The 72,089-nt window shown below is 33.4% G+C and overlaps 1 protein-coding gene and 2 pseudogenes across 1 annotated transcript; 2 read left to right on the top strand and 1 right to left on the bottom strand.

Moving 5' to 3' along the window:
- Positions 1–26,422: 26,422 nt before the first annotated feature.
- On the top strand, positions 26,423–27,309 carry LOC128208563 (prolactin-releasing peptide receptor-like; annotated as a pseudogene).
- Positions 27,310–39,658: 12,349 nt separating this feature from the next.
- On the bottom strand, positions 39,659–71,829 carry LOC128208562 (cleavage and polyadenylation specificity factor subunit 2-like; annotated as a pseudogene).
- On the top strand, positions 58,019–64,512 carry LOC128209391 (prolactin-releasing peptide receptor-like). Its single transcript, XM_052913413.1, has 2 exons — positions 58,019–58,119; positions 63,234–64,512. Exons 1-2 carry the CDS (start codon positions 58,097–58,099, stop codon positions 64,378–64,380), a joined length of 1,170 nt encoding a protein of 389 aa, XP_052769373.1. The 5' UTR covers positions 58,019–58,096; the 3' UTR covers positions 64,381–64,512.
- Positions 71,830–72,089: the final 260 nt, after the last annotated feature.

Here is a 72,089-nt window from a genome sequence, read left to right as displayed (position 1 = left end):
TAAGTCTGGCATTGACCTTGAAGTCTCACTCACACAGATTGAACGTTTTGACAACCTTTTTGTTTGTATTTGAATGAGCCATTTTTGCTAAAATCAAAGCAAACCAGTTGTATAAGACTGCTGACAAACAATAGATTGCAGATGTTAATATTTAAGTTCAAAACTTGATGGTGTATGCATTTTACTTAAACTGTAAGTAACGGTTTAAGCCATAAAACATAAACTTTCGAAGGGAAATATGAAAATCTGCGATCTAATTTTTGTCAGCAATCATTTATGTTTGGTTTGCAGATATTTACGTAAAAATTTGCTCTTTCCAAGACAAAAGATAAAAAATGGATAAAAAATGGCATACCTGTGAGTGTGTAGCTTTAAAGGTAGGGACACATGTTTGTACGCGAAACATCGTCTTTATATACTGCACACATGTGGCAAGTTGACTATACAAGAGAAAGTTAAAGCACAGACACGTTCGGGGGCATAAGAATACACAAGGTGCATTTGTCTGTCTATGGTTTTCATTTGACATGAAAATTAATCCATTGATTGAACAGTCATGAATACTGATATCATTGTGGTTCGATTTTGTGTCAATTTTTAGAATGATCAAATACTTGCGATTTAAAATACGCTGCTCTAAAACGTAAGTATGAAATATAATCTAGTTAAGTTGCCTTCTTTTAGCTTAAAGGTTTTTGAGATATTTACTTCATCCTGAGTTAAGTCATTTCGTCTGTAGAGATCAGACAGGAGGTTCGAGCAGCATTGACAATAACATTGTAGTTTGTGCGTTTAAGATAACACATTGCCCGAAATATTTCTGAATATTTTTTTGGTTACTACCATAATTAATCGGACATATATATACTTCTAAGTGACTTGAATTTATAGCTGAAAGCGTCCGATGCAAACACACTGATTGTTAATCTACACATCCTCCTAGGTAATCAACGGATTTGTTCCAGAGCATTTTCCTTACAGTAAATATTTCAATGCAATTGTACTGCTGTCAAGATTTACGCCGTGATGTGATCGCCGAACATTTTTCAGCAGACAAATCATGCCACCAGACAAATTAAGATTTCCCAAGCGAAAATATAATCCCATGAGGACTTCTTTCCTGTGTTTGGTTTCATGTTATGTAATTAAACTTAAGTCCTTAATCTTAAAGGAAATTAAGCAGCTCCAAAACCAAGTACAAAAACATCCGGCAACAGTTCAATGCTTCGGCTGGATCCATTCCGGTATATGACACTTTCTATGAGTTTGAGAATATGCATTTAGAGCGATAAATCGTTCAAAAACGAAAAATAAATACATATTCATAAAATAGGGGTATCCTTGTTTTCAAGATCTTTATAGTTATTATTAATCATCTCAGGGCATTCCATGAATAATAACAACGCATCACATTTAAAAGTCAACATTGAGTCAACATTGAGTGTCCCATCTATTGTACTGAATTAGGTTGGAACGTAGTTTACCTAGTTTGATAAATTTATTTATTTCTAATGTCTTTTCGTCAATCCCACTTTTACTTTTTTCAAACAAAACTATTATGACATTTTCCACCCTATTGCTTATAAAAAAACTCTTAAAATATGGAAGTTTCACAAATTTACAAAACAAAGAAACCTTTATCGTTAACAGTAAATACTTCCAAGGAACATCTTTATGATAATAAGAAAACAAATATTTACTTGAGAAACTTGAAATAGAGAGATGGTTTCTTTTTTGAATTCACCGTTTGTAAGCATATGTCTCTTTTACGTAATTAAGCCATTCCTTTTTGGGTTTCTATAAGTTAGTTCCAAGTTCCATAGCCTTCTACTGGGACTAGATTTGTGACGAATTGGATGTGTCATACATATAAAAAATATGTAAGCCAATTTTTAATGTAAAAGGGGGATACCTATGGGGTTACAAAGGTTATTAGCCCGAGGATCGAACTTGACCAGGTCATTACGTTCACAAACACTGTCAACAAGTTACATTATGATTTGACAATACATATTTAAGCTATTGTTTGCTATATGTTATAGTTTTGCAGAAGTCTTCGCGACCAACGCCAAAAGTTATACCAAAATGAAAAGGTGACACGAAAGGTGGCCGAATGGGATACAGCAGTGCTGGCCATCAGTAGGTAGGTCAGGGAATGAACATGATGGGCACATGCATAGGTTAAATTCTGTATTATATCTTCCTCCTCATACATAAGGGTTAATATATGTTGCTAGAAAGCAGATGTTTAACTAGGCCTGTATATAATATGTATCTCTGATTGGTTATGTCCTCAAGTTGGTCTTTTTTACCTCATAGTTATCCTGAAACCAACAGAAATCTTAGAATTTACCCTAAGGCGGTTATTTTTTATTAAGCCATTCTAAATTATTCATTAAAATTCTGTCAAGCTGAAGTTTGCTATTGTTTATGCGCATGTTTCTGCCAATGGCATTGCCCGACAAATTCATATTTAATAACTTAAAGGAGCTCGACAACCAAAAATCAATTAATCAAATTACAACGCCAAGTCATTGTTTAAGTGTTTTATTGGTTAATAAGAAAAATGCAGGTTGGCTTATATATATTCATTTCACATTTGAAACTAAGAAAGTAAGCATTTTTTTAATATTCTAAACAGTTAATTGGATGCCTACCAATTTTAATAACTTGTTTATAGATCATACATTATCACAAAGTAATTAATACTTAAATAATGATGGGAAAGTTTCAAATTTCAACATATCAATGTTTTAAGGTGAACATTTCAGGATTTTTTTATGTTCTGTATAGTTAGTTGGATTATAAAATCACTCTCTGTAAAAAATATTCAACTTTTCAAACATTATTAGTCTTCAAATTTATTGGAATTCCTGTTATGATAGGATTTCAATTGCTGTCATTAGTTTTCAACTCAATGTTGTGATTATTCATTTGAAATGATTTTTAACATTCACATTCCATAAATGGCTGTTCTTACTTTTTGACTAAATATTGTGAGTATTTTTACACATTAGTAAGTCTGCCAATTCATGGATGGTCAGTTTTGTCATTTATTGGTCTTTTTCCCCTTTTTTATTTAATCTTTTCTTCCTTTCAGTGAGATATAAAGCCATAAAATACATTCATGCCACTCAAATTCAGCCACTCAGAATGATGGGAAGGATTGCAGAACTGAGGTAACTTAGAACTATGATGCATATTTACCAGCGAATATCTCATGAACATGCCATTTGCTTAATTTTCTTTGGAATTATACCTTATTGTAAGTTATTGAGAACTCTTTATAAATTGTGACATTTTGTATGATGACACATTTTATTATTTGTAAAATAAATGCTTTTGACATTTTTCTAAGCTGTGAAGTTGAATTGATTCTTGAATTGATTCTGATAAATACCAAACTGTGTATAGACTTCAAACCTCATTACATATATATATATACATAGTTGTCCCTTTCTGAATAATACATAATTATCTTTGATATGTTTCTTTTTACTTTCAGTCTCACTCTCACCTGAATGATGCAGATTCAGTAACCTAATTGTATGTACTTTTTTGTCAAATTGTATTTTTTGCTCTATCAAAAATATAATGTTGACCTTTTTGAGGAATAATTTGGAAAGGAAAAATAAATTATTATAAAGAAAAAGTAATTTGCTATGTACACAAAGTGGACAAAAATGTTGAACAGTATGAAGTTTTAAATTAGAAAATCCTTACTTCTCTCTGTATGTATGTCAACTTTATTAAGATAATATCTGGTAATATAATGTATTCCCTTAATTAATTGTGATAAAACCTTTTTAAACTGTATGTATACATCTGAATATGTTGCCATATTAACTAATTGCATGTAGTTTCTTTTGTGTATATGTGTATTGAAATCAACACATTCCTTTGTTATATTTTCAGGCTCATGATGGTTTCTGAGAAAAAATCAGCTTGGTGTAATTTGGCAGTATTTTTCAGTATTTGACAGTGGTTCTATCATGCAACAGTTATACCATGACGTGTCTCACAGATTCTCTCTCAATTCCTGCAATATCCAAGATTACAGTGTAGTGCAAAGAGGATTAATTTTCTTGCAATAAGAAGTATCTGCACTTCCAAATACCCCGGTACAGCATGAACAGTTCCTTCATTTTTTGAGTGATTATAGAGTGAAAATGTTTCCATATAAAATGTTGTCTTTTTATGTGTACAACTTCACATGTTATGAATGGTTACAAATACATGCATGGACATTTTGATTCCAAATCTATGCACATTTTGATTCCAATTATTAACCATAAAAGTATTTTAAATTTGGTTTGAAACAGAAATATTGTCATTTTGTTTGTTTCTAAACAGTAAGTGGTATTATTCGTGTTTATTGTTTCCATGTCAATTTTAAAAAAGTCAGTTCTTTTAAAGATGCACTCTTACTCCCCCATAAGATTTACCACAATTAATACTTTTGTTTTATTATTCCAAAAAGGGTGAATAAATGTCGAAAACAATGATTCTGATGAAGGATACCTATTTAAACTTGAAGAAAATGTGCATAAAACACAGTATTTCTACCATTTGAGATCATAGTAGATCACAGTAAATCTTCAAGCATTCACCAATCATTTAATATTTTTGCGTTTTCAGCTATTAAATACACGGTTACAATCTTGTTATCAGTACTAAATATTTTCCATAAATGAATTATTAAGTAAGTAGTTAAAGGGTTAACAGTCAAAGTTTAGTTTGTTTATACATGTTTATGCATTGATATTGAATAAGTGTGTCACTTTAAACAGTTGCCATGGTAACTAGAGTCTAGTTTTCTTAGGAAACTGTAATTGTTGTCTAAAAACCTAAGTATTTTCAATGTGATACTTTTTTAGCTCGACTATTCGAATAATAGTTGGGCTATACTACTCGCCCCGGCGTCGGTGTCGGCGTCGGCGTCCGGTTAAAGTTTTAGGGCAAGTTGGGATTTTCACTTATAATTCCAATACCCTTCATTCAATTGACTTAATACTTCACACAGTTGTTCAGGGCCATCACATGATGAGGTTAGATAACTCCATATTATTCTTTACACAGATTATGGCCCATGATTGACTATGGAACTTAGGTTAAAGTTTTAGGGCAGGTTGGGATATTTATTAATAACTTCTATACCCTTTGTTCAATTGACTTAATACTTCACACAGTTGTTCAGGACAATCACACAATTAGGTTACATAACCCCATATTATCATTAATACAATATGGCCCCTGATTGACGTAGGTTAAAGTTTTAGGGCAGGTTAAAGTTTTAGGGCAAGTGGGGATTTTCACTTAAAACTCCAATACCATTCATTCAATTGACTTAATACTTCACACAGTTGTTCAGAGCCATCACATAATGAGGTTAGATAACTCCATATTATCTTTTATACAAATTATGGCCCCTGATTGACTTAGGTTAAAGTTTTAGGCAAGTAAAAGTTAAGGGCAAGTTGGGATTTTAATAAAAAAAACTTCTATACCGTTCATTCAATGCACTTAATAAAATTCAAAATTATTTACGACCATCTTACAACAAGAAACATAACTCCATTTTAACCCTAAATACAAATTATGGCCCTTGATTTTTTTTGGATTTTTTTTCTTTTATTTCTTTTAAAAGGCATATTTGTATATTTTAACCACATTTTCATAATGGAAAATCAAGTTATTTGAATGACTCGCGTCATTGTTCGGGCGGGCTGGTGGGAGGGCAGCATCAAAGTCACCTTACACCTTATGTATCGAATAATTTTAGTTAGGTTTGACATAAAGAGACCAGACTTGGTAAGATTACATCGTTATTGTATTCACTTTTAAGTCAACGCGGCGTAGTCGAGCGCGCTGTCTTATGACGGCTCTTGTTAGCATGTCCGCTTCAGTCAATGAAATATTTCTGTTATTTTTTATTCATTTGGTCATACTTTGTATACAATTATAATTATAATTTAACCTTGAAAATTGCTGACAATCTCATACTTATATTAAAATATTTAGAATTGCTAGATGGGTTCAAGTTCACCTTTTTTACAATTGTCAAATCAATGCAAGATATACATAATTCTCCTTTTTTAACAAAAAGCGATGTTTCTTAGCATTTTTTGTATTTTTATTGAATGGTTACCATGGCAACTAATTTTTGTTTGACTTTCATCTTCTTATCTATAATACAATTAATTGTAAAAATGCAGCAGTCAAGCAGTGAATGGAAGAATGTAAATGTTCTTTGACTTTTACCTTATTGCTAGCTCATTCTTCAAAATATACGGCATTTTTAAAATATCTTGAAAATAGACGTTTTTTCATCAATTTTTTTAAAGTGAAATAATTTGCTTAAACATTGTTTAAGCTCTGATATTTAGGAATGTGTATTAAATTTATAGAAAAAAAACAAAATGTGTTGTTTTACATTATTTATTCCATTTAAATTCCGAAGTTTTGAATTTGACCTATTTTAGCAGAAAAAAGGATAAAAAATTAAAATTAAAAGGACCATAATTCTGTCAAAAATTGATGGATTTTAAACAAAAAAAAGTGCATATTTGAGTTTGTAATGACGTAACCTTTAAAATGATATATCACTTTACTATACCGCATGAAATTATTTTTTTACGTTGTTATTGCTACTTAATGTTGGCTTAAAACAAACTGAGATTTCTTCTTAAGTCGGTCTTTAGAGTTCAGGCAGCGTCTACCTGATTCACGTTATTCCATAAATAATAAGATCAAGGTGTTTTAAGACATACTGGTTTAATATTTGGAGACCACATTTGAGGATGAGTATTAGTGCAACTTTTAGGGCTAGTCTCAGATTTAATTAAACGTTATCATTTTAGGCCTGCTTGATCATTTCAAATCAAGGTTAGGTTGATTCTAAGACTAAATCTTCGATGAGAAAAAACTTCAAAGTGATACATAGAAATATTTCAAAACAATAAATTCCATTCCTCTTTATTAAAACATCAGTGTCCGCATGCTAATTCAAGTGAATTATTCCCTTGTTCAGTCATTAATCTTCATTAGGGAAGAGACTCTCGCTATTCTTTGGACAGAAAATTACTTGACCGAAAGAAATGGCTGTCTGCTATAAATAATTATTTTGGCATTACAACAAAACCAAATGTCAGGATGTGTCGATCGAAAAGATGGTTACCCTTAAAATTCAAGAGTGTTCAATTTCAAGGAAAAACGTGTTGTGTGTTCCTTTGTCCTTTATAACTAGTTTAGGACAGACATGCATTGCAATATATTGGAAATGGAAGTATCACGGCTTATTTAAAGATGCGTTTCATCATATAATGGTTGGCTGACATACTTTTATCTTTCACCCCCAACTCCAGCTTTAAAGTAATCTAATCGAACATCACAATGATCATTCGTTCATTTCAGCCATGATGAGCACTTAATCCTGACGTGTGTTTGTATTACTAGATTCACCTATTATGAGCCGTTTTTTAGCACAAACATTCGTCTTTAGTGTAAATGTACTTTAATACCACATGGAATTAACTGTCTTGTAATGAAATGATCTACGTTGCACAAAATATGCAGCTGGAGAAATATTTCAAAACATTACACTCAGTTGGTTAATTGAAAATACCTTGGAAAATAATATCTTAAATGTAAATGTAAAAACGGTCACAAATAACTTTTACCAGTGGGTCATGTCATATGATATAAAATGATAAGGAAATGTAATTATTATTTGTGAATAAACACGTGGTACCTGCATTTTCTTTCCAATGAACTTATTTGCAAACATTCAAGGGGCTTCTCCACAGGAACATTGTTGGCTGGAAATTGAAAGTCATTCAAATGCAATTACTAGCCAACACATTGCAGTTTAAGATTACTGTAAAAGAAAAATTACCAGATGTTAATTACTTTGATTAATATGTACAATAGCAAGACAAACGGGAATGAATACAATTATTAGCTGTAAACGGTCGCCCCGCATGTGTCCATCATCATTTTGGTGACCATTTATAGTGGCTGATAAATCTTTATATTGATTTGTTTTACGTTATATTTTTGGAAAGCTCCAAAATTTATATAAGAATGTCTCCCAACGCCGAACACCTACAATAACTTCTTCTACGCCATTGAAACAAACAAACAAACAACAATTCATATTCTTAAAACCTTATACGAAAACAATAAAACATATTCTTACAGCAATAATAACAACAACACCAAAACCAATTCTTAAAACTAAAATTTTCTCTATATTTATCTTGGTCGGATTGTGTCCCCGACGGTGAATTGTTACACTATCGTAAATGCTCGACCATATCAGGCAAGCTCGGGACAGAACTATCTTTAAACCAAAACTCTTCTAGCACTGCGGTATTCACTGCTTCCCCGAAATTTAGCCGTTGAAAGCGTTGGAAATACTTTTTTCAGCACATCTGTCTATGCCAACACAACAAACACAATGTTATCTACCTTTACTAGGCATACACCAACTAGTACGGTGCCAACAAGAACCAATACTATTCCTACTTATACCACTAATACCCGTACAGCAACAACATAAAAACAACTATCTCTACTACAACCGCCACTGCGCCTACAACTGCAGCCAACTAACAACAACAACAACAACAACAACAGAAACGACAACAACATAATTAATGATTCTTTATGACTAGCAGTTAAATACATGTATTATAATTAACAAAATATATCTGCAAAACTGGAAATAGCAATCTGTGACAAATGTGACTCAATCGTAAAATATACTTTTTTTGGTTAAAAAATGATGCAATTTTTGACCTGTGAGGATTGTGATTTTTATGGTACATATAAAACCGGCTTCGATCACAAATTTCCCAGAAAATATATTCAATATATTTAACATTTCTGCAGAAATGTCAGATATGAAATTGTCAAGTTGGGATTTAGCAAATTTAAGGTTCTTAAAAACATGTTTGAATTTGCGTAATATAACCTGGACTTACACATAAAGGCAGTGCATATATCGCCTCTAATGAAGGCTCGTTTGCTAAGTATGAAATATTCATCCTTATATTGCATTTCGTGTTGCTGTTGCTGTTATTACTTCTTTAAATGCTCAATGACTGTAATAACTGCTATTTTTTATTGACTACTTATCTGAACATTTAGTCTTAGTCTGCCATACTATTCAATATAGTATAAATCTTGAGGATATATACGAGCAATAATAACTCGAAGCATGTAAGGAAATACAAAAAACTTCAAATGCTTTTATTCTTATAAACAAAAAAAGCTTCTCACATTTGTAGTTCCATGTAAATTAAATCGTTTACATTTGATTCTCCTTATGCAGTATGGAATTTAGAATTTCGCTTTCGTCTCTAGGTTCCAAAAACCTGCAATTATAAACAAATAGACCAAACATCTCGGGAAATTACTCAGTTATATCCTAGTTGTGATAATTAAGTAGTTATCTTCACTGACCTTGCACATATAGGTGTATTCATCCTTCAAATTTAAAAACACCAGTTCATTTATTTGTATGTTTGTATCTTGTCCAATGCTGTGTATATAAAACCATGCATTATTTGACATTTGTATAATTGTACTTTGGTACCAACTAAACCTGCTGTATATATGTTATGCTCTCCATGTATGGAGGAAATAAAAGCTCTATCTGTGACATATATTTTGGAAATGTGTGACAAATGAGATCTTATTTTTCCCAGCTGTGAAGAATAGGATCGTATATTTTCCAGGTTTGGAAGAATATGATCTGGGAAAACTAAGGTCTTACACGCGGGGTCACTTTTCGCGTTCAACCCTCGAATCGCCTGGGCTGTAAATTAAGGTTGTATTCGAAAACATATCAAATATAAAAAAAAAAAACTATTAACATTAATTTATATGTATACGTAAATGAGTTCGCTTTGCCTAAAAGATCTGCATAGTTAATTTCTTTCATACGGTGCTACAAGTGTCCAATAAATTGACAATAGCGCCATGAAATTCATGATTTGGACCTCGTTTTTACATGTTTTAAGTGAAACACCTCAAACTGGCCAGCGAAATGACATCTTGAGCATCGCGTGCCTCGGACTCTTCTTTCTCTGACATAATGGACAGTCTGCGGCCTTTCACTCTTACATAAATTTACACAACAGACACATGTCACAGTTTCAGAGCTAGGTGATAAGCGATGTAAACACACGCGTGGACAATTCTTCTCGCTTCTCAGTTTTTCTGTTAAGCCAATCAGCGTTAATAATCCGCTGTCATAAGTGTGCATTACTCAAGACAGTTGTGATTCCGTTAGGTGTTTGGAGCACTTTCCAACACCATGCTGCCCCTTTGACTGCCGAGTATATTACGTGCCGCCCTTTCATCTTCCCATGCGGTGTGAAATTGTCATACGACAGGCTGTTGTGGAATGAGCAGATGATCCGTGTTTTCATAATCGGTAATCTCCTAATGCGATAATTGGGTAAGTAACAGCAAAATAGTGAAATACCGCCAGTAGGCGGTGCTATTAAACGTCAGCCAATGAGGTGTACATTGAGAACTATGCCATTAAATGATGACAGTTTGTAAAATGCGATAGAAAGCTTTTATATTTTTTTTTAAATAATTGTCAAAACCGGACACGCCATTTTAAACTTTGAAGCGGGCGGTCACAGTAAATGAGTCAACATCTGTAAGTTGCCGCTAAGACAATCTAATATTTAACTTTAAAAAAAAAAACGATTTGAAAGTTATTTGTGAAATGTTAATGATGAAATTTTTCTTTGTTATCCACAAAAACATTTAAATGCTTTATGAAGCATTTACCTATAATGTCTACGATCATGTCAGAGAAGAATCGGCGTGATCGCCATTCTGTCAGAACAATTTAGGGAGTGTTTCTCAATGTTCCAATTTGAATAAGTGATTTTTTTCAGACTGTGAATGTTATGAAATGTCATTTGGTTTTAAGTATCAGCATATTAAACATTGTTTAACCATAGACAATAAAGTAACAGCCAGACTGAATGTAAAATTCGAATTCTATCCTGGTCGTACCCTTTCCTAAGATTCGACCCCATCATACTTCTTTTGGTGTATGTGCCTTAAAAATGGTCATCGTAATTCGGGCTAGTCGACAGTGTTGATACTATCATTGTTTTCAAAAAACAGTCTCGAAAAAAGTATTTAAGGATTTGTCGCATGTGTTTCATGTGTTCAAACTGTATGAACGCAGGAGGCACTATACCAAACTTAAAAACATTTACAAGCGTGTAAAAAACATTATCACAAAAAGAATTGCGATCAATTCTTATATTTACATTTTCAATAAATATTTATAACTGTTATACGTTTGCAATATCTTATTCTGAGTTTTAAAAAGGTTATTTACAAACTATATTTGTATAAAATAATAGTCGATAATATTAACGTTGTATATCATTGGTTAATTAACGTCTCGCTAATCCAAACAGAGCGCAATGAAATTATATTGTTGTTTTATCGATTACGAGAAATGTTTCGATAAAATCTCAAGATCTCATTTATTTCATAAACTTATAACCCAAAATGTTAGCTCATTGTTCGTAAAAGCTATTCAGGCCATGTATAATACTGTAAAAGCCTGTGTTCGATATAAGGAAACGGCGTCCCCCTTTTTTACCTCAAATATTGGAGTAAAACAGGGGGATCCCAGTTCAAGTTTGATGTTTTTATTTTTCGTCAATGACATACTTAATAATATTAATCATAATATAGATGGGCTATGCAGTATCAATGATATCAAACTATACTTACTATTATTTGCAGATGATGCCGTTATTTTTGCCAATACACGTATGGCGCTACAATCAATGCTTAATGATATACAATTATATTGCGGCCTTTGGGATTTAAAAGTAAATATACCAAAGACTAAAATAATGATATTTGAGAGGGGAAGAAAAACAAAATATACATTTACATTCAATAATACTAATCTAGATATAGTAGAATCATTCAAATATTTAGGCATAACTTTATTTAAGAATGGGAACTGGAACAGAACGCAGAAACACACCGCTCAACACTCATTATATGCTTTGCATAATTTATTCATCGCAGTCAATCAATTAAAACTAAATACAAAAGAGCAATGCAAGTTGTTTGATAGTCTGGTAGGATCAATATTAAACTATGGATCCGAAATTTTCGGATATTATCCTGCAAAAGATATAGAAATTATTCATTGTAAATTTATGAGAAAGGTTCTTAAAGTAAGAAAAAGTACAAATTTATCAGCGTTATATGGCGAATTAGGAAGACATCCTATGGAAGTTCAGAGAGAGATAAATATGATACGGTACTGGGTTAAAATATTAAAAAGCAATGATAACTCATTAGTGAAAAATATATACACAATGCTTAAAACCGAAGCAAATTCTAATAACACATTTAATGGATTAAACTGGGCTTTTCAAGTGAAAACAATATTAGATGAAATTGGAATGTCTGACGTCTGGATCGAACAAGATATACAAGTTATACCTTTACAACTAATTAAACAGAGGATAATTGATATATTTATTCAATCGTGGAGTGCAGATGTGAATGGATCCAACAGATTAGCTACATATAGTTGGTATAAAAAAGAATTATTACATGAAAATTATCTAGATCTTATACAGATAGATAAATATAGGATATCATTAACTAAATTTAGAGTCTCATCCCACGACTTACTTATTGAAAAGGGAAGGTATTTTAATTTACCTAGAACAGATAGAATTTGTACATATTGCAACATGAATGTCATAGAAAATGAATATCATTTTTTGTTAGTATGCCCGCATTATAATAACCTCCAAAAGGAATATTTTAAAACATATTTTTGCCATTGGCCCACAAAACAAAAATTTATAGATTTGATGTCAGCAAATACAAAGAAAAAGTTAAATTCTCTTGCTAAATTTGTATACCATGCTTTTCTTATACGATCACGTTTAGAGTAACATATAATAAATATATATGTATGATAATATTAATTCATAAAACAATCTTAATATAACATCCAATTTGTAATTCTCTCTTATGACCTTTCACGTTTGATAATATGTAAGCATTTTGGCTATGAATGTTGTACATTTAATGCTAAATAAAAGTTGTTGTTGTTGTTGTTGTTGTTGTTGTTGTTGTTGTTTTAATTAACAATTAGTTCATTACCCAATGGGCATTTTACAATATGATCATCAAAATTTTTCTATTCAAAAAAGAGGAGAATGTATATATTTGTAATTATGCTTCCAAAAGTGTCTTTCTCGGCTAATATATCTGGTATTTAAGTTTTGTTTTGTTGTTCATAAGAACCTGCTTCTCAAATTAGAAGCAATACCACGGTGCCTTGTTATTCAAACTACATTATTATACACGACTACTGCAGACCTAAATAACCTGACATCTTTTAAATGGGGACTAGACTAAACCTGTATTTAATCATAGCATAAGAATTGTCAAAAAGATGAATTTCCTGTGAAAATCGTTAACCTGTGTGTTAATTGTTTAATATAAGTTATCAGTACAAATTTTAAAGTCTTAAAACGCTTCTTAAAATAATTCATCAGTTCATATATTAAGCAAGAGTTTGCATCGTAGGCAATCAATACGATTGTATTATGTTAATTTTCATGTGAAAGGTTATAATACTGCTTCATATGCATTTTAAGATATACCTTAACTTCGTCAAAAAATAAAAAGGTTCTAAGCACTAAAGACCGATTAGAGCTTTATCGAATAATTGAACTTCACAAACCTTACTTTTAATCTTGTTACTTTGTTAAGAGGGCTTTATATATGCCAGTTAATTGACTGGTCGCATGATTGGAAGAGTGTTTCAAAACATTTAAAACAAAACTGATGTGGGACAAGAAATACAATGGCAACGAAAATCAATGATTTTCGAGCATAAGGAAGTAGTCTAAAAAGCCTTCAAAGGTTAGACAAGCGTAACAAGAGGTTCAATCACCTTCTTAGTACAAAGAGAACACAGGGATCACTATTCCCTTGGTCAAACATGTCAGAGTCATACATGTAGACATTTAAGCAAGTCGAGGTGTGAAAAGGGATATTACATCTGCCTTTATGTTGAATGTGACTTATAACCATTTTGTTCTAATTGCTGTCAATATCAGTCTATGCTATATCCACGTGGATGTATTATGAGCTTTCTTTCAAAACCTATTCTTTATTTAGGATTGTTGTCGCCAATAAACATTGGACATATAATAATACTCAAAGTATATGTAATTGTACGTTTCACGGCGCCATTTTATTTATGAATTAAGTCGTATTTTAAAACATCTTAAAATTTTAGAAACGTCGCAAAATGCAATAAGTTGATTTTTTTTTACTTCCTGAATGTTGTGTATATGGTTCTGGTTTTATATGTTTTCTTTTTAATTCTGGTTAAAGTTTAGTGTACATATTTATAAAACAAATTTACAAAACTATGGCGACCAGAACAGAAAAAGATATTTATTGCGTCATATTCCTATTTTCTAAAATCTTACAGTATATGAAAATCCAAATCATCTCATTTAAATATAAATAAAAATTAACAGGGTGTCCGAAACCATTAACCAGGCAATTATGGACAAGCTATTTGAATTACGTTTTTAAAAGTTCACATTTTTTATTCATCTCTCTTTTTCTTTTAATACTATCACTTTCGTACAAATCGAAACCCAGAGTTAAAACCAATATTTCTATTCGATGTCCAATTTGATTACAAATTCCGTTTACAATATCAACAAAATTCCAATACTTTGAAATAATACCGTTTCAACAAGTAAATAAGTAAGGTTTACCATTGTCTACAAACAAATGAGTTGTGAAGGCTAACGGCTAAGAGGAGTGTCTCCGATCATACACTTAACTGAAGGCTTAATGTTATCCTTGTTGGCAGTAAAGAAGCCGTGATGTGGAAAATATCGAAATGCTTTGCTTCTACGCCATTGAAACAAACAAACAAGCAACAACAACAACTCATATTCTTAAAACCTTATACGAAAACAATAAAACATATTCTTACAGCAATAATAAGAACAACACCACCACCAATTCTTAAAACTAAAATTTTCTCTATATTTATCTTGGTCGGATTGTGTCCCCGACGGTGAATTGTTACACTATCGTAAATGCTCGACCATATCAGGCAAGCTCGGAACAGAACTATCTTTAAACCAAAACTCTTCTAGCATTGCGGTATTCACTGCTTCCCCGAAATTTAGCCGTTGAAAGCGTTGGAAATACTTTTTTCCAGTACATCTGTCTATGCCAACACAACAAACACAATGTCATCTACCTGTACAAGGCATACACCAACTATTACGGTGCCAACAAGAACCAATACTATTCCTACTTATACCACTAATACCCGTACAGCAACAACATAAAAAATAAAACAACTATCTCTTCAACAACCGCCACTGCGCCTACAACTGCAGCCAACTAACAACAACAACAACAACAGAAACGACAACAACATAATTAACGATTCTTTATGACTAGAGTTTTAAATCATACATGTATTATAATTAACAAAATATATCTGCAAAACTGGAAATAGCAATCTGTGGCAAATGTGACTCAATCGTAAAATATACTTTTTTTGGTTAAAAAATGATGCAATTTTTGACCTGTGACGATTGTGATTTTTATGGTACATATAAAACCGGCTTCGATCACAAATTTCCCAGAAAATATATTCAATATATTTAACATTTCTGCAGAAATGTCAGATATGAAATTGTCAAGTTGGGATTTAGCAAATTTAATGTTCTTAAAAACATGTTTGAATTTGCGTAATATAACCTGGACTTACACATAAAGGCAGTGCATATATCGCCTCTAATGAAGGCTCGTTTAAGTATGAAATATTCATCCTTATATTGCATTTCGTGTTGCTGTTGTTGTTATTACTTCTTTAAATGCTCAATGACTGTAATAACTGCTATTTTTTATTGACTACTCATCTGAACATTTAGTCTTAGTCTGCCATACTATTCAATATAGTATAAATCTTGAGGATATATACGAGCAATGATAACTCGAAGCATGTAAGGAAATACAAAGAACTTCAAATGCTTTTATTCTTATAAACAAAAAAAGCTTCTCACATTTGTAGTTCCATATAAATTAAATCGTTTACATTTGATTCTCCTTATGCAGTATGGAATTTAGAATTTCGCTTTCGTCTCTAGGTTCCAAAAACCTGCAATTATAAACAAATAGACCAAACACCTCGGGAAATTACTCAGTTATATCCTAGTTGTGATAATTAAGTAGTTATCTTCACTGACCTTGCACATATAGGTGTATTCATCCTTCAAATTTAAAAACACCAGTTCATTTATTTGTTTGTTTATATCTTTTCCAATGCTGTGTATATAAAACCATGCATTATTTGACATTTGTATTGTACTTTGTTACCAACTAAACCTGCTGTATATATGTTATGCTCTCCATGTATGGAGGAAATAAAAGATCTATCTGTGACATATATTTTCGAAATGTGTGACAAATGAGATCTTATTTTTCCCAGCTGTGAAGAATAGGATCGTATATTTCCCAGGTTTGGAAGAATATGATCTGGGAAAAATAAGGTCTTACACGCGGGGTCACTTTTCGCATTCAACCCTCGAATTGCCTTTGCTGTAAATTTAGGTTGTATTCGAAAACAAATCAAATATAACAAAAACTATTAACATTAATTTATATGTATACGTAAATGAGTTCGCTTTGCCTAAAAGATATGCATAATTAATTTCTTTCATACGGTGCTACAAGTGTCCAATAAATTGACAAAAGCGCCATGAAATTCATGATTTGGACCTCGTTTTTACATGTTTTAAGTGAAACACCTCAAACTGGCCAGCGAAATGACATCTTGAGCATCGCGTGCCTCGGACTCTTCTTTCTCTGACATAATGGACAGTCTGCGGCCTTTCACTCTTACATAAATTTACACAACAGACACATGTCACAGTTTCAGAGCTAGGTGATAAGCGATGTAAACACACGCGTGGACAATGCTTCTCGCTTCACAGTTTTTCTGTTAAGCCAATCAGCGTTAATAATCCGCTGTCATAAGTGTGCATTACTCAAGACAGTTGTGATTCCGTTAGGTGTTTGGAGCACTTTCCAACACCATGCTGCCCCTTTGACTGCCGAGTATATTACGTGCCGCCCTTTCATCTTCCCATGCGGTGTGAAATTGTCATACGACAGGCTGTTGTGGAATGAGCAGATGACCCGTGTTTTCATAATCGGTAATCTCCTAATCTCCTAATGCGATAATTGGATAAGTAACAGCAAAATAGTGAAATACCGCCAGTAGGCGGTGCTATTAAACGTCAGCCAATGAGGTGTACATTGAGAACTATGCCATTAAATGATGACATTTTGTAAAATGTGATAGAAAGCTTTTATATATATTTTTTAAATAATTGTCCAAACCGGACACGCCATTTTAAACTTTGAAGCGGGCGGTCACAGTAAATGAGTCAACATCTGTAAGTTGCCGAGAGACAATAGGCTAATGTCGAACTCATAGTTTAAACTCTAGAGCAACTATTTAACCAAGACGCAATGGAATTCCATTTGCATTGACTGAACATAGATAAAAATGTCATGATCTAATAAACAAAAAAGTACAGGTGTCCGATTATTCGTTAAGTGACATTCGATTCTCTGGTTTGTATCAAGTACATGGACATGACACTTAAAATGCCTTCTGTGATCGATTAACAGGCATAATTTGACGTTTTGAATGATCAAATTGGATCATATCCGATAAGTATGAGCAGCTGCAGCACCAAACATGTGTTCATATATTGACCAATTTTACATCAACGTGTATTAACTGAACTGTTGCGGATAATTAATGATTGCTTTGCCACTTTACATATACTCTACAGACTAAGCACCAAACAATGTTATCATGTGTACATTTGGTCAAATCGGTTAAAATCCACTTCCTTGTCGGCATTGGCTTTAAAATAAAGCGTTCTAGCATATTTTCTTTTACGACGAGATAGCTCTTTCAGAAAACATATTTGTTATAATTAGTTTAGTATTTAAATTTTCCCCTGTAAAAGTGTTCAATATTATTTTCATTATACTCATTATTATTACAATTAATATGTTATTATTATTAGAAGTAATATTACTATTATTATTGTTATTATTATTATTATTATTATTATTATTATTATTATTATTATTATTATTATTACTAATAAAATATGTTAATCATCTAACCTATATTTATATCATTTATTACCAAAAAGGGCAAAGACGTTATTAAACATATCATCCTACACGATACAAAATGTTTTCTTTTCAACGAAATGAAGGCTTTGTCTGCGAGAAAAAATTCAACATACCAAAAGGCAAGTGTTTGGATGTAAGAAGTAGTTTGGATTGCTTTATGGCAAAACATGTGTTCATTGTCATTCACTTTTCAAACAACGATAGCTTAACCATTTACTGAGACAAGCTTGATCTCTTTAATCATTCACTTTTCAAACAACGATATCTTAACCATTTACTGAGACAACCTTGATCTCTTTAATTATGCCTTTTAACACAACAAAATGGCAGGGAAAGAAGAGACAATTTAAATTCAAATTAGGGCATGAGTTTAGCATTATGGTCAATTTCCGAGGATAAGAATGACACATGAAAGGATTGATAAGAAAGAGAAGCTAGCAATTATCCGATATTTTCGAAGCAAACTGAACTCTTCTCACGAAGCCTAGACAAACAGTACTGTAGTGGCGTTCAGCCTTGTTTCGTAGAGTTGTTACAGAGTAGTGGAAAAGTGATTTAGTTGTCTCAAAAAAGAGATGCACTCGCATGTAAAATGGCAAACAGAACTATTAATGAACAGGTAGTGATACGTTAATTTACATCTACAGATAATTTTAAGTGTCAACATCGACATAATTTATGTGGTTTGTAATAAATCAGAAGGAATAAATGTATATTTCAAAAACGTGTATACATTTCACTAATAAGATGTGAAAATTAACTGTGTTATGTTTATTTACAGTTAATTATTGAATGGTAATAGTATGTGGTTATAAATAAAAGACAAATTCATAAAAGTGAACTCACAAACAAATTATCGAAGATTGATGACGTACTAATAAAATAAATAAAACAGATGGCAATCACAGACTTATTCAGACAGGTTTATTTCGAGGAAACGGTAACATCTATTTCTAAACGTTTTAAAAATATGTTGTAAGCATTTGTTTTCAATGATAGTCAAAACTGTTTGGCCTTAACTTAAGCTGTGATAATTTAAACATGTTTGACACTTAAATAACATTTATCTCATTTACAACAATTCAAATAGTTCAAATAAGATTAAGATATAGCATCCGATCAAATACAAGAGTACATTTTATTTATTATTCTACAGTTAACAACCTACAGCTGTTACATCATCCAACAATGCGCTGGAAACTACACTCAAAAAATAATATATTTATTGCAAAAGAACGATTCTTGGGTTTCAACAGCTGGTAGTTGTCAATCATCAAACTTAGCATGGCGTCTATTTGAGTATGAGAGAGTCATGCCCACAGCAGTGAAAAGACGCATAAACCCCTTTTGAATTTGTTTTCAAAACTCATTTATGGTAATTTTAAGGTACTTCTAGTTTTTGATGCAAATGTCCGAGCAAAGTAAGATAAATACGAAGTAAAATAATAAAAGAAACATTACGATACAAATTACTTTTTGTCAATAAACGACTGAAACCTTATTGTTTATGCAGAAACATATTAATTTCTCAGTTAAAACAGCAATGATTTAAGTAACACTAAAATGATAAAAAAAGAAACTCATGTTTTATATAAAAAATATTCCTTTTTAGTAATCACTGCAGTTATTATGTTAATAATGTGAACAATTAAACTATACAAACTTGATATGTGTATAAGAAACTGGCCCAAATTACAACATCTCATGTGCCTTACAACGGGAATAAGCTAAGCCAACTGTTTTTGATTTTGAATTATTTGTGTAATATTTACATTCTTTAGAGAAATTTGGATCAGTGGCTTAAGCTTTCATGTGGTAAAAAAACAAACGCTGATTTGCTTTGCATCAATGTACATTTCTGACTTACTGACGATGACATATAGTCAAATCAATGTATATTTCCGACTTACTGACGATGACATAGTCAAATCAATGTACATTTCTGACTTACTGACGCTGACATATAGTCAAATCAATGTACATTTTTGACTTACTGACGATAACATATAGTCAAATCAATGTACATTTATGACTTACTGATGATGCCATATAGTCAAATCAATGTACATTTCTGACTTACTGACGATGACATATAGTCAAATCAATGTACATTTCTGACTTACTAATGATGACATATAGTCAAATTAATGTACATTTCTGACTTACTGACGATGACATATAGTCAAATCAATGTGCATTTCTGACTTACTGACGATGACATATAGTCAAATCAATGTACATTATGAACCCAAAATTGTTCAAAAAATCTTAAGCGAAACATGTTTCAAGTATCTTATTTCATTTAGCCAATTGGTTGCATAAACATGACTTTATAAACTAAAACATAGTTCATGAAAATTTCTGCCTTAAACAACAAATCTTACAGCTCTTAAACAAGGTAAAAAAGTTGCAGCTCAACCAACCAAACAATAGTGATCATTTTTATACGAGACTTAAGATGTTTGAATGTATATTGTTATGTATCGTTTCCGACTACATAAATGGAACGCGCCATGCTTAAGTGGAAAAAGTTTATTTATACTAACTTCTTTGACGTGTTTCCCTCCGACCTTCTTAACAATTCGATTGTAGATAACAAGTCATTAATGTCGGCATTTCATTAATAACAAAGTAACCTTTGGTGAAATTGGTCCCATTGCGTCTTAGCGGGTTGTTGATTGCATGCAATTAATGCTGCGGACTCTGTCCTCACGTCAGTTAGTATGAATACTTATACATGTCAGCTGTTTTCATTGTTCTGTATGGCATATATTAATAACCCATAACATAGCAATATACACTATCTGTGTTTTCTGCTGTATAAATCGTGTTTATACACAGGTTAATCAGTCTTTTGCCTTACAATAGATCAGTAATGTGTTCAAATACTAATGTGATTTAAATTAAAAGGTTATTTCAAGTTCAAAAATTAAACAATCGCAAAAACACAAATCACCTTAAGAAGTACTCAATTATGGTTTAGGTAAGTATGGTCTACACTCATGTATACTGATTTCTCCGGTACACACAAGAATCAAGTCCAGATAAGAATGAGTTTGAATCCCAAAACTTTCTTTTATACTAATCCTGTAGTATAGTGATTTTGTAATGTGTTGTTGCATTGCATTCTGTTTTGGCGTTGGTCTTTTTGCCTAAGAACAAGTTAATAGTTTGTTAAATATTTGGATTCTGGGATTTTCCTTGTAGTTTCTATTGAGTATTTGAATACTTTCCCAACTAACCTACGCTCAATATCTTCAGTTAGGAAATACTTTAGACATAAATTACGTGGTTAATTATAACCAACATACTATTAATAAAAACACATAGGTGCTGAAATATCTATAAAGAGATTGGTAAATCAAAGATAATTTGTATATAGTTTAAATATGTACGATCAAGGTGGATTAAATTTATTAATTTCTGAAAGGATTGGTAAAAATGTGCTTTGAATTATACTGCTACTAAAAAGTGTATTCATCTAATAGGAATAATTAAACTATAAAAGAAAACGGATAATGCCATAATCGTATAAATAAATTCATATTATTTTATCTCTCTTTTCCTACACACGTCTGTAGTAGCTGTAGTTTTGACTGAGTGTTTCTATATATTGACGGAATGCATAATAGTCATGTTTGGAACGTTTTTAAGTTTTAACAATTTAATTCATATCAAACAGTGCTATTTAGAATTTGCTAAGTATTTTAATATTTCATTGTCATTTTGGTTATTTATAATTTCTAATACTTAAGTAATAGACTTTGAGGGCAGCTCAAAGGACTTAACCTATTATAAAAACCTTTCTGTCAGAATATTTGTGTATATATATATGGTGATACAGTCAGTGTATGTTTGATAATGATGGAATGCATGAGGTTTACTTTACAAAAAAGACACCAGCAGCCAATTGTATAAACAGATTTACCCAGGGTAATATTTTACCGGCGGTAATTTTTCTGGTAAATTGGCGGTAAGCAATTGTATAAAACAAAATTCAGATTTTACCATGCTATTTACCGTGGTAATATTTACCCTCCTCCAAGAGGTGGGTAAATTGATTTACCGTCTCAGTTACCAGATTCAAGATGGCCGACCAGACATAAACAAACGCTCGATTCACAACTTATTTTGTCGATTTTAAAGACAAATTGAAACTTCGTGAATAGAAAACTATTCCATTACATCCATATCAATAGAAGACAGGAATACAGAGGTAAGAAATTGGTTATAACCACTGTCTGGACAAATTAATGCATTAAAAATATTCCAACGAACACATTTCATGTACAAAAACAGTGACACAAGAAATCTGAAGTTTAAGAATGTATTTACCTTGTTTTGCGTTTAAATAATTCCAAAGTCTTTCAAAATTTAATGCAATGGTTCGAGACCAACACTTGATTGCAGGTCTCGACCTTACTTTTTTGAATTGTATCCCACTTTGCACATATTTTGAGTATATTGCACATAAATATTTACAATCAAATTGAACCGCCTGTAAACATTGACAATAAATGACAGCTATGACGTCATTTTCTATGTCTATAGTCAATTTCTACAGTTTTCTTTTATATAGAGGCACACAACCAAATACAGTAGAGTGCATTGATAATATAAAGTTTACCGTATATTTGATAAAAACAACAGCTGTGGTATGACAACATACCCAAGTATAATTTTTTGAGTTTGTTAAAATGTATATGAATTATACTGTTACATATACAGTTCTGTGATTAACACATTTATGTTCAATTATTTCATAATTGTGATAATAAATATGAATAATCATTTTAGGCTTTTCATCAGCGGAAGCCAGCAGAGCCAGTGTGATGTTAGAACATATAACAGAAACATGATTAAAGACACCAAGAGCAGTGAGGTAATAATAAGATGTTGTTTTTTTTTTTCTTCTGTAAATTATCAGTATACTATCATTTGAGTGAAAACAAAATATTAATAACTGGTTTGTTTATTGTGAAAGCCATCATTTCTTACCGACGCTCTTGTTAACTTATCTTTCAAATTTAAAGAAACATTGGCCTCTAGGGAACGCCGTCACCCCCCCCCCCCCCATTTCCATATCCGCGCCAAATATTCATGAATCAGCCATAAAGCTGATTTTCACAGACAACATAATTATAATTTTAATGATTACAAAATAATTTTACTTTTCTTCAGATTGCCACCAGTGGAGGACCAAGGTTATATGACAAATGTACCGCCAGGAAAACATTAAAAATGAACTTCATGGAGCCGCTAGTGTATTATATGCTGTTTAACATTGCTGATTCTGGTTATTGGTATCTACATAAGAATTGACTTTGATTTTGAATTTAAAACCATTTATAGTTTTATGAAAATAGAAAATAAATGTTACACTCCTTGTACATTGACTCTATGTTCTTCTAACACTTAAATTTGTCATCAACAATAAGACAGCTTAGTTTTTAAATAGTTAAAAAATATAATTAAATAGTGCTGACAATAACTGAAGAGATCATGTTTCATTCTATTTTAAACAGAAACAATGATGACATAAATAAGCAGACACTAAAATAATTTCATTATGTTAATTATACATGATTGCACTTTTAGTGCCAAGTTGAGGTTAATGCAAGCCTAAGGGTAGGAACATAATTATACAAACATATATATATATATATATATATATATATATATATGTTTCAAACAAGATCAAAGAAAAAGATTCAAGATCATTTGGTCATTAATAATAAACATAAAGTATATTATACAAATGTCGCATATAGTTTAATAATCTTATGAATTTGCAAAGTGGTTGGATGCAGCATTTAATAAATGGAATTCTTCAAGAATTGACATTTCACATAGGAGATATAGAAAAGATCAAGTACACTTATAATATGTGTCTGTATTGCACTAAAAAATCAGTGGTGTTTGCTTACATATTTTCTTAATTTCAGCAATATTTCAGTTTAAAATATAACAATGGACCCCCAGCTTTAATTAACAAATACATGGAATACTGAAACAATGGTACATATTATATTAAAGATATGAATTATTGATCACTTTAATGAGAATCAATTCTATAAAACATTTCTATAACAAGTTGAAACTGACTATAAATTCCTTAGGTGTCAGCGTGAGAAAAACGGACGATGCCATTAAATTTTATTCAAAGATATTTTTGTATTTTGTGTAAGCAAGTATAATTGCTTGTCAGTTAATTTCAGTTATTCAGATATATTGTGTCCTTATGACTTGCATATCATTGCAATAATGTTCGCATTTTTCTGCGGTATTCGTTGACCGTTTTGTATGAAGTAAAAAGTAACACCCCTGAATTCAGAATAAACCTACCCCTTGAAGTGTTGCATGTGTTTTATTGATTAGCCACGGAGTAGCTTATAAATACTTTGTACTGTTTTGTTGAATATTTCCCATGTAAATTTTTGGACCGATTTAATGAATTTTGTCATTAAACCTGCCTTTTAGATTTTTTTTTATAAAAATGGAATGTGGACTTTCATTTTTTTATAAAAAAAAGATACCTCCAATCTGACAGCTATGCGGGAAAATGACGTCACTCTATTGCATTATGGGACATTTTGGTAAAATTTACCCTGGTAAATTTACCGCCTTGGTAATTTCTTTTATACAACGTATTTACCGCCATGGTAATATTACCACGGAATTTACCGGTGGTTTTACTTACCGAGGTAAATATTTACCATTGTTTATACAATTGGCTGCAGTAAGACTTTGACTTTAAACAGGCCTAAAGCTTTAATGTTTTGATAATAATTCCAAAATGAAAATGTACCCAGGGTAGTGTTATCCCTTAATCATTATATTGAAAGGCAGAGCTTCGAATAATTCCTTGCCTATTACGCCAAATGACGGGTAATTACCACAACAATTATTGTTATAATGAATATTGCCTAACAACAGCTTTTATCACCATGTGTTTGTTTTGCGATCTTACATAAATGCACGGAAATTTAAAAAAAAACGAGCCCATCAGCCCAAAGAAAAAAATGCAACTTTATTTGATGGAACATAAGGCGAACAAACGAACAATCTAAATCTTTTATCAATGCAATTAAATGGTCTTAATAATACAAATAAAAATACAGGGAGTAGCCCTTTAGCCAGAACATTAACAAAAACGTCGTTCAAATGCTTGACAGACACTGATCAACAGACAAACAACACAGACATACCACACAATCATACTTTGAAATATCACCTGAAAAACGTGACAACGTAAATGCACGAATTATAAATTTAAAAAAAATCTGGTAAACGATGGATTGTTCTTGAACCCACCTTTTGAATATGATTGAACAATAGTAAATTATATAAATGACATTAACGATCACAGTAGGACTACTTTATACCTAAACGGCTTGTGTTTCAATATTGTTGATAGTTTCTACACAGAAGGCACAAAGGTAACAATAGCACATTGGTTTCATGAATATTTCATGCCTCTTTTAAATGGAAATGTTATCACGTGAAAAGAGCAGTTATTGTATAAAAGCTGATTTTTTATCTTTTCTAAATAAATTCTAAATTCAGTCATGTTGCCAGATATCTTAAAATTGGAGGAAATCGCCTGGAAAATTACTCCTTTCGATTTCTAATGCCGCAGTTGCTCAGAACAGTGACACTGAATTAGGGGTTAAATCTTCGGAAGGACCCTTTGATTAATAAAAAAATACGTTGTTCAAAAAGTTCAAACACCATTTTGTATTTAATAAAAGCTCAGTTGCATGCTTTGTGTAAATCTGGCCAGGAATAGACGTGTGACTGTTTTAATTAACTACATAAACAATATCGCACACGCAGTTAAATTGCCAATTACTTTGTTATAATATAAAGCATAAGCATTTGTATGCAAGAAAATAGATATATTTATACTGTCAGCAGGAAATTTCGTGTACAAGCAAGAAACAAACTGTGGATGTTATTAATTCGGAGTAACTGTGCTATTTTATGGGATCGTATCAAAGAATAAAAAGCAGCACCCCATTATCTCAGATGCATCTTAAAGGAAGACAGGGCATCACCACAGCCATGGGGAAGACTACAACTGAGGCCATAACGATTGGCTATGGTTCTACAGTTATACCTGAACTTTGCCAACATGTCGTTCGAAGAAATTCAAAGACGATTAGATATTTTCAGTCAAGAACTACCCGAGGATTTGGACATTCTGCATGACAAAAGATGGAGAATTGCTACAGTATTGAATTGTAGTATTGTGATACTGTTGGGATTTCTGGGAAATACGGTAATTGTGTTTGTTCTCATAAACATCAGCATCTGCATGTGCCAACGAACATTTTCATCCCGGGACTGGCAGCCTCCGATCATTTGCTGTGCGTGTTCGCTGTGCAAAGTGGTTATGCCCACTAAAGGTATACCGGTGTTCGTCGCGACCATGTCAATTCTAATGATTGCCATTGACCAATACATTGAGTACACAGTGATTGAATTTCCTGAACTTAAGATTTATCAAACATACTGCTCTGAAATGTGGACAAGTTAGAAACTTCGCCAAACCTACACTGTATCAATTCTGGTTGTTCAGTATTTTATGCCCCTAATTGTGACATCATTCTTATGTATACGAATCGGTAGTGTGTTGAGATGAAAGACTATCAAAAAGAAGGAAAACGGAATAAACACAAAACGAACAAAATACTCATTGCTATAATTTTGTGTTATGCAATATGCTGGACACCCGAGACAATGCTTGCACTTATGTTAGAGTTTTACCAAAACATCATTCCAGGAAGTCATAAAAAAATATTTGATTTTCTCTTCAAAATGTGCGCAATGGGGTCGGCGTGTATTACTCCTTTTATGTACCGATGGCTTATTGACAATTTCCAAAAGGAGTTTAACATACTTGTGCGAAGACAAAGCAGATGTTGTGTTCGAACAAACGGAAATACATACATTTTGGCGGAACATTCTAGAACGAAACCAGTGTTTGACACGTGTAAATGCCCAAAGGCCATTGTCTAATGTTCAAGGATCATGCAGTTTCAAACGGTGCTAGTCTTTACAATATTTTTGTGTACAAATATTTATTTGAAAAACATTATTTCTGAAACATAATAAAATCTGTTCTTGACTGCTTTCAAACATTTCTGAAAAACTGAACTATTGTTTGGTCAGCATATTTTAAATGGATACAATAGTGCATGTTAATATTTAATAATTCCACATAACATGCCCCCACCCCCAAAAAAATAAAATATTGTGGTAAGTTAAATCATAATGAACAATGTACCATTAAAATACAATGTTGATAATATACCTGAAGCTCAATTGTGTCGTTGTATACACCTTTAATTGAAGCAGACAGCTATTTCTTGCTGAGAGATAATTTACGGCTTGTAAGACAAAAATCACCAAAACACAGCTTCAAATAACCAATTATAACTGTAAATCTCCCGAAACAAATACATTTTTATAAACACATATACCAATTACACGTAAAATTTGCAAGGTTGCGAAGATTTTCCCAGATCTGTTAATGTGCTCTGCCTGGAAAAACATGACAGGATTAAGATGACTGGTAAATAAATAGAATCCTATCCCATGTATTATAGAGGAATATTACTTGTTTTGACATTGTCCAGATAAATTGTTTAACCCAAATTAGGAATAAAGAGACAACGGCAATATTATATCAATTATATTCTTTTATCATCCAATCTCAATCATAGTATTTCGCACGGCAGGAAACATTGACAAGAAAATAATCTTCTAAGATGTCAGACACACTTTTTTAAACTATAACTGACTGTATGACAACATTTATCAAGAACTGTCAAAGTAAGTTACGAATACCCTCGAGGTGCCATCCATATCAATGAATTATGCATGAAATAATATGTCAACCCAGATTCTAAGTAAATAATAAGAATATGCCAGACCGCATTATGGATATCCTGAAGTGTGGGGGAGAGATAATGAAGATGGGGGAACTTGGGTCCTTGTGCATCACGTCATATCAATTTACCGAACACAGTCATGTGCAAGTTAATTTTAAAATGCCTCAGCGCATGAAAACGTTACAGCTCGGAAACAACCAGTTATACTCTTATATATGTTCACATATGCAGCATTTCATATTGTTTTATCTCTAAGCATTACCTTGAACTTTGAGGTCAGCAAGTGGCATGTCGTCTATGTGTAAAGTAATTTTCAAATCTTTACCGGCAGAACAGAGTTACAGCCCAGACGAAATGTGCACGTTATTGTTATACGATGAAATACTGTCAACATTTTAAATGTCATAATGATTCTTAGAATAAAATACTTGACCATAATACATCAATAAATCATTCACAAAACCTTGGCATAATCTTAAAATATATAAAGTATCTGCTGCCCACACATTACGCTCATCAGAATATATCAAATACAAATTCAACAATCTGCAGAAAATTATTTCATCAATTTTCTCCCGAGAAAAGAAAACGACAATCACAGAGCATGCTTAAGTAATTATTTCGTAAGTAAAATAACGTCTGTATATGCGCAAAAGATCCTCAAAAAAAATGCCAGATATTCTCCGATGTTACATTTTTAGTATCTGCTACAATGTGAACGGCGGAATAGCAATGGTAAGGTAACACACGCAATGACATCTAACAGTTCAGTTGTGCAGTGGTGCATAAACACGCTGTTAGGGCATTATTTATGCTTTCTGAATGGTAGTTTGTGAAGACAGCTTTAAGCACATATGCATCCATCACGCTGCAATATGTTTCCTTGGTAGTAACCAGCACTAGTGATAACTTGTAAGGAGCCCTGGTAAGACAAAACGCATAATTTTTAGTCGGACACCTTAACCAGTGATAAGCATACACTGTAATCACGGTTTCATGAAAAGTGGTTATTATCATAAAATCGTAAAACTAATCAAACATTCCCTCAGACCAGTTTCCGCAATATCATAATATAATATAAAATCATAATCCAGAAATGAAATCGATTTAGGTCCCCGATACTTGACAACTAAAAACACCAAATTCATTATGAGTCAAACATTTTTTTATTCAAAATGGCTTTCTTTTAAATTGTTATTGATATTATTTTATTGTATTAGTAAAAGATATACTCAATACTTAAAGATGTTAAACAAACACATTTTATTAATTGTCTTCATCTTGAAATATACATATTTCGGTTATTATTTTAAAACCGTCTGAATTTGCGGGCGTGAAATGCTGGTCACATATCTAAAATACCATTACATTGTTAAACTAATTGATCATTAACATGTCATACGAAATTTCTGGAATCTTTAGCATCTACCGGTGAGTGTTTTATACAAATCAGATAACTACAAAGTAAATTTGTAAAATTATTTTCTGTTTAACTATAACAAATCAGCCTTTATCTTACAGAAATAGCATACGTATAAACGGTATTTGATGGACATCTTAAATGGCAACAGCCGATCATGAGCATGAGCAAAAGAATTAATAAATTGGTCATTCAAGAGCGAATGTATTCAACGTTTTTGAAAATTGATACAAATGCACGCAATCATCAAATTCTATGTTAAAAATGTTGACAAGTAATTTGAGTAACCAGCGGCTCAATTATCTAGATGATTTTCGTATAATTTAAAAATGCCCAAATGAAGATACTGTAAATATTTCGCCCCCTTTCGAGTAAAACTTCAGAGAAGAGAGTACTGTTGTACTGTAGAAAACGACTTTTATTTTTGAAATTGGACACGTGAGAATGTCATTTTTAATGCTACTTAGTAGAACCGACCAATTAAGCGTCATTGTAACAGGAAGATCTCTCATTCTGGATGTCAGATTTATGACTCTGTTTTACGGACAATGCATTAGAGAAACATAAAAATGGTTGAGTTATTATTTCTTCATCTGACCGACTTTATTCAGACCCCCACATTCAACACAAATGAAAATGGCCTAATTTCGAAGTTGTTCACCAAAGTGAACATGTATAGACTAAATGCTCATCTTTAACATATACTTTAATTAAAATAGATAAAATAAGTTATGAAATTATTAGCTCAAAACGTAGGATGAAGTGTACTTTTGCATTTGTAAACTAACAACTCATTTTATCAATTGCTTTTTCAGATATGACAAGTTATAATTTTTTAGTGAAACATTAAACACAGAAAAAAAACTTAAGTGGAACAGCCTTTGATTACAGTGGAATAACTAGTATTCCCTTTAAACACAGTATAACAATACATGCTAATCATTTAAATATTATTTTGAACATCTTAATAAGTTGGCAACTCTTTCAATAAAAACTTTGGAATAAAAAAAAAATTAAAACCGTTCCAAAACAAGGCCATGAGTGTTGTCTTAGCAGTTAATGACCAGCCCTCGTATTCATAACTTATTATTGCAAAAAATTGTTTCACCTAAAACTGAACCATTGAATCAAACTGATAAGTAAGAATTCGACGAATGCTTTTAATTAAGGTTAGACTATTGCTATACACATAGAAAAATAACCAAACCTGTAAAAAAGAAACCAATTGTCTCAGATTTCAATTGTTACAGCATGTCCCTGAAAGGTTTTCTTCACAGTTTTACGCTAAGTAAGAGTAACGCAAATGGGATGGTCCATAATTTTGGTTCTGCTATAGTCGAGATAAAAAAACAACAACATCAAAATAAAAACAATCCGGTGTTTCTTAGTGGAAATAACATTTGTTTCATCAGTTCACTATAAAGTCTTGTCAACGGTTTGACATTAGTGTGAGCGATGCGAATTGATATGTTCCTTATTTAGTGGTAGAAATAAAAGAAATGTGTTTCAGTGATCCTGAAATGCTCGCATGATCTTATCACTTATCCTTTCTATCTGAAATACATTAATACATTAGAACACTGTCACGTTCAACTTTAAACGCCTTGAATTGATATTTAACTTCAAGTGCTTTGATTATGTACATCAAATGCAATTGAAATAGATAACAAAACGTAATTGAGATGTAATCAAATTGATTGAAATTCAAAGTATAGCCAGCAATTATACTCTTTGTTTTAGTGTTGGCTATTTGGATTGCCCATGCGTGTTTTCATTGTATCTTCATTATAAAAGCTTATGGGTGCATGTTTTACCACACGAATTGCATATGAGTTCAACAATTACAAGTAAATACTATCTTATACCAACCATTTATCTCTTTCTACCCACCAGGTAAGGTGAAATTAGTTTATTTGGGAAAAGGAGCAGGTTTATTCATCCCATAAGAACAATTAAAATGCGTTTTTGTTTTATCCGATGTTATTAATGGTGCCATAAACATTACTAACAATGGCAACTTGTTGAACAAAAAATGTAACTTTGTCACGTAAAACACTGAAAAGTGTTGTGAAGTAGAATCGACAGTTGTGGCGACAGTCAAAAACATGTGTCTTACCACCTGACCAAAAGATTAAGGGTTCATCATTTTAGACTATAATTTAAGCCGATTGTTCAGAACTTAATCAACGTAAGCATTATGATTAACGAGATCTTTGTTAACTATTAAAGGTGAAATATTTGATGTTGTACTCACATATTATATTATAAGCAAGTACAGCTGAAATGAGGTGTACAAATGTGTTAAAAAATCTACAGATATGTTTCCATTACACTTCAAAAGCAGTAAAGATTTGAAAGTTAGCAAACATGACATAAACCTCGTTGTTAACATTAGCAAAATTCATCGTAAATTAATAATCGGCCAATTAAATGAATTTTTGATGCATGAAATATATGAATAACGATAATAAGGAATTAAACATCAGCTGTTGTATTGCTCAGTATAATATTAAATAAATTAACGATAGTACTTCAATTAGGAATTAAATTGAAATTATCTAAACATAATCTATGGTTCTTTGTAAAATACGTTCTAAATTGGACTTTTCTCATTAATCCTTTAATCAAACTTATCACAGATTTCACTCTTTGAAGAATTTTTTTTTATCAAGTTAAAAAAGGAATAATCTGTGATAGAGTCCCAAGGCAAGATTTATTGGAAAAGGCAAATGGCGTCGACATAATCAATTCACGCTTTTTCCAAGAAAATTCAATTTGCATTTAAATTGGAACTGTCGTTACAACACTATACGTCTAAGTTCTAAATTCATCATCAAAGCTTTTAAAAAAAATGAGCCGCAAATCATTCTAAAACTCTTATTGTTGTTTTTTTCAACTTAAATTCTATACTCAAACACCAGGCCCAATCGCCACAAATATACTTTAGTCAAATCTCAATACCTTTACCACATAACATCAAAATTATTCATAAAACGGATGTGTTTTACCCTTGTCAAAAGCGTGTTCCCTCAATAAATATAAAACTTACTTCAAGATTCCTATTATACAGCGAAAAAAGGAATCAAAGCCTACATTTTGCTCTAAAATGAGTTCTCCTTGAAATACATGTATGAGTAAAAGATTATTATCAATGCATTCTAACTAATATTGAAACAAAAAAGAGGTTGAATAATTCTATGTTTTTGTTGTGTAAAATCCGTTGAGATTGAGATTGAAATTTGACTCCAGTATTTTTGTGATGTATTCCATTTCAGAGAGCTACATGAGGGATTAGGTAACACATAATATTAGGTAAAACGCAACTAAAGATGAAGTTCTTCAACAGTCTGCTTAAAAAAATAACCCTCCTTTTACAATACAAAGATTGAATAAATGTCATTTATAGAAGAGATTCTTAGAGATTGAAGAAAACCTACTAAAATTCCTCAGGATTGGTATTTGTGAAACTGATAAAATGTTCTGATAAGGGTGTTAAGCTAGATAAATTGAGCCAATACTGAAAGAGTTTTTAGAGAAACCTAATTGAAGGAACTACTTTTAAAAATTTGATGAACATTAGATAAAGGTATAACAATTAGACATGACAAAAATGTCTTAAGTAAATAAAAACATTACTCTTTAAATGTTGAATGATTCTGAAACATTAAAAACGCTATTTACTCAACAACACTTATGCATTCAAAACTCAAGTACCTAGAGTAATCAATGACAAGAGCATCTAAAAATAACTGTAGACTGGAGAAGAAAGAAATACTCAAAAAAATAAAATAGAATCCTGCAAATCAACTGATCGTGATCAAATTTGCATATCAAATTTGAAGACTCTATACCAAGTCATTTAAAAGTTATTGAAAGGAAGAGTAATGATTTCAAAGCATGGCTGACACAAAACTGGGCTGATGTTAAATTAATACACGGCTCCGGCTAATGCTCTACACATGTCAGCATAATTGCTAATGTGTAATTCATTTCAATATCTGCACTTTGTAAAACAAAGTTGCCTTTATATGAAAGCATGGTGGCTCAAATATTACTACATGTCTTCTTTTTGGGATTGATAAGAATTCAAATTTAATGCCAAGGGTAATTAATTACATTTTCTATACCATTAAATTTTGCGTTCATTTTGCGTGAACCTGTTGTTAATTTGAAACTTCAATAGACAGATTTTCGCAAAAAGACCTGGGTAGTGCATAATAATGTAGAACATAATTTTTAAATATCTCGATGGCTTTCTTGATAATAATAACAACCAAAATCAGTATTAGTACAAAACAATAAAGTGCATTCATGCAGTAGGAAAGCTCTGTCATAATTCTGCTAATCTTCAAAGAAGCACTAGCGCAATTTATGGATTTGCCAATTCTCCATCGAACATTCATACTGCATAAACTAAGAATACATTCTTAAATGAATTTGACACTTATCCGCCTACAACCGCAAACAAAGGAATGTTCCGACTACCCCGAGCAAAAAGAGATTGTAACTCTTTGGTGTTCAATTCATAAAATATGTTACTTTGATTACTCAGAGCTATGGATATTAGGTTCCATCTCCTACCTAATGCTGTCGTTGTTTTTATTTCGTCCACTTCTCAATCCTGAACTGACTGCCTTTCACCCCCATAACCAGGCTCCCGCTGGTCATCACAGCGTCTGGGTGTACTTCGGAAGGTACCTTGACTGTTTGGGTACTACCAGGTTGTCATTTAGGCTTCCCTAGCACAACATGGGTCTGGTTCCCCTTGTAGAGGATTGAAGCTCTTCCCCGGAAGTCTTTATCTTGTAGAGTGTTCCCTGATACAGCTATTCCCAGGGTATTCTGTGGTATCATGTGTACCAAGTTTTATTTGAAATTCATCAGACAATATTTAGCTAAGGTTCACGCTTTTTGCACAATGACGCCGCAGACAGTAACGAAACCAATGATATCACAATATCCTGACTATTTTTTATGGACGAGCTAATAATCAGCAATTTCATTATATTAGCAACAATTAAAAAGTTTTTTTCATGAATAGATGTTTCACAAAAAAAGATAATAATAAACATAATACCTGCATCTTACAAAATGTTTGTTTCCATTGGCCATGAATCTCACCAATCTTGCTGCACACTTAGTTTAAACAAACACCAAGCCTTACCAAATAACTAAAATGGATAGGTATACTACCATCAAATATGTGTTAAGAATGTTCTTAGGTTTGTAATAGACACAATATTCTGATATCAGTAACTGGGCGAGTTAAAGCTTTCTTTCTGAGGTTTACAAAAAAACTATGGTATAACAATCGGGCCTCATTGCCTGCAGGATGGTTGCCATTAAGATTAAACAATATAAACTATGCAGTACTTACATAAACACATTTCATAAGCATAGCATTCACATATATTAAATTGGATCAACATTTCAATATCCAAATAAATGTTTCTTTCTGAAACGAAAGTTGTGTTCCGCACAATGTAAAATATATTTCCACAAGAAACATCACAACGCATCAGGAAATTGTCTCTATGTTTATTGATGTGTTTTGTTTGAATTAATAAATTTAATGAGCTAGTGAAATATTCAATTTATATTTCAGTTAATTTAAAGGGTTATTTTGATTTACAGGAAAAATGTTTGTTTTTCATTAAGGAGTATACTCAAGGCTATGTTATTCTTTATAATGTGTAAGTATGTGTCTCTTTAATGAAAGTCATTGAAACAAGTCGGCACTAGTACGCAAACGCTGCAATGTTAAAATGATTTCCAGGCTACCTCGACTTTTGGAGCAGGACTTGTTGACTATTTCTATCGCAAGCACTTTTCAGTATACGGCTTCGGTTTATCCAAAAGTATAAATTCAATGACTGGACTGTGAACACAATAATAGCGTTGGCACACTGGTCATTATGTCTTACCATTATTACAATTGCAATAATTTATATAATGCATGGTCAAGATACAGCCCGAACAAGGATCCATTTCAATCAGTGATCATTGACCACCGACCTTGGTCTTGTATGAGACACGCCAACTCATCATGATGATCGTTAATGGCATTTTGTTTTGAAAATCGTATTATACATGGTAAAGATACAGCCTTGACAAGGATCACTTCAACCTTTCACCTGTAAGCGTGACTTTGACCTTTGAATAACAGACATGGGTCTTGTTTGCAATACGCCACCTCACCATGGCGTACCTTTATGGTATTTTTAAAAAAACAAAACAAAGAAACAACCTATTATGCATGGTCAAGATACAGCCTGGAAAACGCTTAGTCCGGACGGACGAACGGACCTACGGGGCTTGGTGATTCCTGTATAACCCCCATAAAAATATAAATATATCAACTTGAATGTTCAATGATCTAAATATCCTCTCCGACATATTACGGATTTGTTACGGAGATCATTTTTTTACAGTAAATACCATTACTGATGTCAGGACCACCGGTACAAGCCAAACCCTTTTTCTCAAAACAAATTCATGGCACCAGACAAGTTAGATTTGACCATGCGAGAAAGAAATCCCATTTACTTTTATTATGATTTTCCCTGTATTTGGTTTCATTTGTCCAATAACAAAAGAAATTAATTTGTGTTAAGTTGTGGATACTGAAGACAATGAAGCAGCTGTATACCATGAACAAAGACTTAAGACAACATTTCAAGGCTCGAATCCTAAAAGCGAGTTCAGTTGTGAATATGCTATCATATCTTGCAAATTAGAGATATGAGTTTGCGTTGATAACGGCGATAGTTAGAATGTATGATTAATAGTGAGTTATGGCACTTAATTGTGTGATGGCTACTGTGTGAAAAAGAACATTGAATCAACAGTATCTGAGATCAGAGTTAAAACCCAATCTTAAACAAAACTTTTTGGATCAATAAAGGGCCATAATTTGTTTCTATGATATTATGAAGTAATGCTGCCTAATTGTGTGAAGACCGTAAAATCAACGGTGAAGTATTAAGTCAATTGAAGGAAGGATATAGAGGTAATTTATGAAAATCCAAACTTGCTCTAAAACTTAAACCGAACACAATGTGCCATAAAACTTTAACCTAAGTTTTTAATCAATCAGGGGCAATAATTTGTATAAAGGGTAAAATGGATGTGTATAACCTAAATTCAAGATGGTCGTTAAATATTGTGCGATGTGTTAAGTAAATTAAATAAAATAGAATTTCTTACAATCTACGCTTTTTGATCGAAAATTGTAAACATATATCCATATAGACGCGGCTTTATAATGAGGGTAGATTGAAACGTATTTAAACGGATCAAAACTTATCATGTTTTTCTTCGGCTAATAATAAATACACTAGTGCGAGGTAGAAGCCACACTTTGCTTAAAAATGTATGCATACGTTTTTATATATAAGGTGTATATGATGCAACCCTTTAATGTACAGTTTCAGAGTAACATTAATTGTTAAAAATCGGCACACTTATGGAGAAATCGCCTCAAATTGTTTGACCTATTTAAATGACTATGTCGGCAGAACACTCGGTAGTGCTGTACCAATTTGATTTGTCAATGAACATTTTAAATCAAAATGAGTGTCTTTTTCCATATTTCCTTTGTTTCCAATGGTTCCCTTTCAATTATTGTACTGAAAGAAAACTTGACATATGTGAGGCAATCTGTAAAATGGCATCCCTCAGGGGAACGTTGCCTCAACCAATCGTGTCATTTTTTTCTAACCAGTGTCAGACGTATAGCCAAAAGATATGAACCAATTAGCATCACATAAAAACCTACTGGGTGCCTAATATTTTCCGGATCTTCATAATGGGCATTTATTGGAAACTACCGACCTACTTCGACAATTAAAGACACTGATTGATTGAAGTCGGAATGAATTACTCGTTTGATTCCTATTGCATGTATTACATGTCATAAGTTACCTGAATAACACATTTTAATGACGCTTCGTTAACTATTAATTACTTGTAAACCAAAAACCAGATCATGAGAACAGATATTAAGACATTTTCAATGTTATTGGTTGACAAAAGGCTCACAAGTTTAAATTTGCACCAATGCATGAATAACTTAAATTTGAATTTAACGTTAGTTCTGCTCTATTATTTTTAAATAAAGAAACATACAGATCTTATGACGATTGACGCGTAATTGCTTAAAATTATATTTTAAAAAAAATACGAAAACTTGAAATATTATGATCTATTGCTGCCAGGAACGATTCCAAGTAGCTTTTATATTCCTCATTGAACGGCTGATAATTGTTAAAACAGTTTTGATGTTATTTTATTTCTACGATTGTTTCATTTGTTATTCACAGTTTCCATGTTCGTGTTGTTTCAAACTCAAGGCCTGTTTATTAGATCTAAAATAAGCAGCTGTTATTTAAAATTAAATGAACTGAAAAGATTCTTCCCAAGTGGCCATAGATATTATATACTCATCCTCCTTTTATAACGTCTGATATTTTGATATAGCACTAAAATTTAAAATGATTTCAGTTTGTTCAATACTAAAATATAAGAACAATTCCAATATAGTTCACCTTAATAGAAAAGTGCGTGAAAAACAAGAAGATCTCAATTGGTCCATATATTAATATGATTTAATCGTCATTTAAGAAATTATTAGACAATAATTACATGACATGACTGATGCAACATTCCAAAAGAATGTTAAAAACTATGCACATAATCTGTCATTCATTCCTTTACCTTCAAATAAAGCGGTGCTAGCTGTTTGATAAATGTCCCTCCAACAGGATTAGTCTGGTCAAGATGACATATAAGAGCTGCTTTACCGGCGTTTTTGTCGCCACATACCTCATTACCATTAGTTTTACGACATAGTTTTTGTCAACGGATTTTATGGTGAACTGCTAAAATGTCTTCAAAAGCTAAACATTCCTGACAACTAAGACCAATTGAGACAGGCATACGGTTAATAGAAAATAACTTTCCTTGCATGGGATTGGTAAAATTTGATACAGAAGACATAATAAAGTTCCAAGATACACTGAAGGCGTCTTTTGATATGTACATGTGTAGTTGCACAAGACACAGCAATTAGCAAAAATAAATTGGTTTAAACTGCTCTGAATATAATTGAGGAAACTTGAAAACACGAGGGCTAACTGAATTATACTCAAATTATATATCAAACGTTGCTCGTTTGTTCCTGAATTGTCCAGTGAGAGTTAAACATATGAATAGACTGCAATTAACTTTATTTTTGCCAATGTTCCAGTTGATCGTTGTATATTTGTGGCGCCGAAAAGCGGTATTTATTTAATACTTTATACGCTGAAAAGAGACTCAAAATTCATGGAAAGCATTTGATTCAGTAAATTTCCTGATATTATTTCATCTGAAATCGTTTTGGCATTCGTATATGGTAAATGAATTCACTATTTGTATAAATGTGATTAAACAAATTAAAACAACAACCATAAAATAATTTCTTCCATCCGGTTGTATGTCACCAGTGCCGCTGAGAAAGCTCTGCTTCTTGATACTGCCACATGTGTAAAGGAATGTAATTAAAAACATTTTTTTTGTATTTTTATTTGACATCTGTAATAAGACGAACTGTATAGTGTCTAAAATAGAGGAACGTCTAGTGACAACCCTGCTTTTAGCAACTGATTACGGAATCGGTACACTTGAATATTTAGATATTTCAGGGAAATGTGTTTAGGACATTATCAGCTTTACATCTCGCAATCAATATACTTCAGATCTTAAATACAAAAGTAACAAAGTATTATGCTCTTGAGTCGGTGAGAATGAGTACTCATCCATTTTAAACAAAATACTTTGACATTTTCAGACGGCACTGATAGGTTCATTACTTTTAAGATGAAAAGTACGAATGGAACTGATAAGGAAAGAGACACCCTGATTTCCACTTCATTGGTTACCGTCAAAAGTAACGTTATATGTCTCTTGTACTCAATACAGATAAGCTATATATATATAAAGGTTTAATGAACACACTCCGATGATGGTCACTTTCTAACGAACGTCAAAAACAACACATTGACCTCTGCATGGGTCAAACAATGGCATACTGTTTATACAAAAGATCTCGCACTTTGAAATAGTCACGTGAGATGGCACCCTCTAGTTGCATACGTCCAGCCTCGTTCTGAAACATAAACATTGGCTAATGGAACGAAAAACAATAAGTCATTTTCAAGAATACGGAGGTACCTAAGACCTATTGTCATGGTGGGCAAAGCAGTTAATCAAAACAATACTTAGATTAACACTTCATCAAATAGCAAATTTGAAAGAATGCTAATTAGTCTCACCTGAATCCTTGTATCATTAAAAGTTCAATTAAAGTAATTACGTGACAGGGAAACGGAATATTGCAATAAAATTTTATTACACAGGTTCTAATCCTAAAAATGAAATAAAATCACACAGCTATGAAAAGTGCATAACAAGTGTAATTATTTCAATTTATGAAAAAAGAATGTAGACGAAATTTAAGTTCCGTTGATAAAAGACTATCATTATTTTGAAAATTCTAGATACTTTCAAATTAAATCATCACTTCTTTGTCTCTTCCATAAGACTTCGCTGTAAATGATATTTTCAGGCTAATAAGACCAGATCTATTGCGACATAAGGAATTTACAGAAATCTGTACGAAAAATAATAAAATTGATATCATTAACATATAATTAAGGAGATAATTGCCCAATGCAATATTATGTAGAACGTAAGAGTGACCTATTATATTTGTCTCTTCAACTAAAGTAAATATTTACTAGTTCTGTGCGTTACGTAGTATAGCGCAGAACTTTTGTCTTAACATTTTGGCGCGCAAATATTAGTGCGCGGTTTAATCGGGTGTAAAAGTCAGGTGACCAATGGCTATTGGTCGGCGGTTTAGGCGGGATAATGGTCGTGGCGATTAGTTCTATGCTCGACAGCGATCTGAACGGTCAACTTTTGCTTGAAACACGGCGACGTCCGAAATGTCAGATGTTATGGACAAACGGATTGAACAAAAAATCATGGAAGTGATGAGGACAAACAACCAGGAGTTACTCGGAAGCATCAGCGGGATGATATCTAAGATAAGTGATAAACCCTCGTCTTTACTTGACATTCCTAAATTTAAAAGGAAAAATAACGAGGAGCAGTACAAGATTAATTCTAGGGTATTAGAGAAAATTGAAACGGCAGGGTCGCACGTCCAGGCGCAAAATTTAACCGCCGCACACGAGGCTATTGTTCAAGGTTAACATAACATCGATATTTTCTTTTTCGATAACAATTTATCTGTGTACATAACACGGATTATAGTGACCACGTGCATGGTCATTTATAAGATTGGAAGCATTGCGCATCTTAGTCAATATACACATGTATAAATAATAAGTACTTCATATAAAGCGCATTATAACGCCAATTACGTTGTGTTTTTCTAGCTACTGAATTGCTGAAACACCGCCAGAAACTGGTGTTTTTGGCCGACACGTCCGAGTTGGGTTGGCGTGTTGTTTCGGAGTACGAGGCCAATCCCATTGCAGACGACAGCGATGACGAGAAGCGCATATACAAGGCCGAAGCTCGAGCCAGTAGGAAGGCCAAGTCGGACAAGAAGCGGCCGCGTAAGAACTGACCGTATCGCCGACCGGAACAGCAGCCGGGATTACAACAGGCGTTGCACATCACACAGACGAGCAGGCAGCGTCCCGGATTGTGTTTCATGTGTGGGAAATCTGGCCATTGGAAAATGGAGTGCCCGCAGAACACAAGCCAGCAGAATAACAAGATAAGTAGTTTTATGAATTGCTTGGTTACTGACGTAAAAGATTCAGGTACGAATCATCCGGAACCTACTCAAGCGGAAGTGGAGAGGCAAGTAAGTCCTTCTATAGACATCAACCCTTTAAAAGAAGATAGGGTGGACTCTAGCATAAATGACGTAACTCCAGTCGGTAGTTTAAAGAAACACCTAAGTAAGTGGTCGGAAACGTCCGACAATCAATACATTTTAGATGTGGTTGCCAATGGTTATAAGTTACCATTTAAGGTGATTCCAGAGAGAATCGAGATGAGAAATAATAGTCTGCAAGGGCTAATCCCAGTTTTGTAGAGGGAGAAATTGCTTCCCTGGTTAGAAAGGGTGTCCTTTCAGAGGTTAAGGAGAAACCTCATATAGTGAATCCTCTTACAGTAGCGTATAATAGAAATGGTAAGCCTAGACTCGTCTTAGACTGTAGACACATTAATAAATGTTTGCATCTGTTTCGAATGAAATACGAGGACATTAAGGTTGCAGAAACATTATTTGAAAAAGGCACATACATATTCACATTTGATTTAAAAAGCGCCTATCACCATATCGATATTTTCCCAGATCATTGTATATATCTCGGATTTTGTTGGGAGGATAAATGGTATGTATATAAATCTTTGCCATTCGGTATTTCCACCGCTGGGTTTATTTTTAGTAAAACTTTAAGGGTGTTGGTCAAATATTGGAGATCTCTAGGTCACAAGATTATTATGTTCCTTGATGACGACATAGGCGGCCACATTCACCGAACAAAAGCAATGTTAGCAAGTTCATTCATTCACCAGTCAGTAAGGGAATTTGGTTTTTTTGTTGGCAGAAGACAAATGCAGTACCCGAAACGCATCGGTAACTGGTTAGGTCACACGCTAGACTATGAATCAAATAGAATTTTCATTTCTTGTGAACGGATAGATAGGCTAGAAATAGCGATAGACTCTATAAAGTTTCAGCTCGCATGCGATAAGCTGGATCTGGTCAGAGTGCGTTTTTAGCAGGTATCGTTGGCCAAATTGTTTCATTACAAAGTGCGCTCGGTAAGATTGTTTGTAGAATGACCAGATATTTGCATCGTTGTATTGATAGTAGAGCTAGTTGGAATGCTCCAGTAAAGGTGAACGAAAACGCCATAAATGAATTGACGTTTTGGCGGGAAAATGTAAGACGATTAAACATAGAAGGCAAGTCTTTGGTATATGACAAGACCACTGAGTTTAGTCTTTGGTCAGACGCAAGCAGTTTGGGCTACGGCGGATTCGTGATTAGTGAAGTAGTTTCTGGTAAGGGTTCACGGGTAGATTTCTATCATGATGGTAATCGTACCTCAGGTTTACTAGTTGATGTGGTAGTGACGTCATCAGATGACGAAACGGATTGCAGCTCACGCACAGACTGGGTTTGCGATGGTTTGCTCTCGGAAAAGAGGTATTTTCAGAATAATTGCTTAGTTTATTCGTACATAGCCCCAGGAAATGGGCAGGTGCGCTCAGAAAGCGCGAGACCGGTTGAGTCTCAGAGGTATGCTCCCGGAAGTGGGCAGGTGCGCTCAGATAGCGCGAGGTCGGTTGAGTCTCAGAGATATGCTCCCGGAAGTGGGCAGGTGCGCTCAGATAGCGCGAGGCCGGTCGAGTCTCAGAGGTATGCTCCCGGAAGTGAGTATGTTCGCTATGTTAGCGAGAGACGGTTTCCGTCTCAAAGACATGTTCCCATATTCGAGGCTCCCGAATGTGAGTCTAAATGTTTAGATTTATCGCAATTGAATACACACATTAAAGTTCCTGATGTAGCAGAAAATTCAAAAGTACACGGAACTTGGTCTGATGCAGAGAAGGTAAAAAGTTCTACCTGGCGGGAATTGGAAGCTGTACGCCGAATTATGCTTAGTAATCTGCACAATTTTGTGGGTAAAAATGTTCTGGTTTACACAGATAACAAAAATGTAAAGTACATTCTGATTTCAGGAAGCAAAAAAGACGATTTACACGAAATATGTCTTGATATTCATCGTATATGCGATGTTAACCACATCATTTTGTTTGTAGAATGGATTCCGAGGAAGGATAACGCAGAAGCAGATCATTTAAGCAGATGCTTAGATTCAGATGATTGGTCAATAAGTGATAATAATTTTAAAATTTTAGACACAAAATGGGGACCATTTACAGTTTATAGATTTGCGTCACATTATAACAATAAATGTGATCGTTTCAATTCAAGGTGGTGGGTACCAGGTACGGAAGCCATATATTGCTTTACGCAAAGCTGGGTAGGAGAGATGAATTGGATTGTTCCACCGCCGAATCGTATCGTTGAATGTTTAAACAAGATGGTTGCTGAAAAATGCAGAGGAACAGTGGTTGTTCCTAGGTGGATATCGGCTCCATTTTGGCCGTTACTCACTATTGGGAAACATTGTTTTAAAAGTTTTGTAAAAGATGTTTATGAATTTCCCCTTACAGGCGCAGTCTTACAGGGAAAAGGGAAAAACGGGATATTTATGCACGATCCCTTGAGTTTCAGATTATTGGCGCTAAATTGTGATATGCTTGACGTTTAGAAGAAACGTCATGATTACGGTTTTACAGGTACAGACTGACGTACGCGTATCTAATTCATACGCGAATACGGAACACGTACATGTTGTATCATGATATATACGTATTGCAGGTATTGGCTTGAGACAAACGCTAAAACGAAAGTTCGAGGAAGCCGGGGCGATTATTGACAATTCTGAACATGTGGTCGTCAGAATGGCAAGCCACCTTTTAGCTGCTAGGGCGGACAACACCGTTTTGAAATATCACCACCAAGCAAAGGGATTTATAGACTTTTGTATAGAGAAAGGATTCGAATATAGACCAGCGCATTCCATTCATATTGCAATGTATTTATCATCATTGATAGACAATAACAAATCTGCCAGTGTTATTTCGGCAGTGTTTTATGCCATCAAGTGGTACCACTCTGTAAATGATTTTACAGATCCAACCGAGAATAATGTAGTAAAATCAATGCTTGAATGTGCAAAGCGTTTAAACTCAAAACCCATTAAGAAAAAAGACGTTGTAAATTCTGAGCATTTGATAAAGCTTTGTGACATGTTTATTGAATCAACGGATGTGATAGTTCTACGAGATCTCGCAATGATTCTTCTCTCTTATGCTGGATTTTTACGTTTTGATGAGCTTAGTGCACTGACTTGTAATGACGTTAAATTATTTAGTTATTAGCATAAAGAAGAGCAAAACAGACATTTATCGTGGGTGAAAAGAGGTTTTAATTGCAAAGGGTTCGACATCGGCTTGTCCAGTTTTTATGTTGGAGCGTCACATAAAATGCGCCGGGCTAGTAATCGGTTCAGATATGTTTTTATTCAGGCCAGCATGCAGATCAGGCAAAAAATGTTTTTTGTTAAAAAAGAACAAAAATATCAGTTATACCCGCGCTAGAGAATGCATAGTTTCAAAGTTACAATTAGTCGCTCCAACATTAAACTTGGGGATTCATTCTTTAAGAGCAAGTGGAGCTACTGTAGCAGCAAATGCTGGCGGAGTTTCAGACCGGTGTTTAAAGAGACACGGTCGATGGAAGACAGATACGGCCAAAGACGGCTATGTTGATGATTGTCTAGAGAAAAAATTGTTCATCACAAAACAACTTAAATTATGAATGTTTCACGATTTGAATTTGATTGCCGACTTCACTAACATTTGTAAATTCTATCGCATGTCCTGCCCCGGCAAAGGTGTTTGTTATTTGTAAAAGAAGTGTTCAGACTTACTAGTTCTGTGCGTTACGTAGTATAGCGCAGAACTTTTGTCTTAACATTTTGGCGCGCAAATATTAGTGCGCGGTTTAATCGGGTGTAAAAGTCAGGTGACCAATGGCTATTGGTCGGCGGTTTAGGCGGGATAATGGTCGTGGCGATTAGTTCTATGCTCGACAGCGATCTGAACGGTCAACTTTTCAGGCAATCAGGTTCAAGTTTATGTTGTTTTACAATATTAGATATGATTTTGTAAGAAAAATGTACAGATATATGGCAATGTTGTCTTAAAGCATGACACAATAATACTCGCATATCGTATGTGGTATGTTAAGTATATTATTTCGCAAGTCTTAAGATATAGTGGGAACAGTTTTCCAGAGCATTTTACACTCTATTGTTGGGGCGAAGTTTATCTCTGGTTTTTAATCTGACCCATGATATCTTTTCATATAGTTTGTTGTTTAACAGAACGCTTTAATTGTAAGCAAATATTTCGTAGAAAACGATTTGATCAGATGTATATTATTGTAACGATGTTGTACATACTATACCAGTGAACTGCTCACGCTGTTTCAAGCAATAAATCGCATGTCCTGCCCCGGCAAAGGTGTTTGTTATTTGTAAAAGAAGTGTTCAGACATGTTATTTTGAACCGTATATTCCATTAACTTAAACAAATCCGAAAAATAAATAGAATGATCATCCTTACCCTTCTGACTGCGATGGTGTCGCTACAAACCAGCGCCCCGCACTAAACTCAGCCTGAATGCCTTCCTGTAACAGCACTATCTTAAAGTCGCTCAACTTCGGTTCGTTGATAAACACCGCAGTGTGTCCTGGGATCTGAATATAGACGGCTTGTTTGCGTTGCAATGGACCTTTATCTGCAAAAATATAAAAGTAATAAGATAAGAAGCGTACAAAACATCTTATCAACGCGTACGAAAACATTTCAATTAAAAACTAAGGGAGTGCCATCACAATGATTGAATTCTACGCGTCGAGGATTGAGAATATCAATTGTACCATTCGTTCGATGATAAAAACGGCTCAATATGTTTTTTCTAATTGAATTGTTACATGAAGAGGTTAGCATAAAACCGCTTATGTAATATATAGATTCTTAGTTTTGATACCTTTAAACGTAGACCTAAATGGGATATGGAATATCAATAGAATGATCTCAGCCATCGAAATCTTTTAGGCAATAGTTCTTGAGTTGGTAATACAATGAAATCTGCAGGGACATCCCCAGTAGTCAAACTCCAAACCCAGATAATAGGCACAAGGTAAAGGTCAAAACGACACTGTGCGAGAGACACAAACGTACACACAACAAACAGACAACATACGAATCTAAATAGTAATACCGATAAATAACTGAAACACCCGTTTACTAGAATCATATATATTGTTTACCAAATAACTGTTTTAAAGACATTGTTTTGCCGCGTTTACTGGAATTATAATTAATCAAACAAATAACTGTTATAAACCAAGACATAGTTTTGCATCAAGTTTTGCTTTTAAATAATGCCTTTTGATAGTCTCGAAAATCGTATAAAGGAAAACAGTACATAATTCAACAAAAAAAGTGAGCTTAACTTGGTCCGGTTTAAACAGATTTTATTAAGATATTACGAGAAAACGGTGTCTGCTTACGTGTAACTAAGAACACTTACCTGGTTAGAAGGAACAGCCTCCAAGATGGGGACGTTTTCGAGGCCTTCTCGTCCTTCTCGTCCTTTTACAACTAGCAAACAAGGATAATCATGGAAACCAATCGTTTTATATTGTGATATTGTTATAGTTTTGTACTTATAAAGGCAATTTTATTCATGTATTGACGACATCATCCATGATACATGTAACTTTTTTAAAAATGACTGTAGCAAAGGTCAACAAAGAGAGAATGAGAAAATGATCAAAGCCAGGTGCCAACTACTCTTTGATATGCACGAGATAACTGTCAATTTTACTCTTCTTATCTATAATAAGACTTTATCAGAAGCATTGCTATGTTTATTAAAATAATAAAATACTAATGACTGAAGTTCAGTTTTACATTTCTCTTCTATAAACCTTATATGCCTAAAGTGAAAAGACAATTTTAGTAAAGATTATAAAATAATAGGCCCTTCGCATCATATGACTTTCGGATTTTCTCTTTTAGAACACTCACAAGAGTAGCTTTGCTACATCCGTTCCCTGCATATACTTAACAAAAATATTAATCAAAACACTGTAGACACTTTTCACTCACTTGACAGTTTAGCATCTTCCTCATCATCTTCCTGCATATCAGTTTCGATATCAAGTCGGCTTTCTGTAAAGTTGATGGAACCGTCAATCCATGCGAGCTCAGCATCTCGGGCCTTTGAAAACTCGAGCGCGGTTACAAGGTAGTCCTTCAGTTTCACCTTTTGAATATTTAAAATTATTTTAGATTGTCCAACAAATGATCAACTTCCTTCTGTTCCAAAATTTAACATAGAATCTTTCAGTTCTAAATAAATAGAAACAAAAGAATCCACGTACGTTAAATACCGAGTGCTAAGCATAAGACCGACGCAATAACGTCTGTTTTTAACTTTATATAGAGAGAAACGACCGTTTTGCGCTAAAGCGCTTTATATGCATCTCTTATTTTACAGGAAGCTTAAATATTGTGTTGACTCAACAGCTTGCACATATTGTTTAAGGCCAAAAGTATTATTATTTTATTTTTTTGGATAAAATGGTAGTATCCAGGATTATATATACGTTTACATTATATGCAATAACGTACATAATATTCTATTACCAATATTTACCTGATAGATATGGCTTTCTGTATATAATTCCAGTTCTCAAAGAAACTCTAGTATCCAATATTATATATTCTTATACATTATATATATTATACATTATATCCCGTTCTTATTTACCTGATAGATATGACTTTCTGTAGTAGCGTCCACCACTTCTCCGATGCTAGGCGTGAAGACAGATCCCTGTACAACCCCGGAGGTAGTGCGACAATATTCCGCCAGCGATGACGTAGCCTCCTCACTTCCATGGATTAAAACCTGTGGGTAAGCGCTTGTGTTAACCATTTTGAGTCATTTTGGGGAGTTCGGGAGTCAGAGTAAAAATGAACACTTTTTGGGCATGCACTTTTATCCCCGTGTTGTTTTCATCCTCAAATTGTTTTATCAATATTGTCAATGTATCATTTACATTCCCCCCCCCCCCAAAAAAAAAAAAAATGAATAAAAAACTCATGTTTACGGACACATTTTCAAAAGCCCTAACATACCACTTACCTTGAAAATAATCAAATGTCCTTGACTTTTCAAGGTAGGTGGTACCCTGATAAGTGTGTGCATCTTAAAGACCACTATTCCAGAATGTTTTCGATTGCAATCTTTGGGTGGATTATTTCATTTGTCTTAAAATAATGCGCAACTTACCAGCTGCCTTGGCTTAATCTGACTGAGAATCTTCTGCATGGATTCCATCTGTCAGGCCTTCAAAGTCTATGTACTGTATGCTGGCATTGATATCCAATGTTACCGTCACGGCAATGCCCTTTGTTGGAACTTCAGAAACATCTTAAACGCATCAAAGGTTATAAAATTATGTTGGCACGCTATTTGCATACGCGACTTCTAAAAAGAGCTACGCAGAAATCATTTTGTAAAGGTTAATAGACCATTTAGGGAACTAAAATGCGTCAGTCTTCTCCTACGAATTGTTTTTGCCTCAGGCTAAAACTTTTTGATATTGAACTCGCCCAATTATATCGGTTTATACCCTTTATGTAACTTACAGTAAGTGAATATATTTTGTTTAATTATCACCTGTCAATTGCACAGACAATCTTGTTTATCTGGCAAATTGCTATTCATTCCTATATGGAATCCCACCCAATCGAAAATATAATGTTATGAAATACATACACTATAACTTCAGTGTTTACCATACTAATTAAGAAAAAAAATTAAACAAAACATCAAATACCTTGAAGTTGGTCAGATTCAGCAACAAGCTTCTCCTATAAAGCAAAAAGGAGGTCATCTCATTCAAAATCTTAAATTAAAATATTTGCTGAGCACCGTATTTTCGGATTCATGGCTTCTAGCTTGATGCAAAACGTTTCTATCAAGCTGTATCAGAAACAGGAACCTCTAGACATTGTCTTAATTTCAAATTTAATTTTCAAATAGCAATATAGCAAAGTCAAGCATGCTTAAAATAATATAATGATGCTGAATAACTAAGATACAAATTGTTCGAATTTTAAAGTAAGATTAAAGGTTACCGTCGACAGAGTCTCATCAGACACAGTTGTCTCGCTGATCATGTAGTCTTCTGGTCTGGGATAAATAAAACACATTTGTATCAAGCACACACATACAAGTTTTATTAATGACAATAGTGATACATATGAATAATGTGTATACAACAATTCATATATATACCCAACCCCACATGTTACTGTACAGTATCGTAATATTAAGGTCTGCAAAAGATATCAGCATTCTATTCACTTGATTATTTTCGCAAATGTCTTACGTCAATGATCAATAACACATACGCCACGATAGATTTAACTCTTGAAAGTAGAAATTAAGGTGCAACCCACTAAAAACCACAATCGTCTGTAGCTCCGAAATGTGCATGAATCTTTTCTTCTGAGACTTCAATGGCTTTACGGCCGATTACCGAGCATTGCACGACAAATTCATTTTATTTGTATGTGTCTTAAGAAACGCCCGTCACACCAATAGTTGTCATAACCTACTCATGACCAACTGGAATTCCAAGTTTTAAGTTCCTTGGTACTGACCGAAAACCGTTTTTTCACCTTAAAATTGACATTTCGACCTACTGGCCCCAAATTCATTAGAGGTCATCTACTAGTAATGACTAATTGGCAAACCAAGTATAAAGTTCCTTGGTATAAGCGTTCTTAAATTATTATCCGAAACAAATGGTCATATTTAGATAACTAAAAAATTGTAAGCATATCATGTTTTCATCTGAAGGTCGACACGACCTTAACCTACTAATCTAAAATTTAATCGGTGTCATGTACTGATTCTGACCAACTTGCATACAAATTATGAGGTTCGAGGATCCGTAGGATCTTCATTTTTTTGCAGAACCCATTTTCACCTTAAGGTTACAGCGACTTTTGAACTCTTGATCTTAATATCAATAGGAGTTATCTACTAACAATAATATTGGGTTTGAAGTTCCTGGGTCATGGCGTTGCAAGAAGCATACTGATTAACTGAATGCTTGTCGGACTGACAGACTGACACACAAATATGTCGTAGGAATAGATGTAAATACTCTAGCTGACTTAAATGCACAAATTAGTAATCGCCGACTACTGACAACCTTAATAGACAACCATCAACCTCTCAACAGCCTATTTCAGGCTGAAATCGGATGTGGCTAATATGTGAGTTGGGTTTAAAAATACTTTTAATATGGAATAATCAGAGACAATAAACCATTTTAAAGGCTAACGCTTCAGTTTTGTAACTTTGTGTGAAATTTGACAACATACATGTCCTGATGACTAGAAAAGAAATTTAGGCGTAACTATTGTTGTGAACATACAGTATATTAACTTGACAAAGCACAAGGCAAATCGGTAAATAATCAATTTAAACATAAACTAGATAGATCATGAATGACTTCCTTAATATTTTTTACCTGATAATTTCCCCATATTCGTCCCACTTCATCCTCTCCTCTGTGTAGGGAAACATTGGTTAGGACTTTTTAGCTTGTTTGAAGAAGCCTGAACGACCTTTGCCCTTAATAAATTAGGAATTTATTGAAGTCATCTTAGTTTAAGTAGTTATTACTCGGAAATTACAATAATGTTATTTGCATTATTTCTTTTATTTAGCATACCCTTCGTGCATTATGTATCACACTTCGCATGGTCTGGCATAATTAAGCGGAGATGTTATAACTCTCATCAGACTTAAAAAAGCATAAACAATGAAGAACAAAGTTATGAAGAAAATGCTCTCGTAATAGGGACATGCTACAGTCTTTAAAGAACCATGTATGTTTATAGGTTTAAGAATGCACTGTTTTATCAAAAGTAACTACATTTTTATACATTTCTGACATAAGTCGAATTGTATCATGAAAATATTATAAAACGTCAAACGGATAACAAGTAATTAAGTATAACTAACAAAGAGTAATTATTAATTTTATATTGTCATTCTTTTACATGACATTTCAGAAGAATCATTGATAACTACGCATAGAAAAACTTCACATTTTTTTATCGTCATTATAATATTGGTTGAAATTTACTCGAGCAATGAGTCTTCTAACATGAAACATACAACCCACAAATACCTCTTGTTTGGTGATAATATCATGTTTGGCGCGGGAAGTGCTCGGGGCGGGGACCATCCACTTCCATCTCCGCATCACTCTCATCGCTCGACTCCTCCCTTTAAAAGTATTCACTTACGGTTACATATTTCCATGATACAGCTTACGCTCATTTATTGAAATAAACGATAGATTGCTGTTTTTCTTTGTATACCTGGTTGATTGACTGTTTAACTAAGGCTTTTTATCACTATGTCATAAAAGAAGTGTACCTGTACTTTCATATATCATCATTATTGTATCACTTACGGTTCTTGGACAGCTGTTTTCTTTTCTTTTTCCTCCGCTTCATGTTTTTTCTTCATAAATTCTTCAAGCTCAGCTCCTTCAAGACGGATTCTCCGGCGTACCTGAGGAAGTAATAAAAAATCATTAAACTAACTCTTATTATTAATATTATTTGGTTTTAAACCAAATAGAATAAGAAGAGTTAGTTTAATGATAGTCATCATGTCAATTAAAACAACATTACAGACATATTTCTTTTTCATTTTCGATTCCAAGGAGGAAATTGTGAATATATTATTTTGTAGTTAGTGATTTCAAAAGGTATATCTTCAAGATGCAATTTAGCGAAAAATAAACCAACCAAGGTTCTGTTTATTATCTTCATATATGAAAAAAACATGTTTACCTCCATTTTGACATTTTTGTTGTCCGGGTGATCTATTAGCCAGCGTGCTAGTGTGCGAGGGGACGTGCGATTAGTCAGTATGATGCTGTTTTTCGGGTTCCCACACCACTCCACAAAAAGATCCCGAGAAAACCCACTCTGTAAATCAGGCTGGCTGCATAACACGACCTGAAAGTAAACAAGACAGTCTAGGAGTCAAACGTAATGAACTTACCATTGTACAGTTTCTATGGAAATGACTGTTCTTCTAAATGTGTATCTTTATTTTTCATATGAATTCTTCAGGCTTGTATTTACCATATAAAAGAAAACATGTAGTCTGTCCTTTATTCAAATGCGTTGATGTTTGCACATAATGTAAGTGTTCATGCATGCATATTTTGTAAAAATAGCATGCAATGGCCAAAATACACCAACATCTATGTAATAAGAATACTTATGTTTAATATTTTCTTACTCTTCTTTCCTCACGTTTATATTCAGTATGTTTGAAACACATATAATCAGCATGTATGCTAATGTGGATCGAATGCTTCCAAAATTAACACCAATTTACATCACTTTATATTTAATAGCAGCCATATTTGCCCTTTAATGTTAATTTCAACGTGAATGTTCATCCCAAGTGAACAACCTCTTACATAAAAAGATGCCGCCAATATTGACAGATTATCTTGTTACATGTCTGTATATAATTGTAACAACGCCTTTGCATTCCTCATGGCGATGTATAGACTGCTTCGTGAGATAATTTAATCATGATACGCAATAAAGAGTAACTGAATCTCATCAATTAATAATTACAATAAATGTGATCGGCACAGTTATTTGCACTGATTTTATTCATTTGCTAAGTTATATATCACCTTGCCAGTGAAGTAGACTTTTAGGAAGACGAGTATATGGAACCTATTCAGTAAGCGCAATATGTGTTTATATATTTTTTCGCTTTGAACAATACTTCGTTTTACCTTTATCCAGTTAAGTATTCAATATAGAGTTATTTGTATTGATGCGAATCATATTGTTTACATTTGGTAGAAATATTTTGATTAAATATACAAACGTACAAACCCCTTAAAACATTTTCTTTTCAGACCTCTTTTAATGTTTTAATTTCTTCAATTTCTGCTCAATTTGCATTGTTAGCACTTGAATCGCTGAAATGTTCGTTCCAAACGTCCATCACACCTGGATACACCTGATTCAGCAGCAAGTTTATCCAACTCCTCAGGGTTCGCCCTTTACCTCGCCAGTGATAAGGATAACATGGCGTCTAGTTGTCAAATCACGTCAGTGAATTGGCATACAGATAAACATATAATCAAATCACGTATCGAACAATCGCTCTTTCGAATTAATATTTCGGAGAAGACATAGTATCTATTTCGGAACTAAGAGCTATATTGGTCGATTTTTGCAACGTTTATGTGATAAAGCTCTATCAAATTGGTAACACGGACATTATATTTAATTCAAAATCTTAATCCCCAGATAGTTTGCCGAACGCTGGTTGTTTTGATGACCCAATGTTTATAGTAGTTTAAATGTCATCGTTGCGAATAGTTATAACACTTTAAATAGATACTAAAGAATAAAGACAAAAAATATATTTACTCTTACGCATTTTTCTTTCGCATGAAAATAAAACATGAGGACCGCAGGCGATCAGCAAAGCACGTCCGTTTCAAACATATTCATATAAATGTTACGAATGTTAAAAAAATGCGTTGGAATGTCATTGTTACCGGCCGTCAACAATTGTCGAACATATGATTTTGTGAACATAGCTGTGTATGCAAGTTTTCATTATGACCATGCTTTGCCTTGTTGTACATATACTTATATTGTAGTTTGTACTTCTTAATTGCCACATGTCCCGAAATATGCCTATTTTTTTCTTACCCACATTATATTACCGGTCTATATAGAAAACAAACTGTCTCATATGTATAGCTCAGAATGTCAAATGCAAACTTGGAATGATAGTTATTCTACACATACTCCTAGGTGATTATAAGATTTGTTTCGGAGATTTATTCTTATAGTAAATATCATAATAAAATTATACTGTTGTCAAGATTTACGATGTCATGTGATCGCTAAACATTTTTCACCAGACAAATCATGCCACCAGACATTTTAAAAACTTCCATGCGAAATATAATCCCAGGAGGACGTCTTTCCAGTATCTGGTTTCATTTGTCTCCGAATGAAATTAAACTTAACTTCTGGTTTTTAAAGGCAATTAAGCATGTCAAAACCAAGTAAAACAACGGTGCTTTCAGGCATATTTGTTTCGTTTCCTTGAAAATATATCTAAATTAAGAACCCCAAGCATGGCGACGAAATCTGATGATGAATATTAGTGCAAATTATGGAGCTAGTCTCAAATTTCAATTTAAGGTTATCAGACCTCTTTGATAATTTCAAATCCAGGTTAGGTTGATTCTAAGATATAATAGTCGATACATATTGAATACGGCTGCTGACCATCCACGATGAAAAAAAACACCAATGGGATGCATATAAATATTTGAGAACAATGAATTGGTATTCATCTCTGTTCAAACGCCTTTATTCGCACCCTAATTCAAGTGAATTATTTCCCTTGTTCGGTCATCATTCTTAATTAGAGAAAGACTCTCGCTATTCTGACATAAAATTATTTGACCGAAAAGAAATGTCTGTCTCTTATAAATGATTAATTTGGTATTACAATAAAACCAAATGTCTGGATGCGTCGGTCAAAATGTAGGTTACCCATAAAATCTGTGTGTTCCTTTGTTTTACAATCTAGTTTAAGAAAAACATACATTGAATCATATTGGAAATGCCGTAATAAATACAAATAGAAAAGAACTAATGTCAATTTGACATATGAAGCATAACAGCTCGTTGCAAGATGCGTTACATCAAGATATGGCTGGCTGACAAACTATAACATGTCATGCTCTTCTATCCAGCTTTGAAGCAATCAGATCGGACATCACAATGGTCAAGTTACCCCTCTAACATTCATATCAGCCATAACGCATACTTAGGCAGACATTATGAGCACTTAATCCTTGTTTGTTTACTAGATTCACCAATTATGAGCCTAGTTTGTAAACATGGAATGTACTCTGGTAATGGAATGATCAAGGCTGCAAATATATGCTGCTGGAATAATAATTTAAAACCTTTGACTATGTTGGTTAATTGTAAATGCCTCATTTTCCAAGAGGACAGGGTAGTCCTTAAATATGCCTTGCATCTGCAAATGCTTAATGGGAAAGCCGTTGCGCATATAAAGTTGTATGTAATGAACAAACTGATACAAATAACTTTTACCAGAGAGACATGTCAAATAATTAGGAAAATTGATAAGAAAAACTAATGATTTTTAATAAATAAACATTGGGTACCAGCATTTTCTTTTCAAAGCTCTTATTTGTAATCATTCAAGGGGTGTCTCAGCAGGAATATTGTTGACTGGAACTTAACAGTCATTCAACCGATTCATTGCAAATTCCCATTTCTGTGAAAACAATATTTCCAGATCGAAAGTATTTTGATTAATATGTACGATAGCAAGACTAACGGGAATGAATTTAATTATTAGCTGTAAAAGGTCGCGCCGTACATGTACACAATTATTTTGGGATCATTTATGGCTGATGAAACTTGATTGGGCAAGTGTGACGTTTTAACAGGTTTTAGACCCCAGTAAATTCCTGTTTTACTGACCGTTTTAACAGTTTAACGCCCGAAGTAATTTTTAGTTTCATTGATAGTGCCAAAGCGGTATCCAAAAGTTGAGAGGTGTATGAGGTAAAGTACTCATTAACAGTTGTTAGTCGATAATTAAGTCCTGTTTCACTAAGCAACAACAACAACAATAATGATAATAGTAATAATTATAATAATTTGTATAAGGAGTTCATATGTTCAAACTGTATGCACGCAGGAGGGCACATGACCAAACTCCATGACATTTACAAGCATCAAGAACTTACAGTCACGTTCTTCGTAGCACAAAGAAAACATAGGGATCGCTTATCTCTTTGTCAAACATGTCAGTGTTATGAGCGTTGACAATTCTGTGAGTCGAGGTGTGAGCGTGCTAATTATGTATCTTTCTGTATCTATTCTATAATTGTCGCCATGAAACATTGACCGTAAAACATGATTCAAACTAAAATGTTAATGGTTCCTGGTGCCCTTTCATTTAAGGAATAGGTTGTAACTTAAAACATTTTTAAATTTGTAGTAACATAGCGAATTGCAAAAAGTGGATATTTCATATCCTGAATGCTGTGCGAAGTGGTAAATATGTAAATGTTGGAGAAAATTGCTTGAATCGTATTACACACCAACATCACGCATTCCCTGCTAAACCAAAATATTGATAAAAACCTGTAGACAGAAATAACTCGTCTCCTACATCAATTTCAGAAGTTTGCTCTCTAAAGCGATGGAGGAGTACAAGGAGACGAGTTTCAGCATTTACATGCAATAATGACGTATGTTTTTAACTCATCCAAGAAGTAAAATCGGTCATGTCATAAACGTTTAATACTTTCTGACTTAGTTACTGTATCAGACCTAAATGTGTTTGTTAAGTGAGATGAAGCGACATTGAGGAGTCTTATTGAATTTGAGATACAATAGACTAATGTCGAATTTAAACTCTAGTAAAACTAATTAAACAAGACGCAATGGATATTAACTGCACATATATATGGTTTTCAAGATCTAATTAACAAGTACATGTGTCCGATTCTTCGTTAAGTGACATTCGATGCTCTGGTTCGTATCAAGTACATGGACATGTCAATTGAAAACGCCCTGTGACATTCATAATGGGGCATGTTTTAAATGATTAAAATGTATCTTTTCCGATAAACTATAACATAAGTTAAGGCATCGGCAGCACCAAATAATGCTACGACGTGTTGAACTACTTTACATCAAATTCATTTAACTACTTAACTGTTGCAGGTAACTTTATGATTTCGTTACCACTTGAAATATTTGACGAATTAATAAATGTACATTTAGTCAAACCGGTTAAAATCCCATTCCTTGTCGGCACTGGCTTCAAATGAAGCATTCTAGCATATTTAGGTAGTAATTTAATGTTCCCGAGTGAAAGTGTTCATTATTATTTTTATTATCATCATCATAATTTCAATAATTATTTCATTATTATCAGTAGTAGTTTTATTAACTTTAATTATTAATAATAAAATGTTAAGATAAAACATTATGTTGATCGCCTGACCGATAAAAAAAAAACCTGACCTGGGTAAAAAAATAGTTGATGTTATTAAACATTTAATCCTTACACGATACCATTTCTGCACGGAAAGGACACTTTGTCCGAGAGAAAAAATATGATTTATAACAAGATTGTACATATCATAGAGCAAGGTTTTTGATATTTGAAAAATCCTTGCATATGGAACACTCGTTGACAGAAGTAGTTGGGATTGCTAGATGGCAAATAATGTGTTCTTAACATTAGTTGTCATTAACCTTTTAACAACGATATCTTAACCATTTACAGAGGCAGACTTGTTCTCTTTAATTATGCCATTATACACAACAAAATGTCATGGAAAATAGAGACAATTAGGGCATTATGGTCAACTTAGAAGAGGATGAAAATGTCACATGAAAGGAATCATAAGAAAGAATTGCTAGCAATTATCCGATATTTTCACAGCAAGCTCAAGATAAACTCCTCTCACGAAGCCTAGACAAACAGCAGTGACGTTTATCAATGTATCGGAGAGATGAGAGTTGTTACAATATAGTAGTGGAAAAGTAATCAAGCATTGCGTTGTGTCAAAACAGAGATGCGCACGCATGTGAAATGGCAGGATTATTAAAGTACAGGTAATGACAAATTAATTAACGACTACAGACGATTATATGTGTCAAAATTTAAGTATTAGTATGTAGTTATAACTGAAAGACAGGTTTATCAAGTGTATTCACCAACAAATTATCGACGGCGTAACAATAAATAGTTAGATTAATGAAAAATACAACATAATTCAAACAGATTTTTTAAAAGATACGGTAACATCTATTTCTTGATGTTCTAATAATTATGTTGTAAGCATTTTCAATGTTATACAAATACCTTAACTTAAGCTGTGATAATTTAAACATGTCTGATACTTCAATAACAATTATCTCCGTTGACAATAACAAACAAACTTAAAATTATTTAAAAAAAAAAATATGATTAAAGAGTACATCAGAGTAGGTATCAGAGTACACTGTATATATAATTCCTCAATTAACAATGAACAGCTGTTACATACATACAATAATATATTTATTGCAAAAGAACGATTCATGGGTTCTAACAGCTGGTAGTCGTCAATCCTTAAAAGTAACAGGTGGTCTACTTGAGTATGAGAGAGTCATGCCCACAGCAGGGAAAAGAGGCTTAGACCCCTTTTGAAATTGGTTCTGAAATCATTTATGTTTATTTCACGATGTTTATTTCAAGGTACCTCTTGTTTTTGATGTAATTGTCCTATCAAAAAGGCACTAACAAAGAATGGAACTTTAATTATGCACAGAATCATATTTCTTCCGAAATGAAACAGCAATAATTTAAAACAATTATTTTTTTCTAAAACAGCAGGCCCAAATTTCCCGAAAGTTCTTTAGCATTACAAGCTTAAGTAGCTTATTTTATGAAACTAAAAGTTAATCTTGATTTAACTAAATAAACATTTTTGAGATCATCATAAGGCATTCCTTTTCAAATCCAAAAACACTTGAAAATATGACTCGACTTAGACCAAAACAAAATAGTGAGCTTAGTTTAATTCTGTTTAAACGGACATAAGTTATTTCGAGAAATGCGGAAAATGGGGGTGAGTTTTATATAGCCAATGATTCCACTACGTGATTCAAATGAAACTACAGTTGTGTTTCTTTTTTCGTAAAAGTTACTGTTTTATGAAAAATCCATACGGATAAAAAATGGTATGTTTATCTTAAATATTTGGTGTGTTGTTGTTAATAATTTGATTGAATGATAAGAGAGGAAGGCATTTCTTTCATTTTATGAGAAAAAATTATGTCAGTTTGACTGAAATAAACAGTCACTATTTATCAATCAGGTTCACAATCGTAGACAAATAACATGATAAAAACAATTGGAGAGCCACTGCAGAACTATTCAATCATTGTGATATTGTAGCGACTGCAGTTTTTTTCACTCATTGTTACATAGTAGCGATTGCAGACACTTTAACATTAAGATATTGTAGCGATAAAAGGATACAAACAGTTTTGAAATTAACAAACACCCATAATAATGTGTATGCAAAATAGTTTTGAAATGAACTACCACCTATTTCACCTAATACAAAGTATTTACAAAGTTGAGTTGCTTTCAGGTTTATTATTGAGGATGTCAACCAATTTCATGTATCTAAGATTTAAACACTAAGTTGTTAATAGGTGCATTGAAACATTCAACTATTGAATTTGTTGAAAAACGAAATTTATCATGGTATATATAAAAGTATGGATTTTGAACATTACTGGCTAACTGTTGATGGCAGTGTAAATTACTGACTGACCTTTGATGGCATATCTTCACATTAGTGTACATCACTGGCTTACTGTTGATTGCAGTATCATTTTTTCTGTGCGTGTGTGTGTGTGTTGTTGTTTTTTCACACTAATGACGGGGGTTCGTAACTAAAGCAGAAATTCTGTAAACGCCGATGAATCTATAGGTGGCAAGGCAGGCGTTAAAATTGCATTCGACGCAAATCTAAGTGGTGGTATATGTCTAAGCTTAATACTTACTGATGTTCAATAATAGCGCAATTGCAGTAACTGTCTATTAGAATAACTATTGCTTCTCTATAATATGACAGAAGGCACGTCTTTCACATTTGGTCTACAGGCCCGATATTTTCGAAGAACTTGTCCAGCGAAACATGTTTAAGTATTTAAGTATTTTATTTCATTTAGCGAATTCGGTTGCATAAACAGGACGTTAGAAAAGAAAAAAAAATATAAGAATAATTCCTTTAAAAATAAACCGTTAACCTCTTTAAAGGGACAAAACTGCCGATTTGTACCCAACGAAAAAAGAGTGAGCTTAGCGATCCTGTTTATATGAAAGTTAAGATGTTTCAAGAAACAGAGGTCTGTAAAATGAATGTTGTAATGTATCGTATTCCAACTACACAAATGGAACGCATTATGCTTAAGCTTAAGTGAACGAATTGTTTTATACCAATTTTTGACTTCTTTTGACGTGTTTCCTATCAACTTTCTAAACAGTTGGAGTGTAGGTAACAAGTCATTAATGTCGGCATTTGTCTCAATCCAAAGTGAATGTTTGTGACATGCAATTGATGTATTCAATACCACTGCGTCTGAGCAGGTTGTTGATGGCATACAATCAATGCTGCTAACTCTGCCCTCACGTCAGTTAGTATAAATGTCACTATTAAAGACAGCTATTTTCATTGTTCAGTATGGCATATATTAATAACTGATAATATCGCAATAAACGACATATTTTGTTTCGTCTATTTTGACCGTTTTTCTTCGGTCATAAACATTTATACACATCTGTAGGTTAACTATACTACTGCCTTACAATATATCAACAATGTGAGCAAACAATTATGAGCTTAAATTAAAAAGGTAATTCAAGTTCAAGAATGAAACGATGGCAACAAACACAAATCACAATAAGAAGTACTTAGTTATGGTTTGGGTACATATTGAGTACACCCATGTATACTAATTTCACCGGTAGCCACAATACATCAAGTCAAGATAAGGATGAGTTTTGAATCCAAAACAGTTGTGATAATTATCCTGTAGCATAGTGATTATGTCATTTATCATTGCATTGTGTTAATTTGGCTATGGTCTTAGTGTTTTATAACAATTTCATAGTTTGTAAGATTTAGTCTTTAGTATTGTCGTTGCAGTTTCCATTAAATATTTGAATACTTACTATACACTGAATATTTTTAGGAAATATCCCAAGAAATTTACAGGGCTTTAGAAATAAACGAATGTGGTTAATTATAGCGAACAGAATATAAATTATAAACATGGGTGCTGAAGTATCTAAAAAAAGGTTGCTACATCAAAGATAATTCGTGTATAGTTCGAGGATATAAGATCAAGGTGGATTCAATTCATTACTTTCTGAAAGGAATGGTAAAAACATGCTTTGAATTACATTGCCGCTTAATCATGTCTTCATCTTTACGGAATATTTAAACTTTAACAGAAAAAGGATAATATCAAAATCGTATAAAAAAATATTTATATTATTTTATCTTTCTTTACCTTCACACGTCTGCATAAGCTGCAGTTTTGACAGAGCGTTTCTATATATTGACGCAATTTATAATTGTCATTTAGGGAATATTTTCTTAATTTAAAACAATTTAATACATATCAAAGTCCAAAAATGTAGTTTCTAAATACAGTGTTATTAAAATGCTAATGTTTATGGATTATTTCTAAGACTAAAGTTATAAACTTTGAGGGAAGATCAGAGGAATTAAGCTATTTCTGAAGCCTTTCTGTAAGAATTAATATATATAATGTTACAGAAAGTGTATGATTGCTAATGGTGGATTGCATGAGATTCAAATTGCAATAAAGACACCAGTAAGACATTTGGCTGCAGGCCTAAAGCTTATCTGTTCTGAAAATAATTCCAAAATGAATATATCCCATGTTAGTGTAATCCCTTAATCAATACATTGAAAGGAAAGGCTTCAATCAAATCCTTGCCTATTATGTCAAATGACGGGGAATTACTACAACAATTACTGCAATAATGAGTATTGCCTTACAACAGCTTTTATCACCGTGTGTTCGTTTTGAGGCCTTACATAACTGCACGGAAATGCAACATAAAGGAGCCCATCAGCCAAAAGAAAATTGGGAGTTTATTTAATGGAACAAAAGGCAAACAAACAAACAATTTAAATCGTTTACCAATGCAATTAAAATGGTCTTAATAATACAAAGAAAAATTCGTGGAGAAGCCCATTAGCCATAACGTTAACAAAAACGCTGTTTAAATGGCTAACTTACATTGAACAAGAGACTCACAACATAGATAGACCACAAAACCATATTTACATACTACAGCGCCTTGAAATATCACCTGAAAAACGTAACAACCTAATCGTATGTTTATATCTAATTGATATTTTTAATTTTAAGATTTCTTCATTAGAATGACATACTTAAATATTTTTTTATTAAACACATTAATAGCAGAATTATAAATTATATTAACCTTTTTTCTAGTCAAAGATTTGTTCTTTAACCCGCATTTGAATACGATTGAACAATGATAAATAATGTAAATGATTTGAACGAACTCAGTAGGACTACTTCATATCATTACTTGATAAAATGACGTGTAACAGACTATATAACGTTTTCAATATTGTTCATGAACGTTGAGTTTCTATACAGATGGCACAATTGTTGTAATATTAACACATTGGTTTCATGAATATTTTATGGGGGTAAAAGTAATCTTGTGAAAAAAGCACTTATTGTAGAAATGCTGATATTTTATCTTTCCTTTTCAGGCATGAAATCCACTCATGCCTTTCTTACAAGAAAAATGCCCTCAAACTTCGACAGTAGAAAATCTAAAAGAGAAATGCCGCTCCTAACAGTAACAATGTATAAGGGGTTTAATCGTCGAAGAATCCTCTATCATTAACTCCCTCATAGTTTAAAACGGTGAAACACAAAGTTGGTACTTAATAACTGCTCAGTTACCATGAATCTGGCCATGAATAGACGTGTGACTGTTTTAAGTAACTATGTAATCAATATCCAAACCGCAGATATATTGTCACTAAGTTTGCAATAATATAAGGCATAATTATCAGTATGCAATATGTTAAACAGCAGGAAAGGTCATGAAAAATCTATAGATGATATTAGTTAGGAGTGAACGTGCTAATTTTCAGGATCGGGGTTACATATATAAGAATACCTAGCAGCAAACCATTTACTCAGATGCATCTTGAAGAAAGACCAGGCATCACCACAGCCATGGAGAAAACTACAACCGATGCCACAACGATTGGCTATGGTTCTACAGGAATATACGTAAACTTTGCCAACATGTCATTCGAAGAAATTCAAAGACGATTAGACAACTTCAGCCAGGAACAACCCGAGAATTTGGACATTCTGCATGACCAAAGATGGAGAATTGCTACAATAGTGATTTACAGTATTGTGATTCTGTTTGGATTCCTGGAAAATATGGTAATAGTGTGTGTTCTTATAAAACATCAGCACCTGCATGTGCCAACGAACATCTTCATCCTGGGACTGGCAGTCTCTGATATTCTGCTGTGCGTGTTCAACTTGCCGCTTCAGCTTCATTACCAACTCACAAACCAGTGGGCATTTGGAAAAGCGCTGTGCAAGGTCGTCATGCCCACCTATGGTATACCGGTGTTCGTTTCGACCATGTCGATTCTAATGATTGCCATTGATCGATACATACTCATAGTTCATCCGTTTCGCAAACGCATGACATCCCAAATGGCTGTTGGGCTAGTTGTCTCTATAGCTACACTTGCTGTAGTACTGACGATTCCACTTTTCATTCAAATGGAGTACACAGTAATTGACTTTCCTGAACTTAAGATTTATCAAACATACTGCTCTGAAATGTGGACAAGTTTGAAACTTCGACATACCTACACTGTTTCCATTCTAGTTGTTCAATATTTTATGCCCCTAATAGTGACATCATTCTTATACATACGAATCGGTAATGTGTTGAGACGAAGACCTATCAAAAAGAAGGAAAAACGGCATAAACACAAAACGAACAAAGTACTCATTGCCATAGTTTTGTTTTACGCAATCTGCTGGACACCCTGGACAATGCTTGCACTATTGTTCGAGTTTTACCCAAACATCATTCCCGGAAGTCATATTAAACTATTTGATCTTCTCCTCAAAATATTCGCAATGGGTTCAGCGTGTATTAATCCTTTCATGTACGGGTGGCTCAATGACAATTTTCGAAAGGAGTTTAACATACTTGTGCTAAGACAAAGCAGAAGTCGTGTGAAAGCAAATTTAAACAAAAATTGAAATAGGCATATAAACGTTGCTATTATTTACAATATTTTGTGTATCGCTATTTATTTTATTTCATTTCTGTAAAAAACATTGTTTGGTCAGTTGATTTGAAATGGATTTCCATATTGCATTTACAAATGTGCATTACTTTTGATAATATATATGAGGCTCAATTATGTCGTTTTATACCCCTTTAATCGTGGCAGATAGCGGTTCATGCTGAGAGATACTTTACACGTTGTAAACAAATCTCATTAGCAACACTGTGGTGGCGGAAACAGCTTCAAATAACCAAATACGTATAACTGTAAATTTGATTTTGTTAAACACATTATAGCAAACACTTAAGAAAAAATATGCAAGGTTGCGAATGTTTCCCAGCTCTCTTGTTGTTCTCTGGCAGAAAAAAAACATGACATGATTTAGATGTCTACAAAATGAATAGAATTCTTTCTCATGTACTATAAAGGACAATTACTTGTTGAGACATTGTCCGGATAAATTGTTTAACCCCAGTGGGGAATAAAGAGACAAGGGCAATATCGTTTGAATTTTTTTTTTATAATCTAACCCAAAACATTATCTTTCTCACGGCAGGAAATATTGACTAGAAAATTATCTTCCAAGATGTTAAACACACTTTTATTAAACCATAACGGACTATTTGACACCATTTACCACGAGTTGTCACAGTAAGAGACGAATACCCTCGAAGTGAAATTCATTTCAATTGATTACGCAATTACTCATGTTTCTACCTACATGAAGAGCTATGTAAACTATAATCATATGCCAGACTGCATTATGGATAACCTGAAGTTTTGAGCAGGCATGTGCCTAATTATTTTAACATTTCTCCGTGCATGCAAAAGTTACTGCTCGGACACGACCAACTATAATCTCATCTATGTTCAAATATGCAGCATTCCATAATGTTTAATCTCTACGCGTGACCTTCAACTTTGAGGTAGGAAAGTGGCAAATCGTCTTGATAAATTGGACACTTTGTGCAAAGTCATTTTAAATTCCCTACCCGCAGAACAAAGTTACAGCACGGACGAAATTTGCAAGTCATGTTAAGCGGCCATTACGACCTTGATAGCATTTATATTATTGCAATACGATGACAGTGTTGTAAAAAAAAATGCTATACCATAAAACATCAATAAATCTTTAACAAAACCTTTACATATACTTAATATCTGCGCCAGTGTTTAATATAACTCTTATGGGATTTTTTATGAAAATACGTGGATTAACAAAGGAAATTAATTTCGGCGTTAACAAGTGCAAACGCGTAAAAGATCCTCAGAAAAATGCCAGATATTCTCTGATGTTAAATTTTTAGTATCTGTTACAATGATGAACGACGGAATAGCGCTGGTAAGGACACACTGGCAGTTGCATCTAACAGTTCAGTTGTGTATCAACACGCTGTTGTAGGGCTAATCAGTGGTGCATCAACACGCTGTTAGGGCCTACTGTATGTTTTCCGTATGGTAGTTTATACAATTTGTCTGTGAAGACAGCTTTAGGCGCATATACATCCATCACGTTGCATATGTTTACATGGTAGTGACCAGCACTAGCGATCATTTGTAAGGAGCCTAGTACGTCAAAAACGAACACTCTTAAAAGTCAGACACATTAACCAGTCTTAAGCATGTTCTTTAATTTCATGAAAAGCAGTTGTTATCTTAAACTCATATAACTAACGAATACTTCCCTCAGACCAGTTTCCGCATTAACATAATAATATTAATGAAATCATAATCAATGAAGTTGTAATTGATTTAAGTCTGAGCCCCAGGGGCTCGCCGCTATCCCTTGTAACAAGTTGACTTATCAATAAAAGTACTGCATTGAGGTCTCAAAAGATATGAATCACTCCCTTTTTATCTGGATGCCCAAATGAAGTTGCTGTTAATATTTCGTCCCACTTAAAATGAAACTTAAGACGAGTGAAAGGAGATGTATACCTATTGCTTTACTGCAAGAAAACTTTTTTTGTAATTGTACACGTGTGAATGGCAATTTAAATGCTACTTAGTAGAATCAACTTATTAAGCGCCATTGTAACAGGAAGTTCTCTCTATCTTGAAATAAGATTTATGTCTGCTTTACGGACAATGCATTAGAGAAACATAAAAACGGTAAATTATTACTTCTTCATCTGACCGACTTTACTCAGACCAAAAAGAACACAATTATCAAAGCACATAGAGATAGGATTTATTTCGAAATTGTTCCCCTAAACCAACATGTTTAGACTAAATACTCATTTTATATCATGTGCTTCTGTATGTATAATAAATAGTGTAATTTTTACCTGATTTCGAAAATTAAAGACTTCTTTTAAGAAGTGCTATTTCAAAGTTGTACACCTTAGGTAACATCTGTAGACTTACTATTCATTTTATCAATTGCTTTTGCAGATATTCTTGCTTGACATTAAACAGAGGATACGGTATAAGGATAATGGAACAACCTTTGAGTAAAGCGGCATAACTAGTATTCCCTTTAATAACAGTATAACAATACATGTTGTTCATTGAAATACTCTTCTGACCATCTTAATTATTTGTCAAATCTTGCAATGAAAGCTTTGAGATGTTCCTCTAAATATATCAGACTTAGTACACCACCGATCTACCTTTGGTTCTGGTATCTTTCCTAGCTCAGAGAGATTGTGACACAGTTTGAGGTTCTTGAAGTGATAAGGGTTGGTCCTGTGATCCTCAAATGCGCGCATGATCTTATCACTCATCCATTCTACCTGAAATACATTAAAACATTTGAACACTGTTACGTTCAACTTCAAGCGCCTTAAATTGATATTCAACTTCAAGTGTTTTGATTATGTACAGCAAATGCACTAGAAATGTTTAAAGAACATCAAACGTTATTGAGATGTAATCAAATTTATTGAAATACAAACTCAAAGCATTGCATAAGTATTTGTGTTTTGCTTATTTTTAATCCTGTACAGTTTCATGGGAATATGGATTGTAAGAAGTGCTCACTTGTGATGTTGATATTTTAACGCCTCTATATGCTGTCAAAATGTTGTTTAACAATACCGCGGTGTTAGGTAATCTGTTTTTGTCCAAGTATTTCATAAAATATGTAAAATATGGTTCAATTTATCAGACAAAAATCTTAAACAAAATCTAGCCTTATCAATAACGATATGTTGATGCATGTGTGATTGATGAGTCTGTCTTCTGTTGTACATGGTGCGTCTCTCATTTAGAGTATAGTTAGCCTTTAAACAGACTCTTTTTTATAGTGTTGGCTACTTGTATTGTCCTTGTGTGTTTCCATTGTATACTCATTATTAAGGCTTGTGAGTGCATGATTAATTATCACTCTAATTATTAAGGAGTTAAGCAATAACAAGTAAATACTATTTTATTACCAGCCGTTTTTCTCTTTCTACCCACTAGGGTCGGTCAAATAAGTTTCTTTGGAAATTAGGAAAAGGTTTATTCACCTAATAAGAATAATTAAAAGGCTTTTTGTTTTATCTAATGCTATTGATTGTGTCATTAACATTAATAACGATGGCAACTTGGTGAACAAAAATGTTAATTTGTATCGTATAAAAAGGAATACAGCGTAGGATTTGGAACCATTTTAAGGCAGATTTCAATCTTCAAAACATTGACTGGAATAATTTCCATGATTGATAACTTATGTTCACAACAGAAAGGAAATACGGAAAGTTTGCATTTGAAGACAAGTATGAAAACATAATGATATTTACGTATTGTATCTACAGTCATTAGCAGCTGCTTACACATAGGTAAAACAGGGTTCCGCTAGGTAGCTACTCAAAGCTATGATGCATTTTGTTTCCGGAAAATTACCCATTGTCAAATACATTCATCCCCTTTCACAAATCGTAGAAAAGAGTGATCTTAAAACTTATACAGAAATAGTGCAAACTGTCCACAAAATAAATTAAACCTTACGCTGCTATACCAGCGAATTCATTTTAAAACACCACCGGTCTATCCATATGGGCAGCGACCCCAGTAAGTTATCATGCCCCTCGTGTGTGAATAGTAAAAAAAAATTGTGACCTTTGACCGCTTGACCCCTTAACAGGGTTCATAAACCTACCTTTTCATATATTTCTGTAGTATGTACGGAGTCATCCTTGAGAGAAATTGAATTAAATTATCTCAATTTAATAAAAAAGAAAGTAAAGTTCCGTCTTGTATCCTTCCTTTAACACGTGAATGACTACACAAAAGCACCTCCCAAGAGAGCTTACATTCTGAATGAACAGTTTCAGTCAGTATATACTAGTGAAAACCTTAAAATGACAGACAAGGGTCCAAGTCCCTATTCATTCTTGCAAGCCTGAGCCCACACGAAGCTGAACAATATCGGATAAACACAATAAAAACTTATCAAGAAAAAAAACTAAATGGGAAACAATTTCACAATTGATGGACGGTACATAGGACGACATTATTGGTGCTGGTACCATCTTGAAGTCACTGCTGTGTTCTATTCAATTGAAATACAAAACATTTTGAAATCTGCCTAAATGAGGATGCCAAAACTAACCCATGGACATTTGTTATCCCCATTTTTATATCTGCATGATGAATTGATATCATATTTCCTATACTTTTGACATGTTTGTATGTATTTTGTTTTGGAAACATCCTACTATGTGTGACGGGATAAAACTCCTGAAAGTGAAGTTAGACCAGCAGTCAATTGTTTAGGACTCACAATAAGAATATATATCATTATTTAGAGGTTATTTCAAATTGCCATAAATGATCACATTATGATAAAATTGAAATAACAGTTCTAATTGCTACCACATTGTTTCCCTGCATTTTGGTGGGGTGACTTTCAGCTCAAAAGGCCACTATTAAAAGGGGTAACCCGGACCCCCCTTTGCTACATTTCATGTTATATACCAAAATGACCGGAAAGGTCTGAAGTTTATCAGACTGCCGGCATAAATTGGCATAAATGGCGGCGAGCCGAGAAAATCCAAGATGGCCGACAAAGATGGCCGCCAAAATCTGAAAATCAAATTTGCTCTTTTTTGCCTTGTTAATGGACCTTTTCATCTCGTTTCTACATTATCTTTCACCTAAACTGTAAGAATGATCATAGTTTATGCTTTATAGTAATGACATAGGGGGAAAAAGGGGAAAATATAACTTTTATACAAAATAATATATATATAAATGCCCAAATTTTGCAAGAGAGTGTGGAATTCTAACATATATCTTTTGAATAATTGCATCCAGTAACTTTTTCTTGTATTATAAGATAACTTTAATTACTTATACATAAATAAATATATTTTTATATGAGTTTTAACCAATTTTTATCCAACCAAAAGCTGTTTCAGATGGGTGGGGTAAATTGAAACGGTTCTGAAAACCGGACGAAAGATTGAGAATTATCTTAAAGTTTCATTGTGAGGAAAAAAATGCTAGGTTGCATGCAACTGGCACCTGCAATTATGTTGTATCAAAGCATGATTATCAAGGTAAAAGCATAAATTTGCATAAACAGTGGCGAGCAAAAATTATCCAAGATAGCTGACCTTTAGGTTGGATTCCCGGCAACATGGACAATTTTTCATGATTATATTTATAAAAGTGTGTAAGTAGATCAACGTTTATTAATGAACAAATAACAAAATAGTGATATTTAAACAATGATATCATTTTTCAAAATGAATTAACTTCATTAAATCAACGATGGATAACATAATGACTTCCAAGATGGTTGCTAATATTTGATATCTTTGACAAAATAACAGTAGGCATATACAAATAATTTTTACAATTTTGCATATGAGTATATACAAGTGCATCTTAATAACACTTCTGGGAACTAATAAAATCATAAAGCTAATTTAGCAATCTTCTAACTCAACATCTGCAAGTTCAGTAAACAAGTTCTGACATGAACTTGTGTTTGTCAAGCACCCCTTACAATCGCATGCTTCGGTACAAGGTTGCTCATTCGAACAACAAACACAATCATCTTTGCATGAATTACAGCAACAACAAACCAAATCACTTAGCAATTCAGGGGCAGCTGCAGCCTGTGTCATCATCTGAGGAATAAAAAATCCTGAATGTGGATCAACAGTATAACCATAGTCCACTGGATCAGCCAATGGTGTTGGGGATAATGCACCTCTCCAGATCAACAATGGTACATACATCGAAGCAAGTGGAGCATGAAACTGTCATTGGTTGGAGGAAGTTTCCTTGGTTTTACTTTTGTTTTTGCAAGAACAAGATTTGTTCTTAAAACATTCAGTGATTTACAATTGTTTTGATCATACAACCAGCCAACAAAAACAACAGCTGCTGCCTTTGTCTGAGGTAAAAGTGTGGACTGAGCCCCAAGGTCTGCAAGATTACTGACGTGCTCTGCCAATTTGGTTATGACTTGGAAAGCTCTCTTTTTACCAATACCAAATAATGAAGAACATGTATCACAGCCCGTGATACAAAATACCGGTAACAATATTTGTGTAACTTCTGGCTGAAGAGATTCAACTGCGGAATGAACTAGAATATACCTTGTTCGATCAGAATACGCCACTTTACGACCCGTTTTGAAAAATATCTTTTCAACTCTCAACTGATCAAAATGATGTACAAGGAGAACAAACACGTCGGTGTCCGGACTAGCAACAACAATTGTATTTGCACCTAAATCAGATGCATGTGCAACATGAAATATCAGTCGAATATCTGCTTCCTCCTGGTCGGATGTTAGGCCACCAACAAATGCTACTGACAGACCGGTGACTTTTAAAGCCTTTGTACCCATACCACCAGCAACAAACAATGTCTCACCATTGACAAGAATATCATGGGTATGCAATGCAAGGTGTTCTGTATAAAGTTTAGTCAACTCACTTTTACTCTTAGTGCTGGTCAGTATACTTTTCCAGTCCCTGATCTGCATATTTGGTTGAATTGTAACTGGCGCATGGGAAAGAGTTTCACCCCGTTTTTGGCGCGTTTGGGCCTTCAAACTGTTAGTCATATACCTATCGAAAACCACATGGATGTGTTTGATACCATAACTGCTGGCTAATACACATCTCCAAAACTCTGAAGCCATTTCCGAGTAAGTGATTTGTCTATTTGATGAAGGTTGAAGCATTTGGACAATAGCATCAAAGACAATACAATCAGAAGCAGCTGGGATACTGTAAATAACCTCATCTTTAACAAGACCTTCAATTTTGTCTAGGAAGTCGGATTTCTTTGTCATTGTTATGGAACCTTCATCAGTGAACAAACTAAGAGGGACTGGGGCATTTTCAAATGATAAAACCCGTTGCAAAGACACCTTTTTGAATGTATTAATGGCTAAAAGCCGAAGATACATCTCCTCACAATTCATCTGAACAGATTTTGTGGCCGTTTGAACAACAGACTTAGACAGAGCCATGGTTTTTATTTTAACCCGTGCCATTGGATCAAAGAATGACTTTTTTTGTTGACTGGTCTTTTTCAACTATGAACCTCTCACTAACAAAGGTTTGCAGCAATCGTTTGCCTGTATCATGACAATTTAAAAGGCTCTCCTCCACCTCAAGCAGGGCTGCTGCTCCTGTAGCATTGTTTACTAGCTTTTCAGAGGGAGACGGAAGAGAAAACGGATCTATAAATGATTCATTCTCAAAAAGGGACAACATCTGACTCACTGCA

Source organism: Mya arenaria, chromosome 11, assembly GCF_026914265.1.
Source record: "Mya arenaria isolate MELC-2E11 chromosome 11, ASM2691426v1".
NCBI lineage: Eukaryota > Metazoa > Mollusca > Bivalvia > Myida > Myidae > Mya > Mya arenaria.
Note: the sequence above shows the minus strand (reverse complement) of the source record. Positions and strands in the feature narration are given on the sequence as shown.

What these genes read in the sequence shown, in the direction of transcription:
- LOC128209391 (XM_052913413.1), top strand. Translation starts at nt 58,097, where the DNA reads ATGGCAGGATTATTAAAGTACAG. An exon ending in GCAGGATTATTAAAGTACAG is followed by an intron (nt 58,120 to 63,233) that starts GTAATGACAAAT and finishes GCTAATTTTCAG; the next exon opens with GATCGGGGTTACATATATAA.